Raw genomic sequence first — 72,089 nt, forward strand, 5'->3', positions numbered from 1 at the left:
CAAAAATCTGGTGTAATACAGTCCGATCCACTCAAAAACTCAAACAGTCCAAAGCTTTAGACCTAAAAAAAAAAAAAAAACCGATCGGACTCACAATTAAGTGTGGTGGTCGAACGGCGCTGAAATCGGCGAGGTGGTGGAACGGCGTTGAGTGGATCGGACTCGCCGGTGACTGCTGGTGGTAGAACGGCGTCGAAATGGTGCTGGGACTGCGCCAAATGGCGTCGAACGGCGTCGAAATGGATCTGCGTTCTTCGCTCGCACAATGTCGCCGGCGTGGATCGGACTACGTGGATCGGACTAGGTTGTGGGATTTGGATCGGACTGCGCGGATCGGACTGGGTTCGAGACTGGATCGGACTGCGTGGATCGGTCCGTTTGTTTTGGGTTTCTCTATTTTTTTGGTGGATCGGTCCGTTTTTCTGGGTTTCTCTCCTTTTTTGGTTGATCGGACTGCGTTGGTTTCTCTTTTTTTCTTTGTTTTTGGCTCTTGCTGAGTGTGTTTTTCGTTCTCACTCGTTCTCTCTCAGAGGCTCTCTTCTTTTCTGTGTTCTCGTGCGAGACCCGAAAATGGTTTGAAGGTAAAATAAAAGTGTAAAACCATTTCCGGGTCAAGGGTGAAAATTTGGTCAAACTTTAAGCATATTTTCCGGAAAATGGATTTTTCTTTGCCAGCCAAACACATGGGTCAGGTGGTAAATGATTTCAGGAAATCATTTACCACCAAAACAAACGCAGCAGGCACATCTTGTTTTATCTTTGGGCCATTGGCCCGCATCCTTGATTTATCTTGGAGCCTTAGGCATGTCCTTGTTTGTCTAAGGGTATTCCCAACCTTGTTTGTCTAACTTCCTTAGGCCTATCTTTGTTTTGTGTTTAGACCTTAGGCCTATATTTTCTCCATTTGAGCCTTAGGTCTACCTTTATTTTGTCTTGGTTTTGAGCCTACCTTGTTATTCACTATAGGTCATATACATGCTGTCTAAGATTATTAACTTGCTTATTCAATGTGAGGGCCCTAGAACCTCTATCTTGTCAAAATTGGAAGTGGAGCTTTGACTGATATAATTGATTTCTTCTTTGCTCAATTCACAAACAAAGTGTATTTACCATAGCTTTCCCTAGAAAATTCTATATAATTTGCATACCACTGAAAGTTTCACAATGTCAAATTTGAGTGCTCCTACCAAGAGAGATAAAAAGTAAAGCAACAGATATTGCACAAAATCAACATGATTTTTTCAACCAAAAAAGAAAAATCTCTATTGTTGCATAATTACATGTGATTTACGCATTATGTATTCATGCCTAATAGGCCAATCCAATCACTTAGCCCCTTTAGTTCCATTGTATGTTGTATCTAGGTCACTTACGGTGGATGATATTATTGACTCTCAAAAAAGAAAAAAAAAAGTGTGGATATATATTACAATTTATTAATTAGTTTTTATGTATATTTTACTTAAATATTGAATATTTATGTTGAATGAACATGCCCCTAAGGCTTCCATGATCAATGAGTTTTTTTTTTTTTTTTTGACTCCCCATGATCAATGAGTTAACCGCATTTTTTTATCAACTTGGATTTTCCTAGATATTTCCTAAGCAATCTCTAACTTTCTTAGACATGACAACTGGTGGTCTTTCATGGCCTCGTCAGACATACCCATGAAGCTAAACCCAGAAGTTGTGCGGTTTGTTAAAAAGTAGCGAAATATATGGTCCCGCCATGTTTTCTTCTTAAAAGAATGATTATACAATCAATAATTAAATAGGCTTACAAGAAGTTCCTGTCAGATAATACGCAAGCAATGCTTTCATAGCATGTTGATGTCACCAATCCAGTCAGGCTTTGTTTGTTGCATTGACTATTTTGCTGCCTAATATTTTGTTAACGTATGAACACATGTTGTGCACAGACATCTAAGATTAAGTTAAACCATACAACTTAAATAAACTCTCAAAGCTAGCTGTAGTGTTTCAATTGTGGAGAGTAAAGTTTAAACACTCACACCTTAATGATTTCAAAATTATATATTCCTGCCTCTTCTAGGTTGTCAGAAAGCAATCATTCATATATTCGTCCACCATTCTCACATTGATTACTTGTGTAATAGATTTTGGATTTTTAATCATATTCATTGTTGAAAATGTCTTAGGTGTTGTAATTGGTAATTGTATTATTGATAAGTATATAACAAATTAGTTTATAATCCGTGCATATGTACAGATATAATAAATAAAAAAATACACAACATATAATATATAAATAAGTTTCTACATAATTATTAGTATTAGGTAAAAAAATAATAAATTTGAGTTCTTTTTACCTAGACAAACAAAGGGTTGGAAAGCATAATCTTTCAAACTCTTTTTTATTCTAATTGTAGATATAGAATTAAATATATTATTAGATTTCTTATGGTTCATTTATATTGTATTCATCGTATTTTGCACTAAATTAACTTATTGGATAAAAGAATTAAAAAAATTAGATGTGACATATGATACAAAATTAGATTTCAATTATAATCTAATTTTGAATTTTAATTAAATTATCTCCCAGTTTTGACCTTAAATGTATATATATGATGAGTAAACCAGATATAGTTTTTATTTTTACTTTTATTTTTTTGATTTCATCATTTTAGTAAGTTGTCATATCCTTTTAAGCAATAAAAACTGTTTAGTAGACAACATGTCAAAGATGTATGTCTCAAGGCAATTATCCAAGTAGTAAGTTGAATTTAATCATAAAACCGAGCAAGTCAAATAAATTTCTTTTTGTCAAAACAAAATATAAGTGATATAAATTCAAACACGCAAAACAAAGCAGTATTCAAAATTTAGAGTATACAACACCCAAGCATTAGCTAAAAGCTCATACAAAATAGAATGAGGAGAATATGAATTATATAATTCAAAATTATCACTAAGATAACATCCTTCCTTTTCCCAGAATGTCCGTGCAATGATGTCCTTCTCAGTGAATGTGTTGAATATGAGTCTCATCAAAAAGCTAGAGAGACATGTAATTAGAAATCAATGCATTACAAGAGTGAGAAATGTCAGCCATAAAACTATGTGTTGATAATATTAGCAACAATATTTGTGTATATTTCAATGAGCAGCTTGCCGCTTGCGGATGTTAAGATTATATGCGAGGGTGAGTCCATCACGAAGACCCCAAAATTCAGCTGTCATGGAGTGGGTATACCCCATCACGAAGATCCCAAGTAGCTTATTGTGAGATCTATAAGTTGTCCTTTCATCACCTGGTTTATAGTCCTTTTTATTACATATTTTTTCTGAGCAAATTCATCGAGTATTGTTTATTGTTTCTTATATCTATCACTATTTAGTTTCTCAAAAAAAATATCTATCACTATTTTAATAAATAATAACTCATCCAATGCGTGGGTACTAGGAAAATATTCTATAATCTCATATGTCTTTAAAGTCAATGATTTACTATTGATAGTTTATATATAGAGCTTCATGTATTGTATAAGTCATTATATATGTTCTTCTCTAATTAAAAAAAGGTCATTATATATATAATATATGCAGATGACAGTAATAATTGAACAATGTAAATGTGTAGTTTAATACCCAAAGCAGAAAATGATAACTAGGGGCTCTACATGGAATGTGTGGAAATCGTGCATGGATCACAAAGCATATATCGTCCATGATTCCCAGACCATTGAGACAGGAGCAATATTAAATAGGCCAACTATTACATACTACATAGTCGTTTGATATTTTAAGATGGAGATTAACAAAACCATATATATTGAACTCCATTAGAGCTTTCATGCATATACGTATTGTTTTTGTTATTGTCAAAAATAATATATGCAGATGATAATAATAATTGAGCAACTCAAATGTGTATTCTAATCTATTTAAAGTAATCTATCCAAAATAGAAAAATATAACTAGTAGACCTTGATGGGATCTGTTGGCTTTGTGCGTGGATCACAAGCATAATGTCCATGATTCCCGAACCATGCAGACAGGAACATCAAATAGGCCGACTATATCACATTGTCATTTGATATTTTATAAATGAGAACTCAAATAGTGTCAGAGCGAGCGGAGTTTAATATTTTAAGATGGCATTTCAGGGTTCCTAGAATCCAATAAAAGAGTAGCGGAATCTAAACATTTACCTAACATTTTTTTTTCATTTATAAATAAAGTTTGAATCCAAACTTGTTCAGAATTATCCAAATTTATTACATAACCATTTATAAGATTATTTATGTTGTGAGTTTTAGTTAATTCAATTAGTAAAATATCTTATTATCTAATAAGAGATCTGGGTGTCTTGATTCAATGATAAAAAGCAAATATTATGAATAGATGTCATAGATTATAACTCTTAAAAAAAAAAAATTTATCTATGAATACTTATAATTTATAATCTACAATTTATTTTATAATAATATATATGAAATCAAATATAACTCATAATTTTACATGTCATTAATCTATTATATATTTACTAATTGATATTAAATTATATTATATATTTAAAAAATCTGTTAAAATCTTACCAAAATTTTTAAAAATAGTAGAGTATATAATTTCATATATAAACATAAACATAACAAATACATCTTAAAAATGACCATAAACATTAAGTTACATAATTAGGAAATTTTTTTTAAAATAGTAAAAATTATATTTTCTTAAACTTTTTTGACCATAAGATGGGTTATCGACAAATTATTTAAAATTATATTTTCTTAGGAAAAAGTTACGTAATTAAACTACGCATCAATTGTTTCTTTAATCACCGCATCATGAGTTGGAGCAAGCTAGTTCTAAACAAATAGTTAGTGGTTATTGTTATGTAAAAAAGTGATGTAAATGGTGGATTTTCATTAAGAATTTGCTCCCTCAACAGTTTGTAAGAATATTGTAGAAAAGTTTTGTGGTTGTAGTATTACTTTCAAAATAATTAAAGATATTGTTAAAGGGAGGGAAATATAATATTATTGAACAAAATGACTAAAATTAATACCTATATATACATATACTATTAATTGCTTTAAAAAAAAATTTGGGTGGGGGGAGGGAGGGGGGATTGCCCCTCATTGCCCAAGGGTGGCTCCGTCTGGGTGTAAAACGTGTGTAAGAGACATTTCCTCTTTGTTTCTGAGTTGGCCCTAAGCATAATTATGGATGTAACCATTTGTACGTTGTAAACTCTGTTAATTAGCTAATGTTTTCTGATCAATATTTTGAGTTCAATAATAATAATTAATAATAATAATAACAAAAGAAAAGAAAAGAAAAGAAAAACACACACACAAAGTGTTAGGGATGTGAATGTTTTAGAATACACTTTATTTGGATCCTAGAAACCCCAAAAATACTAATAGGGGTTTCTATGCTTTTGTTTCGAACAATCGTTAACCTATACATTTATTTATTTATTTTTTTCGGAATAAAAAAGAGAGACTGGTGTAAGGTGTAAACTCATCCCATCTATACTTTGTGATCCAAGCACAAAGTCAACAGATACAGTGGAGTGTCACTATTTATCTCCGCAATGGCAATATATATATATGAGATAGGTTCAAGTTACACTTGGTGTAACTTGACAAGAGTTACACCATTTGTAGACCGTAGATTTGTAATTGATTTAATGGTTAAAAAAATAGCATTAAATACTAATTGACTTACACTTCATTCACTTAATTAATAGCAATTTGTTTCTCTCTCCTTATTTATTATTTAAAACTTTTTACATATATTCCTTTTTTTGCCAATTACTTTACAAAGATATTTGCAAAACTTTTTTTTTTTGGATGAGTTTGTACTACTTTTTTATTTTTATTTTTTAAGCCAATCATACTCTTATAGTCTTATCAATTGTGAATATATATCATGTCTCCTTAAAAATAAATAAATGGCTAAGTGTTGTTTAATGAGGTTTTAAATAAATGGAGGAAACAAAGAAGAAGAAGTAATTACAACAAATGAAGAATTAAGTACATAGTTCCTTTTGATTAAAAACAGTTTTCTTGAAATCTACGACTCTGTGGGAAAAGGCACTACAACAACACTTATGTACTTGGATTACCAACGAAGACTTGCATCAAACTATATCACTATGTTACCTGGGATCCTCGTCCTTTGTGTAGATCCTTGTGAGCATGATTATTGATAATTTTTGGTCTTGTGTCAAAAAGTTGAACAAGTAAGTTTTAAAGAGTTCAATAACCATTATTACAAAGAACAAATTTAAAGGAAGAATAAGATTGTATTTATGAGGTAATAGAACAATATATCGCTGAACTAGAAGTGTTAGTTGGCTAGAATTGGCCTTGAATGAAGAGAGATAATTCAGCATTGAACTACCTTATTGCCTAAAATGAGCAAAAAAATGAAAACTTTCTGTACTATATTAACTATAAAGTGTCTTAAGATATTAAATTTTATGGTCTTCAATCAGGATTTCCCAAATAAGATTTTCCTAATTGCTTTGCATCCCGTGGAGGTTGAGGAAACCTCACAATATGATTAGGGGGGGCGCTCTCTCTCTCTCTCTCTCTCTCTCTCTCTCTCTCTCTCTCTCTCTCTCTCTCTCTCTCTCTCTCTCTCTCTCTCTCTCTCTCTGAAGGCTGGAATCTATTTAAAGGTAAAATAGAAACTAAAAATGATTTCCGGCTTAAGAGAGGTATTTACAGTCAAAGTTAAAATTAATTTCAGTTGACCCTATTTTCTTGTGCTTACCAAACACACATATTTACGGAAAACCATTTCCGGAAGTGGTTTGAAGCCAAAACAAAATAACAAAACAAATTGTCAAACTTTTTTGTGCTTCATGCCAGTCTCCATTATTTCTATAAAAAATATATGTTCTATACCTTGGTTTGAAGTTGTTCATGATATTAAAATTGGATAAGAGAATATTTACTTAGAATAGTTTCAACCCCAAATAATTAGCTTATATGTTAATTCCTTAATTTTATTATCCTATGAAACATTTTAGGTCTATCTTAATAAGATATTAACATTTGTTTGATATTATATAATAGTTTCATCTTCGGGCCCACTGAATCAACTACCCCATTTTCTATTTTGATGTTGTTAAGAGCATTAATATTAGATTTTTTTTTTTAAATCATATTATAATATACTAAAAATTACTTTATTTATTTTAGCATGGTATTTACAATACACCTTATATCACATTTCTTACTTTAGCACATCAACTATTAAAATAACTTTTTTTTTTAATAAAGAAATTCATACTTTTTGTTAGGGAAAAAAAATAAACTCATCACCACTCCCACAAGCAACAATCAACTAGCCACCACTAGAACCCACTACCATCACCATATTGATGGAACAAACATTTCAAACCAAAATCCATCAGAACTTTCCCAAAACAAGAGCAATCCAACCCAACCAAAAAAACTTAGCAACCCAATCACCACCACCAACAACTAACATAACCACCACCGCCACCCATAACTACCAACACTACAACCCACATCAACAACCTTCAAATTAAACCCATTAAACCCATGATCGACAATCCCAAATAACAACTCCAAACCTAGACCAAACCCATTGAACCCATGTTCAACATACCAAAAAACCCAAATTGATTAGAAGAGAGAGAGAGAGAGAGAGAGAGAGAGAGAGAGAGAGAGTTGAAGAGAGAGAGAGAGAGAGAGATGAGATGGCAAGATGACAAGCAGTGGAAGCGAGAGGTTGAACGTTGATTTATAAGAGAGAGAGAGAGAGAGAGAGAGAGAGAGAGAGAGAGAGAGAGAAGAAGAAGAAGAAGAAGAAGAAGACGAAGAAAGAAGAAACTGGGAATGAAAAAAAAAAAAGTTTTTTATTTTTAGCATTTGGGTCGATACTCTTTTGCTAGTAGAACGGTACAGTCACAAATGCTAAAAGTTTTGGCATTTGGGACATCTCTTGTAGGTTAATTTTTGGGTTTGATGAGCTAAATGTTAAATATTTAGCATTTAGCATATCTAATACTAGTGCTTTAATAACTTACAATGAGTCAAACATTTTTTTGTTTGCCTCGAGTTTTTATTTAGATTTTAGCTTATTTTATTCATGTAAATTTTTTTAAACCCTCACTTTATTAAGTTCATGTATACTTTAAGTCACTTTCAACCAAAAAAAAAAAAAAAACAATTAGCAAAAACTCAAAAACTAAAAAAAAGCTAATGCCAAATAAATACATGATTGGAAGAATATTCAATGGAAGGAATACAAGGATTTGAGAACCTCTACAAGTAGGATGCATTGTATATGCCTTTCTTTCTTCTATTTTTTTTCCCTCCCTTTCATCTNAGAGAGAGAGAGAGAGAGAGAGAGAGAGAGAGAGAGAGAGAGTTAGAGAGATTAAGATATGAGATGGCAATGGAAAGATGACAAGCAGTGGAAGCGAGAGGTTGAACGTTGATTTATAAGAGAGAGAGAGAGAGAGAGAGAGAGAGAGAGAAGAGAGAGAGAGAGAGAAGAAGAAGAAAAAGAAGAAGAAGAAGAAGACGAAGAAAGAGAAGACTGGGAATGAAAAAAAAAAAGTTTTTTATTTTTAGCATTTGGGTCGATACTCTTTTGCTAGTAGAACGGTACAGTCACAAATGCTAAAAGTTTTGGCATTTGGGACATCTCTTGTAGGTTAATTTTTGGGTTTGATGAGCTAAATGTTAAATATTTAGCATTTAGCATATCTAATACTAGTGCTTTAATAACTTACAATGAGTCAAACATTTTTTTGTTTGCCTCGAGTTTTTATTTAGATTTTAGCTTATTTTATTCATGTAAATTTTTTTAAACCCTCACTTTATTAAGTTCATGTATACTTTAAGTCACTTTCAACCAAAAAAAAAAAAAAAACAATTAGCAAAAACTCAAAAACTAAAAAAAAGCTAATGCCAAATAAATACATGATTGGAAGAATATTCAATGGAAGGAATACAAGGGATCTGAGAACCTCTACAAGTAGGATGCATTGTATATGCCTTTCTTTCTTCTATTTTTTTTTCCCTCCCCTTCATCTCTATTGAAGCAAACTTCTAATTCCTATGGCTACAAAACAATTTTATGCTCCTACCATTTTCGGGTCCAACTGATGAAGATACATTTATTTTATTTGATTACATTCCTTGAAAATCTTTGTTATTTCTACTTTCTACATCTTTTGAAGATTTTTTTTTTTTTTTTTTTTTGGTTAAGTCTTTTGAAGATAATTAGTTGGTGCATTTAGTTGCATAGAGATAGTGGCAACAATATGTTTATATTAAGTTTTTATTTAAGTGTATAAATTTGATAGTGGTAAATTACACTTTTTCATCCTAAATTATCATCTCAATTACATTCAACCTCCTAAACTATTGAAATGCACAATTAACCCCAAAATTTTAAAAATACGTTACATTTAATCTCTTGCCATTTGTTTTGACATTTAATGAAGTTTAATATTGAAAGATCAATTTACCATCCTCTTCAAAATAGAAAGTTGAGGGTAAATTGGTCATTCATGTTGGGTTTTGTGAAACCTAGTTGTGTTTAATCCAGTTGACAATGTTGCGTGGTTTTTAATGGGAGATTTTCTGAGGCTTAGTCCATGAAGTGAAGGCTTGGAAAAAATTTTTGGCCCGTTTTGTAGCCCATTGTGTATCCTGTGCACCGAATGTAGAAAACGCAACTTGATGATTAGAGTTTTGTTGGTTGTCGTGTTTTAGAGAGAGAGAGAGAAACTCTGTAGCCGCACTTTGTATTTTTTCCTTGATAATAGTGAAATCCCTGCAACTCCGTAGACATAGGCAAATTGCTAAACCATGTAAAACTGTCTTGTGCATGTAATTGTTTTTTCTTTGACATGTGTTTTCTTTTTTCTTTTTTCTTTTTTCTTTTTCTTTTTTTTTTTTGTTTCTCACAGGTTGGAATTTCAGTTGATTTCCATACAATTCAATACTAAATTCTATTAGCCTTAATATTAAAACAAACGGTAAGGGAGACATTAAAATAGTGTGATAATTTTGGGGGTCAATCGTGCATTCTAATAATTCAAGGAGTAAAGTGTAATCAAAGTGATAGTTTGGGTGGAAAAGTATAATTTCCACGTTGGATATGTGACAAATTTCAATTGGATTTATCATTTTTATAGATGGTTAGGAAATATACTAAGTTGTTTGCAACTAAACATGAGGATGTCTTTTGCTTAACTGCTATTTTCTTCTCAATTATTTTATTTTAACAAAAAGAAAATAAAAAGAAAAAGTGTCATTACATACTAATTATATAAACATAGAAAAGTTTAGATATAGTCGATACAAAATAATTCATAAACACCAAACAAAGCTTAAGGATACGAGGAAAATGATGGATTGGAAGCAATTTGCTTAGCACAACTAAGCACTTCATAAGATCTTGCTTCTTCTTGAACAACACCCATTGTATCAAGGTAATGTAGGTAATTAGAGATGATGTTGTTCATGGACTCATTATCATCTTGACCACAAACAAGATCTCCGTAAAGTACCTTCATGGTGGCACCAAAACCAGAAACTCCATTGGTTAAAGTGTCATTCTTGGCGGGTTCCAAGTAACCAATAAAGACATTGTGTGCTGAAGGCTGGTCCTCCTTAATTGGTGTCATCCACCTCCAAAGTGAAACTTGGAATCCATAATTGTAGTTCCTGAAAAAAAAAAAAAAAATCATTTGGAATGTGGCATGCAAACTATCAATTGATCTACAATAAATTGTTTTAAGCGCAGAAGGCAAAAGACATACATGTCTTGGGGTTCTAAATTAAAAATTTTATGTCTTTTAAGTAACACAATGCTTGTATTTAGTTTTACCAAAAAGCAGGTTGCATATAAATTTTATTTGAAGAATGCATCACTTAATTAATCATATTTGGATTATGTTAAAGGAGGATCTCATTTTGATGTTTCTTTAATAGACAAGCATGAAAATTTCAACAAAGTTTCAACTTAGGATAAAACTGAATAACGAAAGATGATAAAATAATTCACATGTAAAGATATAAAGGATGTATGATCATTGTTAGGCGTAATTGAAAAGGTAGATACCAGTAAATAGGTAGAAAACCTCGACCATAGTATGCAACTCCAGGTGCACAAGGATAAATATTTGTGTAGTGTTCATCACAGTATTTCAAGTTGAAATTCATTTCCTTGTTGTAGCATGAACCCTGGGCTAATTGTTCCATGGTGGCCACTTGATTTCCACCTGAAAAATATCATCCATTTTTACTTTGCATAGACATTGAGCAACAAGAGGATTATTGTCATTTGTTGAAATACAATTTTAATTACAAACAATCAGGTCATCGATAAATAGAGCTCCAAATTAATTTAGTTTCAACTATAAGAGTAGACTCACTTATATATAGGCCACCGCTTCATTCATTCATTTACTTAAAAAAATGTAGGGTTCAAAAAGTATATTAAGATTTGAATCATATATCTCATTCCAGCTTGGCCTCCAAGACCCAAACAATTTCTATAATAACCTTTTTACTTGTGTTTTATTTGTCACATTAATTAATTTTATTAAAATTTAAATGACGACAATATTCAAAGATGAAATTGATTTGGCTTTGAAAAGTTTTTCTTTTACTTGATTTTGAAAGTTGAGAGACTAAACTGGCATGCTTAAGGTTCGTTTGGATACTGCTTATTTTGCTGAAAATTAAAAATAAAGAAAAAATAATAAAAAGTTACTGTTCATACAACGGTTACTGTTCATTAGCCTAAATGCACTGTTCATATCCCATGAACAGTGCAATAGGCGCTGGTTTTTTTTAATTTTTTTTTATTATTATTTTTAATTTTTTTTATTTTTTTTAAGGCAAACGCAAGGGGAGAGATGCGCAAACCAAACGCTCACTTAATTGAAATACTAAATTTTCAAAGCTAAGGAACCAAATTGAACTTTATCCTATAATTGAAAACTCAAATTAGTAAGTAAACATTTATAATATATATATATATATAAATTCATTTCAATTAAATCATTTTTATCAAGTAAAAGTGTAACAAATCCCAAATTATATCTTGTAATATCATTTCCTAAGAGATTAAATAACAAAAAGACATAAAATAACTAAAGCATTAAAATCCATTTCCAACTTTATGAAATTAAAACTTGTTTAAATTGGATATTTTAAACTAAAATTTCATGTTTTTAACAAATTAAATAATCAATAATAATATCCATCTTTAGCTAATCAAATGTTTTGTTGAATTAAAACAAAAAATTCTTAAGAATAAGTAGCAAAAAAGTGATTTAAAATAAAAGGACAAATTTAATAATATTTTAAGGTTTATTCAACTTCAAAGAGATCCAAACAGAGCAATCCCCTAAGTCTACAATAAAATAAAATGAAGGATTTAAACAAAATACGCACTCTAATCAAGTTTACTTACTTAAACTAAAAGGACAAATTTAATAATATTTTAACATCTATTCAACTTCAAAGAGATCCAAACAAAGCAATCCCCTAAGTCTACTTTAAAAGAAAATTAAGAATTTAAATACAGTAACACTCTAATCAAGTTTACTTTTTTTTTGGCAGACTAATCAAAGTTTACTTACTTAAACTCCTACCGTGTGTTTGGGTGAAACATTTGTTAAATATAATTTTATAAATGATGGGATTTACGATAAAATCCAAGCATTTATGAACTTCTTTTGCTTGGTTATTAATTTTCAAATTACGGGATTTCAATTTATTTCATTGTATTAGAAAATTAAAATGTCCTAAAACTAAAAACTAAAAAAGAATTAATACTCTCCTTGTAGCTTTGCCAGCAAAGAACCATGCCAATTCAACACCTGGTTTGGTTTGATAAATATATAAAATAAAATAAAATAAAAATATATAAAGCATTAACTAGCTAAGTCAACTCACATGGTCTAAAGTTAGATTTGTAATGAGATCGGTGTTCTTGGGCCGATTGTGGAGCTCCAAGGAGCAATTCTTGCCCCAATCGGAGAGTGAATAGTGGGCAAAACCCAGGATTTATATTATTGGAATTTTAAATCCTAGATTAACCCCAAATCCTAGCAATAAATATTAAATGACATCAAAGAGACAGAAAAGAAGTGCTTCAACACAGACAGTTACATTCAACCAGTAAAACACAGAAACTCTGAAGAAGTAAGTACTCACAGTAAATTGTGCTGCCAACATGGGCAAGAAAAGCTGCGACTTCCATGTCTCCAAAAACCTCGACCATAGTATGCAACTCCAGGTGCACAAGGATAAATATTTGTGTAGTGTTCATCACAGTATTTCAAGTTGAAATTCATTTCCTTGTTGTAGCATGAACCCTGGGCTAATTGTTCCATGGTGGCCACTTGATTTCCACCTGAAAAATATCATCCATTTTTACTTTGCATAGACATTGAGCAACAAGAGGATTATTGTCATTTGTTGAAATACAATTTTAATTACAATCAATCAGGTCATCGATAAATAGAGCTCCAAATTAATTTAGTTTCAACTATAAGGAGAGAGAACTCACTTATATATAGGCACCGTTCATTCATTCATCTTAAAAAATGTAGGGTTCAAAAAGTATATTAAGATTTGAATCATATATCTCATTCCAGCTTGGCCTCCAAGACCCAAACAATTTCTATAATAACCTTTTTACTTGTGTTTTATTTGTCACATTAATTAATTTTATTAAAATTTAAATGACGACAATATTCAAAGATGAAATTGATTTGGCTTTGAAAAGTTTTTCTTTTACTTGATTTTGAAAGTTGAGAGACTAAATGGCACACTTAAGGTTTGTTTGGATACCGTTTATTTTGCTGAAAACTGAAAAATAAAAAAAATAATAAAAAGTTACTGTTCATACTACGGTTATTGTTCATTAGCCTAAATGCACTGTCATATCCCATGAACAGTGCAATAGGCGCTGGTTTTTTTTTAATTTTTTTATTATTATTTTTAATTTTTTTTATTTTTTTAAGGCAAACGCAAGGGGAGAGATGCGCAAACCAAACGCTACATTAATTGAAATACTAAATTTTCAAAGCTAAGGAACCAAATTGAACTTTATCCTATAATTGAAAACTCAAATTAGTAAGTAAACATTTAATATATATATATATATATATAATTCATTTCAATTAAATCATTTTATCAAGTAAAAGTGTAACAAATCCCAAATTATATCTTGTAATATCATTTCCTAAGAGATTAAATAACAAAAAGACATAAAATAACTAAAGCATTAAAATCCATTTCCAACTTTATGAAATTAAAACTTGTTTAAATTGGATATTTTAAACTAAAATTTCATGTTTTTAACAAATTAAATAATCAATAATAATATCCATCTTTAGCTAATCAAATGTTTTGTTGAATTAAAAACAAAATTCTTAAGAATAAGTAGCAAAAAAGTGATTTAAAATAAAAGGACAAATTTAATAATATTTTAAGGTTTATTCAACTTCAAAGAGATCCAAACAGAGCAATCCCCTAAGTCTACATAAAATAAAATGAAGGATTTAAACAAATACGCACTCTAATCAAGTTTACTTACTTAAACTAAAAGGACAAATTTAATAATATTTTAACATCTATTCAACTTCAAAGAGATCCAAACAAAGCAATCCCCTAAGTCTACTTTAAAAGAAAATTAAGAATTTAATACAGTACAACTCAATCAAGTTTCTTAGACTAATCAAAGTTTACTTACTTAAACTCCTACCGTGTGTTTGGGTGAAACATTTGTTAAATATATTTTATAAATGATGGGATTTACGATAAAATCCAAGCATTTATGAACTTCTTTTGCTTGGTTATTAATTTTCAAATTACGGGATTTCAATTTATTTCATTGTATTAGAAAATTAAAATGTCCTAAAACTAAAAACTAAAAAAGAATTAATACTCTCCTTGTAGCTTTGCCAGCAAAGAACCATGCCAATTCAACACCTGGTTTGGTTTGATAAATATATAAAATAAAATAAAAATATATAGCATTAACTAGCTAAGTCAACTCACATGGTCTAAAGTTAGATTTGTAATGAGATCGGTGTTCTTGGGCCGATTGTGGAGCTCCAAGGAGCAATTCTTGCCCCAATCGGAGAGTGAATAGTGGGCAAAACCCAGGATTTTATTATTGGAATTTTAAATCCTAGATTAACCCAAATCCTAGCAATAAATATTAAATGACATCAAAGAGACAGAAAAGAAGTGCTTCAACACAGACAGTTACATTCAACCAGTAAAACACAGAAACTCTGAAGAAGTAAGTACTCACAGTAAATTGTGCTGCCAACATGGGCAAGAAAAGCTGCGACTTCCATGTCTCCAAAGAAGTTCCCGTTGATGTAGGGTATTACCAAAGCCATAGGGCTGGTAGTGAGCACAGGCAGAGATAAAGAGTGGTACTCCTCGTGGGAGCTGCTTTCATGGACCTCAACCGAGTTACCTCTTGAGATGGTTTTCTTATAATGGGTGCTCTTGAAGTACTCATGAACTTCCCCTTTACAGCATTGTTTGTGACCTGACATCACCTCCAAATGACGGCCTTGGGTTGAAGCCTTTGGATTGATACTGCAGTGATAACATTTCTCCAGTGAGAATTGTACAATTCACAGGCACTAATACAAATGCCAATATTATCAAAGACCATTTGTACTCCATTTTTGCATGTAACATTAATTAACAAGGAAGAAGATAGGAGAGAGGTCTGTATCTTCAATAAGAGGCTCCCAGAAGTTTCTTCCTATATAAGCTGGCTGCTTCGGGAAGGAAGAAAAGGAAAAGGAAAAAGAAAAAGGAAAGTCGGCCATAAGCTCGCAGTCGGTCACGCAGGANGCAAGAAAAGCTGCGACTTCCATGTCTCCAAAGAAGTTCCCGTTGATGTAGGTATTACCAAAGCCATAGGGCTGGTAGTGAGCACAGGCAGAGATAAAGAGTGGTACTCCTCGTGGGAGCTGCTTTCATGGACCTCAACCGAGTTACCTCTTGAGATGGTTTTCTTATAATGGGTGCTCTTGAAGTACTCATGAACTTCCCCTTTACAGCATTGTTTGTGACCTGACATCACCTCCAAATGACGGCCTTGGGTTGAAGCCTTTGGCAGAAATGGTAAAATATATAAAATAAAATGTGGTCTTAAAATTTTTATTATTTATTTAAGTCATTATAGAGGAGAAAGACACTTAACTTTATTTATTTATTTATTTATTTTTTGTGTGTAAATACTAGATCTCAAGTTTGGAAAATTAAAGGGGTGTTTGGTACATGCACTTAAAAATATATATTTTATTGTTTAAAAATATGTGTGAAAATACGTGTGAGTGAAAAAATGTGTTAAAATACATGTAATGTTATTTAAAAACTGAAAACATATGCTTGAGTTGCCATACCAAATGGGGCCCAAACAATTGAAGTGGTTTCACAATTGTAATTTTGTATTGATGAATTTGTGGGTACAATTCACTATAATTAAATTCTACTACAATAGAATCATCCTTTGATTTGACCTTCTTGAAGAAGTCTTCGATTCAAATGTTGTGCCAATGCAATCTTCATTTGAATATAAATTTCTTCCACTTTGGTTGGAAGATGGATTAAAGATCTTTGTTACAAAATATTACAATAAATCTCCAGGTGTACACTTATTAGAAATTCTTTATGTTTTTCAAACATTTTTCGAATTTTTTTTTGTTTTTGAAGATTTGTGATGGAAATTCTTCAGAACTTTAGAGGCTTGAATTTGATTAAGTTTAGAAGAGTTGAAGTCTTTCAAGTTTCTAAAAGTTTTAGAGCTTGATTCTATTAGAAATCTGAGACTTAAATAATGATTTAGATGAATGCTGTTCGAATAATCTTTGTATTTGAAAATCTTGATGTAAAAGTTCTTTAGGGTTATGGAGCTGGATCTAAAAGAGCTCTGAATATAATGTTGAGGTTCTTGAAGTTTTTGGAGGCTTTGGAGCTTCCAATAGAATTTTAAGATCCAAGAGGAGGATTTGAATGATTTTTCTTCGAATGTTCTTTGCATTTGAATGTCGATATTCTTGAAGTTCTTGGAGGCTTAAAATTTGATTCCGGCGGAGTTTCGAAACTTCTAAATGTGTCTTCACAAGATAAAGTCTTTAGTAAGCTGGTGGAATACATCGCATCAATATGGGGGGGAAGGGGGGGGGGTAAAAACGAAGGTAAAATTGCTTAACTCATGGAGTATTTATTTATAGGAGTTTTGGAAAGGTGTGATGACACATGATTGACTTTCATTGGTGATATGTGTCATAATTTAAATGAAATGAATTAATTGTCTTGTTCTTTAAGGGTCTGTTTGAAAGTTTATAAGGGAATGAAATAGAATGAAATGATCATTAAATGAATGAAATTGAATGGATTTAGTAAGGAAAGGAATGGAATGCAATAGCTTCACTTTGTAGCAAGCAAGCAATAACATGTAGCTCTTTTCTTTTTTTTCTTTTTTTTCTTTTTGGCTAATTAAGAAAAAATGGCTAATATTAAAGGGGTATTTTAAGGATTTTAAAAAAAAATTCATTAAACCTAAATTCATTCCTTCTCATTCTTCTCAATTTTGAGGGGAACAAAAATTTGAGGTTTTGAAGAAAAAATGAGGAATAAGTGTTCCCTCCTAACCATTTCATTCTCAATATTCTTTTTATTCCATTCTATTCTCAAACAAAACTTAAGGGACACATGACATTATTTGTTTAGTTAATGTATCTTAATTTAGAATAACACAACATTTTTTTAATTAGGCCGCTTATGTCATTTTTAATTAAATATCAATACGTGTCAATATGCGATTAGCTCTTAAATATTCTTTATAATTTCTATTTAGTGACATTTGGCATATTTTCATTGGTTTTTGAATAATAATAGTAGAATACTTTGTGATTGGTTGCAAAATTTTTATTTTTACAAATGCGTAGACTTGTTCACATTAGTCTTCTTTGAGCGTGGTGAGTGAGCGAGTCTTGAAATTCGAATTTGACGCTTGTCTTGACATTTCATTGTGTTTTCTTGAGACTTTTTATTTTTTAGACCCCACCTGTTTTTTTCTTGGCCGATATTCATTGGATCGTCGGATCGATAGCTTGGTAGAATGTGCTAGATTGCAACGATGGGACCCAATGGTTTGAATTGTTCACCGCAATCCTTTCTTTTTCTTCTTTTGCAAGCAATGTTTTTTTTTCGGTTGTCTCCTTTTAGTTTTCTCAGGACTTGGTAGGTCTATAATCGAGTAAAGTTTGGTATTCCAAATTGGCTTGATTCTCAGGACTTGGTAGGTCTATAATTGGCTTGATTTTCAGGACTTGGTAGGTCTATAATCGAGTAAAGTTTGGTATTCCAAATTGGCTTGATTCTCAGGACTTAGTAGGTCTATAATTGGCTTGATTCTCAGGACTTGGTAGGTCTATAATCGAGTAAAGTTTGGTATTCCAAATTGGCTTGATTCTCAGGACTTGGTAGGTCTATAATTGGCTTGATTTTCAGGACTTGGTAGGTCTATAATCGAGTAAAGTTTGGTATTCCAAATTGGCTTGATTCTCAGGACTTAGTAGGTCTATAATTGGCTTGATTCTCAGGACTTGGTAGGTCTATAATCGAGTAAAGTTTGGTATTTCAAATTGGCTTGATTCTCAGGACTTGGTAGGTCCATAATCTTTGGTATTCCAAATTGGCTTGATTCTCAGGACTTGGTAGGTCTATAATCGAGTAAAGTTTGGTTGAATATTGAATATTCCAAATTGGCTTGATAATAAATATTATGGGCTCATTTAGTAAGAGAGTTTGAGTAAAATTGTTTATAATTTTTTAAAATATATGTGTGTAAAAATATATAAAAATATGTGTAAGGTTGTTTAAAAACTAAAAATGTGGGTTTAAATTACTCTACCAAACTGGCCATAAATGCTCAAATTTTGACATTTTACAGGTCTGGAGAAAGTTACAATCAATAGAATTTTTCTAATCCTTCCTTTCGGAAAAGGATAAGTTGAAATTCCTTTTCCTTTAGCCTAAAAACAATATTTAAGTTTAAACTCGTTAAAAGATTAAAAGTTTTTTTTTATTCCTGTTTGTTCCTACTTTTATTTTTGAGATAAAAGATAGAAAATTTTATAAATAAGTAGGAAAGTATACAAAAGAGAGGCCCAGCTGTAAAAGCCAGCCCGCCAAGAAAGACCACAGCACTGCAGTCCCAAATAAAGACAAACAAAGACCATCCAGTTAAGGGAATTTCGCGCCAATGCTGAAGTCTATACTTTAATTAATTAATTTTTGGAAGACAATTATGGTACAGTAACCTAAACTTTCGCCAAAAACTTCGGATTCTCTCTCACTGCAATTTGCTACTCACAATCTCACATAGTCACATGTCTTGAGCCCACCATTCAAAAAAAGAAAGAAAAAAAAGAAAGAAGAGGATCAGATAAAAAAGTAGATTTGTCCATATTGTTTCTAGAAATGTTAATAGTATCAGATAAAACAGTGGAGGATTTGTCCATATTGTTTCTAGAAATGTTAATAGTATCAGCCTGATACTATCAGGAAAAAAACATACTTATTGTACTAAAAAAAAATTTATTGTACTTTCAATTATACTTTACCTCGGAATTGAAGTTAGAGCACTAGTATAAGTCTGTGTATAATATTATGTAGACAAAATTTCACACATTCAATTCCAAAAATCACCAACATCATGTTATGAAAAGTTGAGTAAAATAAGAGGAGTTATAATACCTGTGAAAATTTATATGATTACTGTTCATGTGTAAATGAATATTTTATTCATTTTTCAATTTACTTTTTTGGTTGGTGTGTGTGAGTGATGTGGCTAAGTAAAGAAAAAAAAATTCTTATATTAAAATAGACAAACTTTTATACTAATGCAAATACTCGTAAGAACAGCCAAGCATGGGCTTGAAGGCTGTGTTCCCCGAAAATTTATAAAAATTTTCCATAATGTAAAATGTTTTTACAACCTTTTAAATATTAGACACTGCAATTAAGAGTTCGTTTCCCAGAAAATTAGAACTCCCACCAACTAGTATTCTCCAAAAAATAATTTCCCAAGTGGACCCTCAGAAAAAAGAAAAAAGAAAAAAGAAAAAGAAAAAAGGAAGATACATAATATAAATAGATTATTCATTTTTAATAAAAAAAAAAAATAATGCCGTCATAATATTCCCTTATTAGGTTTTTTTATCTTTTATTTGGTGAGAGGCAAGATTTAGATACAGTATTTAGATGTTATTCCTTAAATTCTCCTTTTAAGATCCTGTCATGTGAATTTTTTCTCATGCATGAGATTGCAGTGTATTTTTTAGTTAGGTAGCCACATGACTCAATCTTAATTAGGAAACCTAAGGTTTTGTACCTAAGTTTTGTTCTTTGATGAGTTATGGGTGTTGATTTCAAGTCATAGAGTTTTTAATAAATAATACTAATTTTCTCTTGGAGAAATATTTTTTAATGGGACAAAGACTTTGTCATTATTGTTAAGTTTCTAATTGTTTGTCAATGCTTGATTAAAACAAAAAATGTTAAATGAAAAGCTAAATGGAGGAAACTTGATGTTAAAAGTGATATTACAGAAGAATAAGAGAGATTTAGCAAATTACAATATAAAAATGGTGATTATAAATGTATACAGACGATTAGACAATTTGTATATAAGCATTAAAATTTATAATGATCATAAGTGTTTGGTCCAAAAGATTGGATGTTTGCAACCAATGACAAAAAAGTTAAGTATTTTTATATAAAAAAAAGGGTGAATTATTGTTGAATCTTTGATGTGAATTGTGAGTCCATCAAGTAGACTTAAGATCTATCGAAGAAAAGCATGTTTCTACTTTCTGGAATCTTGGCACCTGCTCGATTGATTGAGATTTTAATCTCAACACCTTTTTGACACTTAGTTGATCGATTTAGAATCAAGAAATCAAATTTTTTTCCTTGATGCATTTTTCATTAAGTTTTCTATACGTGGGTTTTTTAAACCCTAATTGGACTATTTATTTAAAAACCCACTAAGCATGACTTTTAGAGAGGTTATAAAGGCAGAAAAGCTTTTGCAATTCGTAGAAAAAACCCTAGTCTCCACCTATTCAACTCATGAGCTCAAAAACTTATAAAGAACCATCTTCCGCGATATTTTTATTCCCATAGTGTGGTTCTAGTTTGAAGCCATAGAGCTATCCAGGGTTTACTATGGAAATCGAATGTTTAAGTGGGTACTTGAAGTCTTGAGTGGTAGGTTCACTCTCAACAAAGTCTTCAGTAGAAGAGTTCGTAGATTTGGAGTTACGTTGGGTAACGTTAGTAAGTATTGCTAGTTGTAGCAAATGAGAATAAGTATTAGTGGGTATATTTTTCCTCTAGGTTGGTGGTTAAGCCCTCGCAATGGTTTTTACTTTAAGATGGTTATTCCATCATTTTTCCCTACACAACATATGTTGTGTTATTTGTTGGTTTCTTTATTGCTTTTCATATGGTGTATGTTGCTTTGCAATAATTAACCTAGAAATCTTAATCATAATTGGTTAATTTAATAGACTGCTTAATATCATTGTAAAATCAACCAAGTGGTCTAAATTTGCCCAAACAATTGGTATTAGAGCATGTTCACTTTAATTGGATTAATTTCCTTAGTGTGATCCTTGACCCCTGTTGTCATGGATAAAATTAAGTGTCTTGATGTTCTTAACCACAATGATATTGATGTTCTTGATTTTATGAGTATATGTAAACTCTTTGTAAGGAGTTATCCTAAATCTCTGAAAACTACTAAGAAATTTTAGGAAGAGTTAAAAAATGATAAAACTTGAAAAAGATGAATTACATGTAAAATTTAATGAAAAAAATAAATCAAATTAAAATTTTAAAAATCATGTGTTCCTCTTGAGAGGAGAAAAAGCATGGAAGAGTAACTAGTCGAATCTAAGGCTAAACTTGAACAATTAACTAGTTCTAAGCTTGTTAAAGAGCCTATTCTAAGGAAAATAATGTGTATATTCCTCAATTTAAAAGGAATTATAAGAAATAGTATAAGGGTTATGTAACTAGGATAAACAAGCGTAAAATATTTGAAGATGAGATTCAAACCACTAAGCTCATGCCTAGATCCCTCCTATGCTATAGGATAAATATGAATTTGTCCCATACTTGCCACAATTGTGGCGTTGTTGGTTATATTCAACCAAATTGTCCTAAGTTTAGGTCTCAATCAACTATCAAATCTTAATCTACACGTAGGAAATATAGGGGCTGTTTGGGTTTTTTTTTTTTTTCATCACTCATTACTCCTCACTCAATTTTTGTTAGTCATCACTCGTCACTCGTATTTTTATTCCCATAGTGTGGTTCTAGTTTGAAGCCATAGAGCTATCCAGGGTTTACTATGGAAATCGAATGTTTAAGTGGGTACTTGAAGTCTTGAGTGGTAGGTTCACTCTCAACAAAGTCTTCAGTAGAAGAGTTCGTAGATTTGGAGTTACGTTGGGTAACGTTAGTAAGTATTGCTAGTTGTAGCAAATGAGAATAAGTATTAGTGGGTATATTTTTCCTCTAGGTTGGTGGTTAAGCCCTCGCAATGGTTTTTACTTTAAGATGGTTATTCCATCATTTTTCCCTACACAACATATGTTGTGTTATTTGTTGGTTTCTTTATTGCTTTTCATATGGTGTATGTTGCTTTGCAATAATTAACCTAGAAATCTTAATCATAATTGGTTAATTTAATAGACTGCTTAATATCATTGTAAAATCAACCAAGTGGTCTAAATTTGCCCAAACAATTGGTATTAGAGCATGTTCACTTTAATTGGATTAATTTCCTTAGTGTGATCCTTAACCCCTGTTGTCATGGATAAAATTAAGTGTCTTGATGTTCTTAACCACAATGATATTGATGTTCTTGATTTTATGAGTATATGTAAACTCTTTGTAAGGAGTTATCCTAAATCTCTGAAAACTACTAAGAAATTTTAGGAAGAGTTAAAAAATGATAAAACTTGAAAAAGATGAATTACATGTAAAATTTAATGAAAAAAATAAATCAAATTAAAATTTTAAAAATCAGTGTTCCTCTTAAGAGGAGAAAAAGCATGGAAGAGTAACTAGTCGAATCTAAGGCTAAACTTGAACAATTAACTAGTTCTAACAAGCGTAAAATATTTAAAGATGAGATTCAAACCACTAAGCTCATGCCTAGATCCCTCCTATGCTATAGGATAAATATGAATTTGTCCCATACTTGCCACAATTGTGGCGTTGTTGGTTATATTCAACCAAATTGTCCTAAGTTTAGGTCTTAATCAACTATCAAATCTTAATCTACACGTAGGAAATATAGGGGCTATTTGGTTTTTTTTTTTTTTTTTTTTCATCACTCATTACTCCTCACTCAATTTTTGTTAGTCATCACTCGTCACTCGTCACTCATCACTCATCACTTATAATACCCTAATTTTTTATACCCACCCGTTTGGCACACTTCACTCAGCTTCTCATCACTCAATTTTTCTACTTTTTTATGGGACCCATACTTATAAATTGGTTAGACCCTTCTGTTAAGCCTACCTGTGGAACCCATTCCCCACCATTTTCTCTTTTCTTATTTCCCCTTCACCCCTTTCACCCATATTACTCTCCCAAAACACAAACCCGAACCCAACTTCAATCACAATAACAAAAAAAAAAAACAACAACAACAACAACAAAATGTGGCCAATTAGACGGCTAATTCCACCTCCACCTTAGCCGGTGCCGATGGCGACGACGAGCTGATACAGAACCTTCTTGAACCTTTCAATAAGGACCAGATTATAAACCTACTCCGCAAAGCAGCGGATAAGCACTGTGATGTGGCAGATCGGATCCGAAAGGTGGCGGATGAGGACCCGGCCCACTGCAAGATCTTTGTCCACAGTCTTGGCTGGGACACCACCCTCGAAACCCTAATTGTCGTGTTCAAGGAATGGGTATTTTGAAACCCATTCATGTTTGTATTTTGAAACCCCAAATCCAAATCCAAACCCATCTCCTTACCTAGTCATGGAGTGCAGCGAAGACCAAAAATATTTTGTGATGAAGAAGAAACAAAAAAAAAAAAAAAAAAAAAAAAAAAAAAAAAAAAAGAGGAAGAGGCAAAAAAAAAAGAAAAAAAAAAAAGAGATGGTCTGAAGGATGAGAGAGCCGTTGGTAGTCAATGAGCTGGCAATGAAAAGATAGGACACATAAAATGGGGGCCACCTTATGAATATATTTACGAAAATGCCATTGAAAACTGAGTTTTTTAGTTTCCATAACTCATCACTAAAAAATCAGAGAATTGAGTGATAGAAACAAAAACTGGAAACACAGCCAAATAAACTTTCTTGGAGTGGATCCCACTTATTTTAAGTTATGAGTGATGGAAACAGAGTTATGGGTGATGGAAACATAAAAACCAAACAGGCCCATAGTCGTCCTAAGACTGTTCATGCACATCAAGTCCCAAGTCTAGAAAAACTTTTGAAAATTTTAAGATTGTTAGCTTGTTAAAGGAAATTTCAAAATTGGTCTCATTCTTAAATTAATTTTAGTTTCCCTCAAAGACACTCAATCTTTTATGGTTCTTCATTGATGATGACACTTTTGGCACAACCGTGGTATAAGAGACCATGCCTTCAGTCTGCTGAATCATTGGTTAGGCCGAACCTGTGCAAACATGTGGAGTCACATTGGTGCTCAAAAATGGTGGTTGGATGGATTACATTTCCCCATAGGTTGTTGGTTTTATATAGAGTTGCCACTTATTTTATTTAAACTGAAATATAAGAAAACCACATAAGAAATTTATCATTTTTTTTTAGAAATTGAAAATTACATAGATAAGTACTAGTCTAGAGATTCCTTGATCTATTTTTGGAGGCTAAGTTTGATCATGGTTTAGATCAAACTTGTTCTAGAATCCTTGATCTCATTCTCAAAATTCCCCTAAAAAATTTTGATCATAGTTTAGATCCGTTTGATAAAATACTTCATATAAACCCTTCGTTCAGAAATGCCAAATTTCATTAGAGTTAATAGCAAAACAGACGGCAATGTATTTTTGAAATTTTGAGATCAATCATGTGTTCCGATAATTTAGGGGGTGAAGTATAATGGGGGCAATTGATTTGGATGAAAAGTGTAATCCATTCCCCACCCCCTTTGTCTTTTATTAAGGGGCCGTAAGGGACGGGCCAAATGTACTAGTATATGGGCCGGCCCTAGTTAGGTAGAACATGCAAGTCGTTTTATTTTGGAGCAACGCGTTGGGAAACGCATGGAACTTGCTTTATTGACTGGAATTTGGCATGCAGAAGAAGTCGAGGGCATAAAAGCATGGAAATTAGCAACTTTAGTTAAAAGTATTTTTGAGTCTTTAGCTAAAGTTGATTAAAGGTGCCCCATCACCCATGTCAAGATCCTCAATTATTTCTTTTAGATTGGAATTTATAGTCCGTTCTATAATGTTTTATCTTTTAAAAATTATTTTACTACAATGTTTTCAGTAATAAATTTTTTATTTTCAACAAAATAAGCGGTATCTAATGTAGTTTATAGTATACATAGATTACAAGTTTTTTTTTTTTTTTTGGGAGTAATATATAATTACAAGATAATTTCTATCGTATTCTAGATGTTTGATTATAAATAAAAATAAAGAAGAAAAACTCAAAAAAGCATGATGTGTTGAACCATAAATCAAATATTAAAATTTCAAATTTGTTCATTTAATTTTATTTTGAATATAAGCTGAACACTAGCTTATTACTAAATAAAATTATATATTAAAACTTGATTATTTTCTTTACAAACAGATTCGAAGTTCTTTACGAGCAATTTGATTAACTTTTTTTTTTATATAAAGTAAAATTATGACTAAAACATCTTACATTATAACAAATCCATGAATCATTACTACAAATTGATTATTCGTATTATTAATAAATTATAAATTATTAAAATTTATTCAATTTAATGTAAACTATATATATATATATATATAAAAGTATGCATATAAAAATTCAATATTATATATAGTAAAAAATTGATAAATTATAAATTATTAAAATTTATTCAATTTAATGTAAACTATATATATATATATATATAAAAGTATGCATATAAAAATTCAATATTATATATAGTAAAAAATTGATATGTATATTCACAGTATAAAAGGGTTTATATAACAAATAAAAAGACGATTTTTTTTTTCTTTAAATTTTTTTGATGAAGACTAGTAGTCAACAAAAATTGACCGCTGACTTAGCAATTCCCTTCCTTTTTCCATGTACTTGAAGAAAAGTTGATTTCCACATTTATATAAACATCATCCAGCCTTACTTGTTCGCTACAATAGCCTCGCATCTCAACCTACGTACAGATAGAAACTCATGGAGAATTCGGCCTTTTTTCGCTTTTTCGCATTGCTGTTGTTGCACTGTTTTATGGCTAGCTTAGCTGTGGCAGTAAGAACCAACATCACCACAGACCAATCAGCTCTTCTTGCTCTCCAAGCCAATATCACTGATGACCCTCACAAATTCTTGGCAACCAACTGGTCTAGCTCTATTTCTGTTTGCAACTGGATTGGCATCACTTGCGGTCCCAAACACCTTAGAGTCACTGCCCTGAATCTCTCTCACATGGGTCTCACAGGAACCATTGCTCCACATGTGGGAAACCTATCGTTCCTCTCTCATTTATCCTTTGAAAACAACAGTTTTCATGGCTCTCTACCCAACGAGTTGGCTTCTTTGCGTCGATTGCAAGTTGTCAGCTTTGGATCGAACTCCTTTTCTGGAGTGTTACCATCGTGGTTTTGGTTCTTCCCTAAGCTTCGAGAGTTGTATGCTAATAACAACCGGTTCAATGGTACTATCCCAGTAATTCCATACACCATATCGTCACTGCAAATAATTCATCTCAGACAAAACATACTTTCAGGTTCCATGCCCTTCATTATCTACCACTTTTTATCTTGAATTATTTTATTATAGTATCCACCATTCTGTTTTTTTTACTTTTTCCTCTACGGAGAATATCTTATGTATTAAATATATATACACCATTTCTTTTATAGCATCTAAATATGCTAAACGCTTATGAAAGAGAATATATGTAATGCATGAGATAATTGTTGGTTTAAATTGACATTAGTTAAATATAGTAGAAAATAAATTAACACGATAATATGGTAACGGTGGGCAAAACTTTCACATAAAAATTCTTAACGAGTGATATATAGGTCACAATTTCTAAATATTTTATTAAATTGAGATTACAAGTTTAAGAAATCTTATTCAATTCCAAATTGCTGTCTATAGTAGAACCTATCAATCCTAGCTTAAAACTCCAACCCAGTTGGACTTTCTTCTTAGTAAACTTTTTCGATTAGCATGAATATACAAATTGACATAGCTAACTTCAAGGTGCATGAAGCTATCTTTCGATGTGACTAACTCTCCACAATCATTTGACATTGTTGCAGTAGTTGGTGCAAAGTTCTTTGCAGTAACATAATCCAATGATAAAATAAAGGCTCATAATCTATTACTAGTTAAGCTAAGTCTGTTAGCTCTTGATCGCTTGTATGATAATTTTTGAAAATTTTCAGGAAGGATACCAAGAAGTTTAGGAAACTGTACTTCCCTCAAGATAATTCACCTGGATGATAACAACTTTACAGGTATGGCGATAACCACTTCAATGTCAATACTACTTCCCACTTTGCTCAAAGAAGTAATGTTGGGAATTTTAAAAACTATTAGGTTAAATGATTTAGTATATCCGATATATTATGCTCTCTTCTCACGTAAAAATGAGTTTAATCTATAAGTTATATACATGAAACTTACTTTTATGTAAGAAAAAGGAATAGTAGTACATTAATTGTATGAAAAATTTCTCTTTCAACTAGCGTGGTGGATTTTGTATACACATGCTATTGTGGGTTTTGGAAAGACCACAATAATTAGAGAATAGTAAGTAACAATTTTCATGTTAGTCACCTTTTTTCAAAGAGCAAATGTTATATGTATTACAAGTTTCACTACAAATTTGTTGCAAACTAAATGTTGGTTTATGGTGATTATGCAAACAAGAGTACTAGTACTGGAGAGTGGAGAGTCAAGCTTGTACAAAAAAGAAAACCCGAATAAAGGCTTAATAGGCGTAAACGTGATGAATGACATGTATAATTATTTTTTGACATAATATAATGCATAATTTGTTAAAAATTTTGAAAATAATTTGTTCTCTCTAAAAATGAAGCAGTTCTATATAAGTGATTTCTATCCCTTTGTCTCTTCAAATATATGATTCTATTATTTTGAGTGTATTCTTTTTGAGATGGTCTATATTGTTCTAACTTTTGCCATACTATGTCATGTTTTCCTCAATTTTTTTTAATACAGCTAAACTTTTAAGTTTTAAATTATTATTCCGAATTCTCATTCTCTTAAGGAGAATATTTTGATGGTAAAAACTCATCACAAAATTACAATATTATATTAACTAAAACTAAATGAAACCAAAAGGCATGCATGAAAGATTGATAGACTTCATAATAATTTATTAATAAAAAATTGGTAGACACATTCAAATACTTAGTTGTGTTTTGATATACACGCAAATTCCCACTTCCAAAAAAATTAAGGGAGAGAGATGGCTTGTGATTGAGAATTTTAATAAATAAATAAATAAATAACCAGAATGTATCTATCCAAAATAGAGTTATGAAAACACAAAAAATCATCAACCTAGAGTAGAGTTGCAGGAAATAACAAAAAAAAAATTCCACCTAAAGAAAGAAATATATATATATATATAGAGAGAGAGAGAGAGTAATTAGGTTTTTTTGTGTAGAAAAAATATGGATTGAATGAGATAGAGAATAGAAAATTTATAGAAAAGAACATGGGGAGTAAAAGAGTCCAAATAGAGAAAGAGGAAGGAATGAAGGAAGAGTAATAGTAAAGTAGAGAATGGTGGGAAGAAAAAGAGATAAAAAGGGAGGGGAAAGGTTGGAGGTAATGTAAGTTTAAGCTAAGGATTAAGGAATAATAAAGAGAAGAAAAGTCAAGGAGAGAAAAGGAATTAAAAATAGATGGATGAAGGAATAACAAAATTGTTATGCTTCAGTTATATATTATATATTTCACAGATTGATTATATAAAACTCTTTAGACTTTGTATTTTACATTTCCTAATAAACTCGTTCACATCGGTTATTAAATGGGAGGTGATGTGGTAATAGAGGTTTTTTTTTTTTGGAAACCGGCCATAACTTTCATTCATTTTTTCAAAGATAAAGAATCGTGATACAATGCTTCCAAGGCTAGTGGAGGAGAATCTTGAAGTGGTGATAGAGTACTGAATCAAGGACATTTTGTTCTGTCACTATGTTAAAATATTGATTCTACAAAAGTTAAAACTTTTAGGAAATTGTGAATTTATTAATTTAATCTAATGAATATGATGTAATACAATTACATGAGTTATTGAATAATGTGAGGTTACAATTTTTAGGGTCAATTTTTTTTTTTCTTTTTTGGAAAAAAGGGTAAGAATTTAATTGAAAAACAATATAACCAAAGATATTGTTTGTAAATAAATCATTAAGAAAAACAAAAGAATCAAAATTAAATAATTCATAATAAAAATTGAGTGATATGACCTCAATTTTGGAGTCTTTTAGTATAGATCTGGACCCAACTTATCTTCAAAAAGGTGCTATAAATCAAATTTCTAAGATATAGATTGACAGATGGTGGCCTTGTAGTAATTCAAATGGCAAACTTTGGCAAACATACTACTCATTTTCATATATGATCTTTGCGCTATGTTTCCGACCGTATTATGACCTAAAATTTGTTAGAGGTCCTTAAAATGGTAAAATTCATAAATAAATTTGTAGAATTTACCTTTTTTATTTAATATGCATTTAGCACATGTATTTTGCGTCGAGTCTAACTATTAAGCGTTAATCCAAACTAAAATCAAAAGCAAAACTATAAGAGGAAGAGAGGAGTTATTATTAAGAATCTTTTTTTAAAACAAATAAATTCGTCAACATATATAACTACAATTAGCTATTTAAGATTCTTATCTATCATATAATTTGTTAACTACGAGAATTCAATTTTCTTTATCTTTTGACTATTTCCCGTTAAAATGGCGGACCTACTTATCATATTTTAGAAAACGGGGTACAAAAGTTTTTTATTTTGTTTTATTTATTTTTTTGGGTTTGAGTGGGTACGTTAGGTACGTACTGGGTACAAAAAGAGCACTAATTTCTACACGTCCAACATTCCAGAGGTGGCTATGAACCATATTTTTCGAATTACATAGCTTTAGGAAATTAGGATTCAAGTAAAGGCCGTATGTCCACACGGACTAAACTCATAAACTTCCATCTACCCCTTAATAGATTAAAAATGGATCATCTGTTTCTTTCTAATAAGGCCCTAATTAATCACAACAATAACCACTTTGTCTTCATGTGAAACATGAGCAACCTTATTCTTTTGAGAGAGGGAGGAGAGAGAGAGATATCATATGTGGGAAAAATATGGATGGAATAGTTGAGAGAATAGCAAATTTATAGAAAAGAAGATGGGGGAGAGAAGAAAATAAAATAAAAGGAAGATGAAGGGATAGAGGAAATGTAATAGTAAGGTAGAGATTAATGGGCAGAAAAAGAGATAAAAGAGAGGGGAAAGGTTGAAGGAAATGTTAGCAAAGTAGGGAATAATATGAAGAAGAGTTAAAAATGAGAGAGAGAGAGAGAGAGAGAGAGAGAGAGAGAGAGAGATCATATGTGGGGAAAATATGAATGGAATAGTTGAGAAAATAGCAAATTTATAGAAAAGAAGATGGGGGGAGAAGAAAAGAAAACAAAAGGAAGATGAAGGGATAAATAAAATGTAATAGTAAGGTAGAGATTAATGGGCAAAAAAAGAGATAAAAGAGAGGGGAAAGGTTAAAGGAAATGTTAGTAAAGTAGGGAATAATATGGAGAATAAGAGTTAAAAATGTGAGAGAGAGAGAGAGAGAGAGAGAGATAGAGAGAGAGAGATGTGGGAAAAATATGGATTGACTAGGAGAGGGAATAACAAATTTATTGAAAAGCATATTGGGAAAAGAAGAGAAAATGATGGAGGAAGTGTAACTAAGGTAGAGAATAATGAGGAGAGAGAGATAATATGGAGGTGAAATGTTGATGGAAGTGTAATAGTAAGGATGTGATTACAAATGAAGAAAAGTTAAAAGTGCGAGAGAAATTATTGTAAATAGGTTGATGACATGACATGATGAGAGAGTAGAAAAATTAATTGTTAAGCTTTTATTATTAACTAGCATATAACCCATGCAAACATATGGATGCATTTAAAATTAAAAAAAAATTATTATAAAAATATAAATAATTATTCAAATTATTTATTAAGCTTTAGGAAATTAGGATTCAAGTAAAGGCCGTATGTCCACACGGACTAAACTCATAAACTTCCATCTACCCCTTAATAGATTAAAAATGGATCATCTGTTTCTTTCTAATAAGGCCCTAATTAATCACAACAATAACCACTTTGTCTTCATGTGAAACATGAGCAACCTTATTCTTTTGAGAGAGGGAGGAGAGAGAGAGATATCATATGTGGGAAAAATATGGATGGAATAGTTGAGAGAATAGCAAATTTATAGAAAAGAAGATGGGGGAGAGAAGAAAATAAAATAAAAGGAAGATGAAGGGATAGAGGAAATGTAATAGTAAGGTAGAGATTAATGGGCAGAAAAAGAGATAAAAGAGAGGGGAAAGGTTGAAGGAAATGTTAGCAAAGTAGGGAATAATATGAAGAAGAGTTAAAAATGAGAGAGAGAGAGAGAGAGAGAGAGAGAGAGAGAGAGAGATCATATGTGGGGAAAATATGAATGGAATAGTTGAGAAAATAGCAAATTTATAGAAAAGAAGATGGGGGGAGAAGAAAAGAAAACAAAAGGAAGATGAAGGGATAAATAAAATGTAATAGTAAGGTAGAGATTAATGGGCAAAAAAAGAGATAAAAGAGAGGGGAAAGGTTAAAGGAAATGTTAGTAAAGTAGGGAATAATATGGAGAATAAGAGTTAAAAATGTGAGAGAGAGAGAGAGAGAGAGAGAGATAGAGAGAGAGAGATGTGGGAAAAATATGGATTGACTAGGAGAGGGAATAACAAATTTATTGAAAAGCATATTGGGAAAAGAAGAGAAAATGATGGAGGAAGTGTAACTAAGGTAGAGAATAATGAGGAGAGAGAGATAATATGGAGGTGAAATGTTGATGGAAGTGTAATAGTAAGGATGTGATTACAAATGAAGAAAAGTTAAAAGTGCGAGAGAAATTATTGTAAATAGGTTGATGACATGACATGATGAGAGAGTAGAAAAATTAATTGTTAAGCTTTTATTATTAACTAGCATATAACCCATGCAAACATATGGATGCATTTAAAATTAAAAAAAAATTATTATAAAAATATAAATAATTATTCAAATTATTTATTAAAAAGAAAAAAGCATGTAACACATGCATACATATGGATACATTTAAAATTAAACACAATTTTCATCATAAAAATATAAATAATTAGTCAATTTCTTTTTAGAAGTACATGTATTTAGTCACGTATTAAAATTCTTACCTAAATTTAATATTATTTATGATAATTTTTTTTCTAATTTTTAATAAGATAGAACGTGTGGTTATTTTTATTGAATACATGTGATTGATTTTTATTTTTTTTGTTTTATAGTTTATTAATATTAGAGTCTTAGTATTTTACACTCATTAACTCACTTGTTACAAAGATTAAAAAAATTAAGTGGACACATAGCACAAACATAAGTAGATAATTATGGTGTGGTTCCCATATAAATTTAGACAAATTGTGCAAATTTGGATTCTAATTTTAAATTATAATTTAACTTTCTCTAAGCTTTATTTATTAATATATGTGTGTGTGTGTGTGTGTGTGTAGATTGATTAACTAGTTGTAGACCCACGCGATGGGTGGGAATATATAATTATTTTATAATTGTGGTATAATGTATAATTTGTTCTCTAAAATTTGTTAAAGATAATTTGATCTTCCTAAAAATTAAACAATTTCGAAATTCATTTTTCATATTTCTACCTCTACCAATATATCACTCTACTATTTTGAATTTGTTTGATTGATATTATTCATTTATGAGGTTGGTCCATATTTTTCGAAATCATGTTATAGTGTACTATGCTTTTTTTTTTTTTTTTTCTATACAACTAAACTTTTTAAGTTTCAACTAAATTATTCAAAATCTTCATTCTTCTAAAGGAGATTATCATGATAATAAAAACTCATAAAGAAATATTACTTTTTAATATTACTCAAATAATTGATAGGCACATTCAAATGCATATGTTGTTTCTTCTTTCTATCTCTAGTAATATATCATTCTATCATTTTGGGTGTGTTTGATTGATATTATTCTTTTATAAGATAGTCTAAATTTTTCAAAATTTTGTTATAATGTGCTATGTTTTTCTATTATTTTTCTACACAACTAAACTTTTTCAGTTTCAACTAAATTATTCAAAATTTTCACTCTCTTGAAGGAGATTATCAAGATACTAAAAACTCATAATAAAATTACTTTTTAATATTACTTAAATAATTGATAGGCACACTCAAATGCATAATCAATATTGTGTTTTGATACAAATTCAAGTTCTTACTTCCAAAATAAATAAGTATTAATTCAAACAAAAATCAATCCAAAACTATAAGAGAGCTAGAAAGAGAGACTACTTGTTATGGAAAACTCAAAAAATACAACACCAAAACGTATTAACAAAAGATAGAGTTATAACAAACACAATGATTTATCAACCTAATTAAAGTGGAGTTACAAGAATATATATATATAAAAGTTTCACTACAAATTTGTTGCAAACTAAATGTTGGTTTATGGTGATTATGCAAACAAGAGTACTAGTACTGGAGAGTGGAGAGTCAAGCTTGTACAAAAAAAACCCGAATAAAGGCTTAATAGGCGTAAACGTGATGAATGACATGTATAATTATTTTTTGACATAATATAATGCATAATTTGTTAAAAATTTTGAAAATAATTTGTTCTCTCTAAAAATGAAGCAGTTCTATATAAGTGATTTCTATCCCTTTGTCTCTTCAAATATATGATTCTATTATTTTGAGTGTATTCTTTTTGAGATGGTCTATATTGTTCTAACTTTTGTCATACTATGTCATGTTTTCCTCAATTTTTTTTAATACAGCTAAACTTTTAAGTTTTAAATCATTATTCCGAATTCTCATTCTCTTAAGGAGAATATTTTGATGGTCAAAACTCATCACAAAATTACAATATTATATTAACTAAAACTAAATGAAACCAAAAGGCATGCATGAAAGGTTGATAGACTTCATAATAATTTATTAATAAAAAATTGGTAGACACATTCAAATAGTTAGTTGTGTTTTGATATATATATATATATATAGAGAGAGAGAGAGAGAGAGAGAGAGTAATTAGGTTTTTTTGTGTAGAAAAAATATGGATTGAATGAGATAGAGAATAGAAAATTTATAGAAAAGAACATGGGGAGTAAAAGAGTCCAAATAGAGAAAGAGGAAGGAATGAAGGAAGAGTAATGGTAAAGTAGAGAATGGTGGGAAGAAAAAGAGATAAAAAGGGAGGGGAAAGGTTGGAGGTAATGTAAGTTTAAGCTAAGGATTAAGGAATAATAAAGAGAAGAAAAGTCAAGGAGAGAAAAGGAATTAAAAATAGATGGATGAAGGAATAACAAAATTGTTATGCTTCAGTTACATATTATATATTTCAGAGATTGATTATATAAAACTCTTTAGACTTTGTATTTTACATTTCCTAATAAACTCGTTCACATCGATTATTAAATGGGAGGTGATGTGGAAATAGAGTTTTTTTTTTTGGAAACCGGCCATAACTTTCATTCATTTTTTCAAAGATAAAGAATCGTGATACAATGCTTCCAAGGCTAGTGGAGGAGAATCTTGAAGTGGTGATAGAGTACTGAATCAAGGACATTTTGTTCTGTTACTATGTTAAAATATTGATTCTACAAAAGTTAAAACTTTTAGGAAATGGTGAATTTATTAATTTAATCTAACGAATATGATGCAATACAATTACATGAGTTATTGAATAATGTGAGGTTACAATTTTTAGGGTCAATTTTTTTTTTCTTTTTTGGAAAAAAGGGTAAGAATTTAATTGAAAAACAATATAACCAAAGATATTGTTTGTAAATAAATCATTAAGAAAAACAAAAGAATCAAAATTAAATAATTCATAATAAAAATTCAGTGATATGACCTCAATTTTGGAGTTTTTTAGTATAGATCTAGATACATATGGATACATTTAAAATTAAACACAATTTTCATCATAAAAATATAAATAATTAGTCAATTTTTTTTTAGAAGTACATGTATTTAGTCACGTATTAAAATTCTTACCTAAATTTAATATTACTTATGATAATTTTTTTTCTAATTTTTAATAAGATAGAACGTGTGGTTATTTTTATTGAATACATGTGATTGATTTTTATTTTTTTGTTTTATAGTTCATTAATATTAGAGTCTTAGTATTTTGCACTCATTAACTCACTTGTTACAAAGATTAAAAAAACTTAAGTGGACACATAGCACAAACATAAGTAGATAATTATGGTGTGGTTCCCATATAAATTTAGACAAATTGTGCAAATTTGGATTCTAATTTTAAATTATAATTCAACTTTCTCTAAGCTTTATTTATTAATATATATGTGTGTGTGTGTGTAGATTGATTAACTAGTTGTAGACCCACGCGATGGGTGGGAATATATAATTATTTTATAATTATGGTATAATGTATAATTTGTTCTCTAAAATTTGTTAAAGATAATTTGATCTTCCTAAAAATTAAACAATTTCCAAATTCATTTTTCATATTTCTACCTCTACCAATATATCATTCTACTATTTTGAATTTGTTTGATTGATATTATTCATTTATGAGGTTGGTCCATATTTTTTGAAATCATGTTATAGTGTACTATGCTTTTCTATTTTTTTTTTCCTATACAACTAAACTTTTTAAGTTTCATCTAAATTATTCAAATTCTTCATTCTTCTAAAGGAGATTATCATGATAATAAAAACTCATAAAAAAATATTACTTTTTAATATTACTCAAATAATTGATAGGCACATTCAAATGCATATGTTGTTTCTTCTTTCTATCTCTAGTAATATATCATTCTATCATTTTGGGTGTGTTTGATTGATATTATTCTTTTATAAGATGGTCTAAATTTTTCAAAATTTTGTTATAATGTGCTATGTTTTTCTATTATTTTTCTACACAACTAAACTTTTTCAATTTCAACTAAATTATTCAAAATTTTCATTCTCTTGAAGGAGATTATCAAGATAATAAAAACTCATAATAAAATTACTTTTTAATATTACTTAAATAATTGATAGGCACACTCAAATGCATAATCAATATTGTGTTTTGATACAAATTCAAGTTCTTACTTCCAAAATAAATAAGTATTAATTCAAACAAAAATCAATCCAAAACTATAAGAGAGCTAGAAAGAGAGACTACTTGTTATGGAAAACTCAAAAAATACAACACCAAAACGTATTAACAAAAGATAGAGTTATAACAAACACAATGATTTATCAACCTAATTAAAGTGGAGTTACAAGAATATATATATATATAGAGAGAGAGAGAGGAGAGAGAGAGAGAGAGAGAGAGAGAGAGAGAGAGTACTCATTTTTCCAAGAGAAAAAGTGAGAGAGAATAATAGATTTATAGAAAATAAGATGAGAAGAAAAAAGAAAAAAAAAAGATATAATAATAAACACCAAATTATCTAAGTCACCTATGTAATAAATAACATTATATTCTTATATACTATCTTTAAAAATGCAATATGATAACATTTATGAAATCAAATAAAATAAAAAAGATGCCAACTTAAAATACAACACTAAATCATATCAACCTAAAGTAGAGTTTCAAAGAATACAAAATTAATCCACCTAAATTAGAGATGCAAGAAAAAAAAATCCACCAAAAAGTGAAAAAAAAAAAATTTGAGAGAGAGAGAGAGAGAGAGAGAGAGAGAGAGAGAGAGAGAGAGAACTAACATTTTTTGTGTGTGAAAACTATGCATAGAATAGAAGAGAGAATTGCAAATTTATAGTAGGAGGATAGGAATAAGAAGAGTAAAAAAATGAAGGAAGATAAAATGATAGAGAAAAAGTGATATTAAAGTAAATAATAGTGGGACATAAAAAGGTAAGAAGAGGAGAAACGTCAGAAAAAATGTAATAGTAATTTGTGAATTAATAAGAATAAAAATAATTAAAATGAGAGAGAGAGAGAGAGAGAGAGAGAGAGAGAGAGAGAGAGATGAAAATAGATTAATGATGTGGCTTAATAGAAGCGTAATAACACTAAATGCTACCATTAGCTTTTTGATATGTAATAATATATACTTCCTCTATCCCACTTTTTTTGTCCTCTATTCTATTTTGAGATACCCCAAAATATTGTTATGTTTCTAAAAACAAAAGTCATTAATTTACTAATATTTCTATTATACCCCTATTAATTTACTAATTCAATTTTTTGATAAATTTTTTTAAGGGTAGTTTTGAAAACTTATACTTTTTAAAAAATAGACAAGACAATAAATGATTTTTCCTTAAAAAGTTTAACTTTTCAAACATGACAAAAAAAGTAAGACGGAGGGAGTATTAATTAACATATATAGATAGGTATAGATATATAGTGCAACCTTAATTGTTAATTTTGTGAGCTTGTCAAAGGTGCTAAATTGTTAGATGCAACCTTTTAATGATAGTTGTAATTAAATTTTCTCATATACACAGGATGCATATTTTAAAGAGAATTCAAAATATTTATGATTTTTTTTACTAATGATTTTTTTTTTTTTTTTTTGGAGTTATTCTGGTAGGTGAAGTACCAGTCGAGATTGGGAATCTTCAAAATTTAAGGGAATTAACTCTCGCCAATAACAGTTTAACTGGTGTCATCCCAAATGCAATCTTCAATAACTCAAAAATTGAATTCATTAGTCTATACATGAACCAACTCTCAGGCCATCTTCCATCCAGCATAGGCAATTGGCTTCCAAATCTTAAGGTGATTTACCTATGGGATAATGATCTAAATGGAACAATCCCTCACTCTATCTCAAATGCTTCTAAGCTCACCGCATTAGAGTTGGGTATGAACTATATTTCAGGGTCTATTCCTAATACTCTGGGAAATTTAAAGCATCTGGATCAAATAAAGATATTGGATACTTTTTGACAAAAATTTTAATCAAACTTGTAGAGTATGGATCCCTAGGGATCATTTCCACGCGGGGCGATGTGTATAGTTATGGCATTTTGTTGATGGAAACATTCACAAGAAAGAATCCTACTGATGAAATGTTTGCTGGAGATTTGAGCCTAAAAAGCTGGGTAAAACAATCGCTACCCCTTTAGTAATTAAAGTTATAGATGCTAATTTGCTGGAGAAAGGTGAAGTGGATTTTAATGCTAAGCTGGATTGTATGTTGTCCATCTTGGAATTGGCCATGGATTGTTAGCAGAGGCACCTGAAGAAAGGATAAACATGAGAGATGTCATATCAAAACTCAAAAATATCAAATCAAAGTTTCTAAAAGATGTCGGAGAAGATTGACAACAGAAAATGTCTATAGTAGTGTTTTTTTTTTTTTTTTTTTTTTTNAAATGAGAGAGAGAGAGAGAGAGAGAGAGAGAGAGAGAGAGAGAGAGAGGAAAATAGATTAATGATGTGGCTTAATAGAAGCGTAACAACACTAAATGCTACCATTAGCTTTTTGATATGTAATAATATATACTCCCACTATCCCACTTTTTTTGTCCCCTATTCCATTTTAAGATGCCCTAAAATATTGTTCTGTTTCTAAAAATAAAAGTCATTAATTTACTAATATTTCTATTATACCCCTATTAATTTACTAATTCAATTTTTTGATAAATTTTTTTAAGGGTAGTTTTGGAAACTTATACTTTTTAAAAAATAGACAAGATAATAAATGATTTTCCCTTAAAAAGTTTAACTTTTCAAACAGGACAAAAAAAGTAAGACGGAGAGAGTATTAATTAACATATATAGATAGGTATAGATATGTAGTGCAACCTTAATTTTTAATTTTGTGAGCTTCTCAAAGGTGCTAAATTGTTAGATGCAACCTTTTAATGATAGTTGTAATTAAATTTTCTCATATACACAGGATGCATATTTTAAAGAGAATCCAAAATATTTATGATTTTTTTTACTAATGATTTTTTTTTTTTTTTGGAGTTATTCTGGTAGGTGAAGTACCAGTCGAGATTGGGAATCTTCAAAATTTAATGGAATTAACTCTCGCCAATAACAGTTTAACTGGTGTCATCCCAAATGCAATCTTCAATAACTCAAAAATTGAATTCATTAGTCTATACATGAACCAACTCTCAGGCCATCTTCCATCCAGCATAGGCAATTGGCTTCCAAATCTTAAGGTGATTTACCTATGGGATAATGATCTAAATGGAACAATCCCTCACTCTATCTCAAATGCTTCTAAGCTCACCGCATTAGAGTTGGGTATGAACTATATTTCAGGGTCTATTCCTAATACTCTGGGAAATTTAAAGCATCTGGAGAGGCTCAACTTAGTCGACAATTTGTTGACCAGAGAATCTTCAAATCTAGAACTGAGTTTTCTTTCATCTTTGACAAATTGCAAAAATTTGACAACTATAGTGCTAGCAGATAATCCATTGAATGGCACCCTTCCAATTTCCATAGGAAATTTCTCTACTTCTCTTAAAGAATTTGTTGCTTTTGATTGCAGCATAAAGGGCAACATTCCTATAGAGATTGGTAATTTAGGAAAGTTGATGGCTCTACACCTAGAGGACAATGAATTGACTGGACCTATTCCAACAACAATTGAAGGAATGAAACAACTCCAAGGTTTGTATCTTCAACACAATAGATTGCAAGGAGTCATCCCCAATTGACAACAGAAAATGTCTATAGTAGTGTTTTTTTTTTTTTTTTTTTTTGTGCTTTTTACTAATTATGTTTTGTAAATCATGTTATTGGCTTACTGCTACTCTTAAAAAGACCTGTTCGAGTATAGTTGCTTAAAGCATTGTGTGAGAACAGTAATGTTGAATGGTATAAGATTGACTATATATATTAGGGGCATCAATTTACCCAATCCATACTATATTTATATATATAATAATGGTTGTCCTATAACTGTTGTTCATTGTGATTTGAAGCCCAGCAATATTCTACTAAACAAAAATATGGTTGCACTATTTCAAAATTATTAGGTGATGAAGATTCTATGACCCGAACCATGACGCTAGCCACTATTGGTGATATGGCACCAGGTGAAGTATCAAGCTTATAATTCTTTTTTGTGGGGGGCTAAAATTCAATTTTATGTTTACACACACAAAGCTTTCATAAAAAAATAATATTAATAAGCTATTTATTATACCATCAAATAAAAATTTTGGATACCTTTTGACAATAAATTTTAATCCAAATTGTAGAGTATGGATCACAAATGATCATTTCCACACGCGACAACATGTATAATTATAGCATTTTGTTGATGGAAATATTCACAAGAAATAATCCCATGGATGAAATGTTTGCTAGAGATTTGAGCTTAAAAATTTGGGTAAAACAGTCACTACCCCCTTTCAGTAATTAAAGTTATAGGTGCTAATTTGCTAAAGAGAGGTGAAGTGAATTTTAATGCTAGGCTGGATTGTATGTTGTTCATTATGAAATTGGCTATGGATTTTTCAACAAAGGCACCTGAAAAGAGGATAAACATGAGAGATGTTCATAACAACAATCAAAAATATCAAATCGAAATTTCTGAAGGATGTCTGAGAAGATTGACAACAGAAAACGTCTATAGTTTTTTTCTTGTTTGTGATTTTTACTAATTATATTTTGTAGGTTATGCTACTCTTAAAAAACCTATTGAAGTAGAGTAATTAAAAGCATTTGTGTGAGTACAGTAATGTTGAAGAATGTATGATTGACCTAATCTATACTACATAAATAATAATGAAAGAATTGCATTTAATTTTGCAAAATTCTTATTGCGCCACATCATTACTTTTTTCTAACAATTCAACCTTACATGGCTTGTAGCTCTCATTAGGGAACATCCATCAATTATATTTGCACCATTTACATTTCAGAAAACGTCGTAAAAGAAGAGAAAAAAGATTCCTTAAAAGTAAAAACTTATATTTCCCATTAATATGCAGAAACAAAATCCTTCTCTAAGTTAAGACCAAGACTATTCAGGGTCGGCCCTACGCCTAGGCCATTTAGGCAATCGCCTAGGGCCCCTACTAAAGAAAGGCCCCAAATTTTGGGGCAAAAATTGAAATATTTTTTTTTGAGTTATAAGAAAGAAAAAGTTTTGAATTTTTCCTCTACTTTTAAGAAGTTCCAAAGAATTGAATAATGCTAGAGAAAATACAGCTTTAAATATATAGGGCTTACAAATATGTATCGCTAATCACAAGAAATAATTCAGATAAGAAAATGCTATAAATACTATAAATTTTACTTCAAAACCTTTATAAATTGATGTGACAATTAATATGACTTGTGGACGTCAACAACCTATTAAATACATTTTTAAATTACTTTTTATGATTGATGATACATCTTTATAAGCCTCATGTTGTAAAATTTATAATATCTCTAACATCATTCATTCAATTACTTATTTATTATCTTCTTGAAGTGTTACTAATATTCATTGCTACATCGTTTATAAGTTTTTTGTAGTAAATTTTTTTATAGCTTTAGCATTTCTTCAACAACAACAACAACAAAAAAGAAAAAGAAAAAAAAGAAGCATATTACAAGATAAAAAGAATGGATTTTTGTTATTAAAAAAATTATGATATTAAAAACTAGTTAAATATTATTTAAATAATAACGAAAATGCCTCAATTAAATATATCGCCTTAGGCCTCAAAGTTTGTTAGGACGCCCCTGCTACTATTCAGCTTAATTGAGCCCATTTTCTATTTCTCTAAAAACTATAAATGAACATAAGAACATGACTTCCCTACTTTTTCCTTCCTTTTACCTTGTCCTCTTCAAGAACACAGACTATACGTAGATTTACTAAAAAAAGAAGACATAGATTTAATAGTAATGAAGTACAAGATGAAGAGGTGTATGAGCCACCACATTAGACACGACCGATCCATAAACCCCATGCTAGTGGATGTCTAGACCACTTCAAAATTTGAACACAAATTAAAAACAAAAAACAATTATAGTTTCATGCATTTGTTTTATCACTTTTTGCTCTCCCAACCATTACAAGAGCAAAACAGAGTTGTCCTTTGTTTATACCAGAAGAAGGAGCATCAGAAGCTTGTTCGCCAACCCGGAATGACCAAACTTGCACTAAATCACCTATCTTGAATTTATTTGACTTCAAAACTTTGTTCCAATAGGTCCTCAGTGCATATGTTGAACTCATGTTTCCAGTATCCTTTGGCATGTCCCACTGCTTCAAAACTATATCACCAATCTTGAGATTGGGATCGATTAGTCGTGCTGGTATTTCTTGCCCTGCTCTAAGCTCCTCTTTCTCTTCCTCAGTCAAGAAATCCATCCTCACTATTTGTCTCAAAGGTATCGACAACCGATTGTTACCCTCAGTTAAGTCAGTCTTGAACAGGGACTTTTGTATTACCAACAATTCATCACGCCCATCCATTGATTTGATCACATCCTGGAACTCTTTGGGTAGATAGAGAGGCGGGTTCTGACATGGTATCAATTTCTTGATTGGAATCATGTTCTTCTTTTTCTTGGCTTCCAAACACAAACCCCAATCTTGATCATCCCCATCAGTACCGAATCTTTCTCGCTTTCTTCTACCATTGTTTCCATGTGCCTTAACAGGAAAAGCAGAGCACATAACCTTTTCTTGGACAAAAACTGAGTTCTTGAGTGCGTTTTCTTGCACAAGAATTGGATTCTTGAGAGCCCTTTCTTGGATCAACCTTTGAAACTTGTTAAATTTCTCAATGGCTACACATGAAACCTCAACCAAGGCGTCAAAGTGATGCCAATTGGGAGCAATGGTATGACCCTCCATATCATGATGATTCAAGTCCTCCAACATAGACAAAAACGCCTTCTCCTTCCTCATCTCACTTCTCATTGTTGAACCCAATCAGAAGCACAATAATAGTAATTAAACACACAAAGAAACAAAGGAAACTATGGCTTTTCTTTTGTTTCCTCAGGAGAGAAATAGCAACTTGATATATGTATCAGTTTAGAACACGAATTCCTAATCCCGCTCTGGGACGAAGAGTATTTAAAAGTTAAAACCCATGTGACCGCTATACCTGAGTCGGTGGTAGTAGCGCTACGACACACCGTTTTTAAAATTGCCTGGTTAAACTGCAATTTTAATAGCAGTCAACAAACGACAGGTCGGTTACTTTGGCATTATAAATCAACAACTTTTACCACGTGCCGTATTGAAGATGAATGATCAATGATGTGGGTGATTTTTTTGAGTGTCTAGCATTGAAGGTTTTTTTTTTTTTTTTTCTTCTTCTATGTATTAAAATAAAAATAAAAATAAAAAATCAAAAAATACCATTTTTTCTCCTACATGTTATTTTTAGGGTTGGGATGGTATCTCATGTGCTAGGCTATAGAACATCTCTCTCATGGACCTATTGTAGATATATATATATATAGTATAATCAAATTTATTTGAAAAAAGAAAATGTTCTTTATTTAAAATTTTAATTTAAAAGGTAGTGGCTTTATTTATTTGTAAAAGGGAAGAGAGAGGTAGTGTCTTTTTTAATCAGATAAAAGTATATATATATATATATATATATAAAGGAGAGTTTATTTGATTAGAATAAAATAAATATATAATGGAAATTTCTTAGTTTACATTATACTAATAATGTAATATTTATATTGTAAACTAGACAAATATATACAATGTTCTACATATTTGTAAAAATGTACAATTTTATACACTTTTTACAAATCTGTATACATTTGTTTAGTTTACAATGTAAGATTTACATCAATAATACAATGTAAACCTAAAATAAAAATTTATAATTTTCATGACTTGCACTTGACTATCTTTCCATTTCCTTTTGACCTCCCAATCAGTTTATAGGCACTAGCAACTTCTTACAGCCTCTTAGTGAAGGTGCAGACCGCTTAATGTTACATGCAAAATTAATACTTAAATGGTCTGTACTAGTGTTAACACTCTTTTATCCCTGGCTTTGGTACTACCTACTGGAATTGGAAGCTCATGGGAGCTAAGGAAGTCGCAGCTTTTCTTTCCTATGTTGGCAGCAAAACCTCCTGTGAGTAGTTCAGAGTTTCTGTTTTGTGAACTTCAATTTGGGATTTTGTGTTATTGGTTTGGTTGAATATAAAATGTGTTTAGGGACTTCATTTCCACTGTGGTTGATTATATATATATGGGTGAGGGTTCAAATTTTGTAGGGGTTTAAGTTTAAGTAGGTAAACTTGATCAGAATGTGTACTGTGTTGAAGACTTAATTTTGTTTGTCGGACAACGGTTCAAACTTCAAATTCCCCCTTCCTATATATATTGAATTATCGCCCCCACCGCCAAAAAAAAAAAATCTGTATTTTTTTAAATCACGTTTTGCTAATTAATTTTTAGAAATGTTGATCTCTATAAAACATTAGGTTACCTAAAGATAGACATTAATGATTATGTGCTATGTCAAAAACATGCACTTCTAGTTTGAAATATCTTAACCAAGCAAGCATTAATTTGATGAAGTTAGAAATGGATTTTAAGGTTTTAATTCTTTTATGTCGTTTAGTTATTTGATCTCTTAATAATTGAGGTATAATTTGGGGTTTGTTACATTTTTTTATTAAAATGATTTAACTGAAATTGAATGTTGTAAAAAATGTTAAATTACAATTTTTGTCATTCAACTGTTTGGTAAAGTTCAATTTGGTCCTCATTAGTGTCAAGTATTAATTCTGCCAATTTAGTTTCTCAACTTTCAAAACCAAGTAAAATAAATAAATAATTTGACATCAAATCAAATTCATACTTGAATCTTTCCTTAGAAAAGTGGGATGAGTGTGTGTGATTTAAGTGGGATGAGTGTAACTCAAATAAATTGGAAAGAAATGCCAGTGAAGTTGGTAGTAGCAGTCAGGAAAACATGTATAGCATATATTATAAGGAAATAAAGTTATTCGTGACAACATAGTTCAAACCATTTGTCCATTGTAGACAATAATTTTTATTATTTCTATTTTATGGTAAGAAGGGAGGTGATGAAAAATGATCTCTAGATAGGACAAATTGCCCGAAAAAAGATACACCTAGCCTCAATTAGTAGGAATGAAGGCTTAGGTTTGTTTAGTTCGATGATAATATCCAAGAAACCTAATCCAAGGAAAAGGGCTTGGGTATTAGTACAGCCAAATTGCATTTTTGTTTCTAATGTCTCATGCTTTATTGTTATTGTAGTTAACATAGAGCATATATTATTGACCTACTAAGACATTTTATTTTTGTGTATCAGATGGTGAAATTTCAAACACAGATACCGAAAGTCCAGAATTTCAAATAGCAATACAAACCTTCTGTACAGTTGAAACAGTGGAATATGGTCTAAAAACTTTCTGCCCTCCTTATTTCTTACAAATGTCATATTAATGCTTCATAAGGCACTACAAATGTTTATGAATTCAATTAAACTAAATGCAAAATATAATACACTATGGATTTGTAAAACAAAACAACTATATATAATACCGGAAAATAGCAAATAAGTAGAAATTTAATTACAGCCATGAATCAAGTAAAGGACAAAGTTGTGAAACAAAGAAAAATAAAGAAAAACCAAAACGAACCTGATTGGCATGGATTTTTTTCTTTTTCCCCAAATGTGAAGTGAAACAACCAAAATGACCCAGTTTTGGAAATAACAAAAGTGATCAAAAAATGATTATTTATTTATTCTGGATTCTATCCGGTAATCCATTCAAAAAGATTTTCAATACTGTAATTGCAATTTGCACAAATCATTAATGATCCATACTGCTAACTCTCACCCTATTATGATAAAAGGTTGTTAAATCATTTTTGCATATAAGAAATGAAAAACGATAGCAATAACATTCAAGAAACACATTAATTCAAGAATAAAGAGTGAATAATGTAGAATTCCCCTTTATTCTAAAGGAGAGGAAAATTCAAAAAGAAGTACTAGACTAGGGATGGTAATTTTTTTATGGCATTAATTATTTCCACGGGTAACAAATATCATATTGGCCACTCTTATGATTGAAGAGACAAGGGCCACCCTCTTTTACATGAGCAATCGTGTTTGCATCGATGTCCATCTACGTGATGGTGTAGAGCCCCAATAATTAGGAAGGAAAACAAATTCAAATGTGCCACCTTTAGAGAGTGCATGGACTCCAAGATCGTCGTTCTTGGATTGGCAATGGAGGTTCAAGACCAAACCATTTTCCAAATCATTAGAGATTTTCATATGTACCTTAGCTGGAAGAAGTTCTCATTCACACGTAGTTACCAGCAAGAGAAGTAGCAATGATGCTAATCTAATGAAAGAACTCATGATGTTTTGCTGATTGAGATTTTTTGTTGGTGGGAGATAACTAAATGTTTTAGATTGGTCTGTCTTTTTGCGGTCTTATTTATAGGGCTACTTCTTCAAGGTAGCTAGCGACATTTCTATGCTATAATTTAGGTACATAGCATTCATTTAGGAGTAAGTAGTGAGAAACGTTTAGGAAAATATTTTCCTAAATTCATTTAGGAAAATATGGGATGCCATTTTGGTTGATTTCCGGTTATATAGAACTTCGGTAGGAGTTGGAGGAGGTCACTGAGGTATTGAGTTATGAGGCTAAGTTAGAAATTTCTGGGTGGGTGAAACACAGAATTCCCGGTTTCAATAAATTGGTTGGGTTGTCAATGACTTGACATGAGAAGTTGTGCATTGCTCTCTTACAAAGGCTAGAAACTGAGATGGAGGCAACCAATGTATTACACCGGAAAGTAATGGGTAGCCAAAAAGTGGCTAAGTCCAAAAACAAGGGATGTAGAGAGCTGCGAAACTTGATCTCTTCAGTGAATTATGATGGGAGATAGAGGATTGGTCTTGTGCTAGTGTCAGTAGATGGGGATATTTTTGTGTTTATGAAGATAAAAATGATTTCGTGGAACGTTAGAGGTTTAAATGATCCTCAGAAACGACTTGTGGTGAAGAATTTGTTGCGGGAGTGGAAGTGTGATCTTGTTTGTTTACAAGAGATGAAAATTGCTAGCATGGATAGATAGCTGGTTTGTAGTTTGTGGAGCTGTCCTTATGTGGATTGGGCTGTTTTGGACGCTGATCGGACTGCTAATGGTATTTTGATTATGTGGGATAAGAGGGTTTTGGATAAGGTGGAGGTTATGGTTGGTACTTTCTCAGTTTCGGTAAAGTGGCAAGGGGTGGGGGACGGTTTTATATAGGCTTGCTCAGGAGTTTATGGTCCAAATGAGAATAACGAGAGGGGTCACATGTGGGATGAATTGGTAGGTATTCAGTAGTATTGGAGGATATCGTGGTGCTGCTTTGAGGATTTTAATATTGTTCAATTTCCTAGTGAGCGTAGGGGTGAGACACGTTTGACCTTAGCTATGGAAAAAATTTCTGAATTTATTGAGGATCTTAACTTGATTGATTTGCCTTTGGAAGAAGGTAGCTATAAATGGTCAAGTGGTACTGATCAACCAGCGATGTCTAGGATTGATAGAGCGTTGGTCACTCCAGATTGGGAGCAACATTTTCCAAATGTTATTCAGAGGATTTTATCCCGTCCTAGCTCATATCACAATCCAATTCTCTTGGAAGCAAGGGGAATGGCAAGGGGAAAAAGTCCGTTCAAATTTGAAAATATGTGGTTGAAGACGGAGGGGTTTGTGGATAGAGTTCAATCCTAGTGGAATCGGCATTTGTTTGTAGGTACACCTAGTTTCGTGCTTGCCAAAAAATTAAAGGCTCTGAAAGAGGACATTGTGCAATGGAATCGCTAAGAGTTTGGTAATGTAGAGCGTCAAAAGAAACAATTATTGGAGGAGTTGAAAAAATTAAATGCTAAGGAAGGGGATTTTGGTCTCACTGATGGGGAGAAATGTCATAGGGCAGATTTGAGGTCCCAAGTGGGGCATCTTTGTTCCTTGGAAGAAATTTCCTGGAGGTAAAAATCTAGGATGTTATGTATAAAGGAAGGAGATAATAACACCAAGTTCTTCCACAAAATGGCTAACTCTCATAGAAGGTATAACCATCTGAGGACCTTGGAGGTGGATGGGGTGGTTTTTAAGGAGGAATTCGAGGTAACTAATCAGGTAGTATAGTTTTATAAAAATTTGTACAAGGAGTTTGAAGGGTGGAGGCCTTTTGTGGAGGGTTTGGAATTTGATCGTATTGGGGATATGGAGAGGGTTTGGCTTGAAAGGAAGTTTGAGAGGGAGGAGATATTTCAAGTCGTAAGTGACTTGGAAAGGGACAAAGCTCTAGGTCCAGATGGGTTTATTATGGCGTTTTATCATCATTGTTGGAGAGTAGTGGAGAAAGATGTATTAGCGGTCTTTGAAGAGTTTTTTCAACATTGTAAGTTTGAAAAATCCTTTAATGCTATCTTCATTGCCTTAATTCCTAAAAAGAACTGGGCCTCTAATATTAGAGATTTCCGGCCTATCAGCTTGGTGGGGAGTGTGTATAAAATCTTGACTAAGGTTTTGGCAAATCGTTTGAGAATTGTCTTAGATCAGTTGATCTCTGAGACTCAGAATAGCTTTGTGGGTAGGAGACAAATCCTTGATTCGGTTTTTATTGCAAATGAGTGTGTGGATAGCCGAGAGAAGAGTAGGGTTCTTGGAGTCATATGTAAACTTGATATTGAGAAAGCCTACGATTATGTAAATTGGGCGGCTTTGTTGGATTTGTTGAATAGAATGGGCTTTGGAGTGAAGTGGTGTAAGTGGATCTGTACTTGTATATCACAGTTCAGTTCTCTGTTTTGATTAATGGGTCTCCAACTAATTTTTTTGGTAGTTCAAGGGGATTAAAACAAGGGGATTCGCTATTTCCTATGCTATTTTTGATTATGATAGAGGTATTTAGTAGGATGTTGAGAAGAGTGGAAGGAGCTGGCCTGATCCGTGGTTTTAATGTTGAGGGCAAGAGGGGTGGTGGGGAATGTGTCTCACATCTATTGTTTACAGATGATATTATCCTATTTTGTGATATAGATGTGGAGCAAATTCTTCATATTCGGTTGTTGTTACTTTGTTTTCAAGCGGAAACAAGTTTGAAGGTTAATGTGCACAAGAGTGAAATGGTTCCAATAGGGGAGGTTAATGATGTGCATGCCCTGGCTGAAATTTTGGGTTGCAGAGTTGGAACATTGCCTATGTCTTATCTTGGCATGACGTTGAGGGCTTTGCATAACTCCCCTTCAATTTGGAATCCTATCTTGGAAAAAATTGAGCAGAAATTAGCCGGGTGGAAGAAGTTGTATTTGTCTAAGGGGGGTTGATTAATGTTACTCAAGAGTATGTTATCTAGTCTTCTTACCTATTTTTTATCGCTATTCACCATTCCTACTTATGTGGCTAATAAAATTGAAAAGTTGCAAAGGGACTTTCTATGGGGTGATAGCAAGACTCATCTGGTAGGATGAAATAAAGTTTGTGCGCCTATAGCCAATGGTGGCTTAGGGATAAGGAAACTTACTACTTTCAATAAGGCCTTATTGGGGAAATGGTTGTGGCGGTTTGGGAAGAGGACCAGTTATGGAGGAGGGTGGTAGCTTCAAAATATGAGGAAGAATGAGAGGGAAGGGGGGAATGGACCTCAAAGCTAGGTAGGGGAGCTCATGGGTGTGGATTGTGGAGAGGTATTTACGTGGGAATGGAGGATTTTAGTAAAAATTGTCAGTTTGTTGTTGGATTGGGGAATAGAGTGAGATTTTGGCAAGATGGGTGGAATGGGGATCAACCATTCCAATTAGCTTTCCCAAGGCTGTATGGTATTGCCATTGATAAAGAGGTATCTGTAGAAGCTTCTTTGTCAAGGCAGGGGGAGGAGGTTAGAAGAATTTGGGATGTCCATTTTATTCGAGAATTTAATGATTGGAAGATGGATGAAAGGCTGCATTTTCTTCGTATATTGGGAGCTAATACTCCTCCAATGAATGTTGGAGACCGGATGAGATGGAATTTGAAGGCTAATGGGGATTTTGACATCTGATCATATTATAACAAATTGCGGGATTCTCCCTCAATTATCTTTCCCTAGAAAGGTATATAGAGAGTAAAGGCCCCTAGGCAAGTCTCTTTTTTTGTTTGGTGTGCAGTTTGGAATAAGATCTTAACGGGTGATAACTTGAGATTGAAGAGATTGAATTTTGTGGACTGGTGCATTATGTGCCAACATTGTGGAGAGACAGTAGACCACTTACTTCTTCATTGTGGGATGGCTTATCGGTTATGGAGTTTTGTCTTTATAACTTTTGGTTTATCTTAGGTTATACGTAGATCGATCCCAGATTTGCTTTTTGGCTGGTGGAATTGGTTGGGAAAGCATTCGTTTTAGATTTGGAACTCAGTTTCGTTGTGCATCCTATGGTGTATTTGGAAGGGGCAGAATCGGCGAACTTTTGAGGATTTGGATAGTTCCGGTGATCAGATGCTTGCTTCTTTTAGTAGGACTCTTTTTGATTGGTCTCGAGCATGAGGACTCACGACTAGTGATTTCCTCTATTCTTTTCTTAGCTCTCTTTCTCTTTTGTAATTATTATATTGCTTAGTTCTCTTTTATGTTTTTTCTCTGTTTTCTTCTTTTTGTATTTCTGGGTTTGCTCTATGTTATTCATGCATAGAGTAGCTGTTCGTACATATAACATTCTTACTTATCAAAAAAAAATACACACACACATATAATTATTATTACTAGCATTCATTTAGGAATAACGTTTCAAATTCAACCACCGCACACCCTTGGCGCGATAGTCACTCCACAAATATAAGTACTCGTGGAGTAGGGGGTTCGAGTATCTAGGAAGGAGTTTTAGACACACATATACTTATATTATGTTAGAATAGAATTTCTATCTTGTATTAAAAAAAAAATTTCAAATTCATTGCTTTGAACAAAAAGGTTAAAAAATGCAGATTTCTAGGGATGTGTTTTGCTTCGTTCCATTGATTTTGTTTGAAGGATTTGGCTTACCTAACTGGAATCTCTTTTTGTTTTAATGAGAAACTGTTACATCATCCACTAACTAAATAAAATGTAAAGATTAAAACCCACTATCACTTGTCATTGTATATTTAAAACAAAATGATGTGTCCAATTAAAAAATAACTGGAAGTAAGCTAAACCCTTGTTAGAAACATATTTTGATGATACATTAATGAATACTCTTAAGACAATTGTTAATAAACCATATTATAAAAATTATAACACCATTTCTATAAGAAGGATGACACCACTTCTATAAGAAGTGTTATGTTAACGGACGCAGAATTTTTTTTTTCAAAATAGCCAAATCCCTTAAACAATTTCATTAGTTAACAAGGTTTTGAAACTATTTAGCAATCTAACAAATCAAGTACAAAGAACTCGATTTTGTTATGCTAGTTTTTGCTATAAAACTCGAGTGTGAGACACTTGATTTCCAAGTGCAATTTCAAAGAGCAAAATCAAGTATCAAAAACTCGATTTGTTATATTGCTAAATAGTTTCAAAACCTTGCTAATTAATAAATTTGTTTAAGGATTTGATTGTTTTGAAAAAAAATCCAAGGACGCACTTATTGCAATTTTTTTTTTTTTTGAAAACCACTTATTGCAATTATTAATAAATAAGTTGAATAAAAAATCACATCAAAGAAAAAAAGTTCAATAAAAAGTCCCATAAAAAAAAAAAAAAAAGATTTGAATAAAAATTAAATTTGTTCTCTCTCCTCCGTTTCTCTTTCTTCCTCTCTCTCTCTCTCTCTCTCGCGGTTCTCTTTCAGAAAAAACTCTCACTCTGTTTCTCATCAGAAAACAACGGGGAAGCACAAAATTGACCCAGCTCTCTCTCACAAAACGATCTGCCCACATTTTTTTGAACCCCAAACCGTGGCTCAACCACCTGTGAGGAAGAACGGAAATCTGAGAACATCGATCAACAACGGAAATCGGTACCCAAAATTTAATTTCATGGGTTTTTTGCTTAATGTTTGAACTTATTGGCTTTTATACTAGATTTGGTGGTTTTTCATGATTTGCTATTGCTACTGTCTGGATTTAGTTTTGGATTTATGGGTTTTTTTTTTTTTCTCTGTATCTCTCGTTTATGTTTTTCTGTTTCACTCTGTTTCTTGATCTCATCTTAGCTATTTAATTAATCTTATTAGAGTCAATAAGCTAATCTGATTCCCATATAGTTTCTTATTTTTGGCCTCATCTCTATTTTTGCATGCCAACTGTTCCACACAAGGAAAAAGTATTTTGTATCAAATGATAACAAGTCATTTATATCAAAATCCAATAAACAAGAGACATGTATACAAAAATAACTACCTACTAACATATGTCTTTCAATTGTTAGTGGGTTAGTTATTTTTTGCTTACATGTTTTACACTTATTAGATTTTGATACCGCAGACATGGTATCATTTGATACCAAATACCTTCTCTAACTTAAGGCCTTCCCTCATTGATATACAAATACAAAACCAATGATATTGTTAGCACATTGTTAAGCAAAAGTAACCTGCATTTGGGCACAATTTGGTTGTCCTTTAATCTTCCAAGTGAGACTAACCAGGGCCATAATCATAGCCCAATAGTGATGGTAATTTCGTTAGCAAAACCAGTGTGTTTGTAAAATACTTAGTATGCTGTGCGACACAACCAAAACAAAGTGCCATGTCATGGAAGAAGCACTGATAAAGAGCATTTTGATGCATTTTGACAGAAATATCATGTTGATATTTCTTTTGAGGTAAGTATGGAAAATTTTATCAAGGAAAATAGATGATAGAGCACTACAAAGAGACAAGATGAATTCTAAGTGTCTGAAGTCAATTTAAGTCTGTACAGCCAAACTGCCAGCTTTGATTTCAATCAAACGTTTTATTTGGTAATATAATCAAACTTGACATCTTAGTAGTTAGAATTGTTTCTGACAATAATATAACAGTTAAATAATTGATGGGGTCTGTGGAATCCACTTTAAATTGATTATGATTGAAATCCTATTTGTAGTTATGAGATACAATGAACTCTAGTTGTTTATAGAGTAGCCTGAGCTTTTTGCTATGCTCGTTTTAATGTTTCCAAATTCATATGATCATATTATGTTTACTAAGCCTTAAACTTGATCATAGTCATCAATTCTTCATGATATACCAAATTAATATGAAATACAATGCTTCAAGTTGATGCTTAGGTTTGCCATCATTAATAAAGCTCCAGTTGATCCTCTCCATATATTCAATCATGAATGAGGTAGTACATTACAAACAACATATCCAAAAGAGCTCTGATGCATTAGTTTTATTTTACAATCTCCCCTAGATATGTTTCAACGAACTGGGAATTCTCTTTGCAAAGTTTATCAAGTCTTTTTGAAAAATATGACTATTGAGAAATATTGTCAATTGAAAAATATAACCCTTAAAAAAAAGGCTATTGAGAAAATATAATTGTTGGAAATTTTGAAAGGGTTACCATTGGGAAATTTAAAAATATAGCTGTCAGGAATTTGAAAAATATAGTTGTTGGGAATGAATAAAGAAAGATTAAAAAAGAATAAAGAAATAATGAAGAAATAATATTTAAATGAGATGGAGAAATGATAGAGAGTCTATTGGAAAGTGTATTTCAAAAAGTAGGTAGGTAAAAAATGAATGTCATTGTTTACCCTTCAAACAGTACAAAAATTTAGAGAAGCTGCTGGAGATGCTCTTAGAAGTCTTTTCATAGGAAACCCATAAGCAAAAATATTAAATTGAATGATTTTACTTTTTTAATCTATCAATGCAAGGCTTAGCTTTACCTTGGTGCTCTGTTTGATTGGTGAGAAATTGAATGAAAGGGATTGGAAAAAAAGGAAAGATTGGTTTTTGTCAATCTTAATTCTGTTGTACTGAGTTTTTGAATGAAGTGAATACAAGGAAAGCTTTTTAGGATTTTCAAAGCAGTAGCTTTCGATTAAACTAGTTCTAATTCTATGCATTGATTAAATTTCAAGTGGAAAATGCAAGGCCAGAATAGATACATTCTCCCAATTTATCCAATAAGTGTATATTTAATCCTCTGGAAATGAAATCGGCTTGACTAGTGCTAAAAACAGAATCAATGATTGGAATTTGTTCTAAATTAAATGCATTCATCATATTTGGTTCAAATCCCCCCTCACCCAACTACGGAATTATCAAAAAAAATATTTGAATTTTGTAATAATTTTTTTTTTGGTTATCTAAATTTTTCTTTCAACAATCTTGATGGTGAAGCACCAACAGAAGGCACGTTTAGGAATGTAAGTGTAGTGGTATACCAGCATTACAGCAACTGACATGTCCTGCCAAATCCACTGGGATACACAGAAAGTTCCATTTTGCTGAAAGTAGTAGTACTCAGCTTAGTTTAAGCGTTTTTGTTTATAGTTTGACAGCTTTAGAGCTTTGATGATATTGAATATGAATGGATACTGTTCATGCTAATCTCACATATTATCATTTTTTTTTTTTTGTCTAGGAAAATATTATTTGGTTAATGCAAGATACCCTTAATCCAAAGAAATATAGTAGCTGTTACTTGTGTCTTGCATAATTTTATTGGAATACATGATAGGGAGGGTGTGTGATTTAAGTGGGATGAGTGTAACTCAGATAAATTGGAAAGCAATGCCAGTGAAGTGGGTAGTAGCAGTTAGGAAAACATGAGAGCATACATTATGAGGGATAGAAGTTATTCGTGACAAGTGATAACATAGTTCAATCCATTTGCTTGTTGCTGAAAATAATTTTTATAATATCTATTTTATAGTAAGAAGGGAGGTGACGAAAGTATGATCTTCAAATAGGACTACATGGCAGAAAAAAAAAAAAAAAAAAGGTACGCCCGGCCACAGTTAATTGACTAGATTTATGAAATTGACCCCTAGTTAGTATGGATTAAAACTTGGGTTAGTTGGGTTTGATGATAATATCTGGGATACCTAATCCAGGGAAAAGGGCTTGTGTATTAGCACTCGACACTTTCAACAAGTGTCTATTAATTTAATAGGTAGGAGTGTAAGTGTCCCAATTACAACTTTTTCTCATGCACTTTTTCAAATTTGATGTTCTGTTTAGGTGCTTCCATTTGTATATATTTCCTTTAGCCATTATTTGTTACTACATTCATCATTCTCCATTTGCACTGCCAAATTGAATTTTTGTTCCTAATGACTTACTCTTTATAGTTATTGTAGTTAGCATATAGCATATAATATTGACCTATTCAAACGTTTTTTTTTTTCATGTACCAGATAGTTCACACAAAGCGGGTGGAAAACAAAAAATAAGATACTATTCTAGAGGTGATATTCTTGCATGTAGCTTATAATTTAGGAAGTACAGACTCTTCATTTTGGGTGCCATACTCGTGTTGTAATAGTGTCCTATCTGCCATGTCATGTTATAATTTTTCAAAAATTACTCTTGTCACTGTATTGTACCCGTGTCCCAGTGTCCGTGTCCATGCATCCTAGCTTATAATTAGCTGAAACTTATCTGTCACATATTCTAACCTATCATGTAAGCTTATGCCTAAGTCTAAGTCCAAGAACCACTCATATGTCCTCCCTTCCAAGACTAATTTGTCTCTCCCTCTTAAACCTAAACAAACCCAAAACCGCACACCACCTCAACCAAATCCATGCCCAGTTGATAACCAACAGCCTCAAGTCGCCTCCTCTTTTTGCCAAACTTATTGACCAATACTGTGCCGTTTCATTATCCTCTCATGCTCATTTAGTATTCAAACACTTTGGCCAGTCAAACCTATTCCTCTTAAACACTTTGATACGCTGTACTCAGCCTAAAAACTCACTTCTTGTTTTTGCCCATTGGTTTTCAAAGGGAGACTTAGTTTTCAATGATTTTACTTATATTTTCATTTTTGGAGCTTGTGCTAGGGCTTCATCATTAGCAACATTGTGGGAAGGGAGAGAAATACATGGACAAGTTTTGAAACATGGCGTTATGTCAAATATTTTGGTGCAAACCACAATGATACATTTTTATGCTAATAATAAGGATGTTTTTTCAGCACGAAGAGTGTTTGATGAAATGGTTGTGAGAAGTAATGTTACATGGAATGCAATGTTTACTGGTTATTGTACACAAAGAGAGAGGACTAAGGAATATGCCCGTGATGCATTTGTGTTGTTTCAAGACATGTTGACTGGTGTTTGTGGAGTGAAACCAACCGATACTACAATGGTTTGTGTTCTTTCTATGGCTTCTCACTTAGGTGTGTTAGAATCTGGGGCTTGTGTTCATGGCTATATAGAGAAGACAGTTTGTGTGCCTGAGAATGATGTTTTTATTGGTACTGGTTTAGTTGATATGTATGCAAAATGTGGGTGCCTCGAGAGTGCTTTATCTGTTTTTTGGCAAATGAATGAGAAAAATGTGTTGACTTGGACAGCAATGTTGACTGGACTAGCTATCCATGGGAGAGCAAAGGACGCTTTGGAACTTTTGGATTCAATGGGGGCTTCTGGCATTAAACCCAATGTAGTTACTTTTACAAGCTTGTTATCAGCTTGTTGCCATGTAGGGCTTGTTGAAGAAGGTCTACATTTGTTTGATAAGATGAGGAATAAATTTGGTGTCTTGCCTGTGATGCAACATTATGGCTGCATGGTTGATCTTCTTGGTCGTGCTGGGCACTTGAAAGAAGCATATGAGTTTATAATGGGGATGCAAATTGAACCAGATGCAATTATATGGAGGAGTTTGCTAAGTTCTTGTACAGTTCATGGGGATGTCATAATGGGTGAGAAGGTGGGGAAGCTTCTCCTCCAGCTACAGCCTGAGAAGAGTGATGCAAATTTGACTGTTAGGAGTGAAGACTTTGTAGCTTTGTCAAATGTTTATGCTACAGCAGAACGGTGGGGTGAAGTGGAGATGGTGAGAAAGGAGATGAAGGTTAAGGGGATAGATAACAAACCTGGCTGTAGTTCAGTACAATCCATGAACAATTATGTTTTAGATGCATGGTAGGTCTTGAACTTGGTATGAAGTGGGTGATTGGAAAATGGAAGTAGTGAAAAGAATTCAACAGTTAGTGCCTAAATGAAATATTCAGTTAGAAGAAATTATTGAAATGAGAATCTAACTCAATTGTCAGAAGGGAGAAGGTTGTTAAAGAAGATCAACATGACTTCAACAAAGTTTTCATTCAACTTACTCGAGTTTCTAACTAAGCAGGTGAACTTTATATGATTTAAATATCCTCTTCTTCTTATTATGGATGTACCAAATTTGGTGTGTATTAGGGTTTATATTTGCAATCAATGTGCACTGTGTAACCTTGATCCATGGCTAGTGAGTGACCTTGCATGGCCTTTGTGACAGTTCTGTGCAAGTTCACAACCATTTTGGTTGACACAGGTGGACTGACCTATGGCTAGTGAGTGACTGGGTAAGTTAAAAATATACATTGTAACTACTGGCTTTGGCATTCAATACATTCAATTAGTTTCTATTTAATACAACTTGATGTTCTATGTCAAGGCTGTTCTTGTATCTGTAATATGACATATCAGATAATCTAACATGATATCCATATATGACATTTCTTCTTTTAAAAAAATAATATCCACATAAGGTTTCAGTCAGATATCTCATTTATATAAAATCATCCATCATTTATTTGAGTTTTATTTATCCTTGTTTAGTTGTATATCTGTGGTTTGGTTTCAGCATCTTCTGTCTTTTGTGTTGATTAATGAAATATATTAATCCAAAGAGAACTTTCTAAAATTTCTACTTTTTTGTGTTCTCACAGAAGTTTGGAACTTATGATACAAAAGATGCTGTTGTAGCTGGAGATAAATCTGAGGTAATGTTAATAGATTTTATTTTTCATCAGTCATGCTGTCGAATTTTATCTAACGGATTATTTAGCTATTTTTGTTGTTTGAAGAGTAGCTAAGCATCAAAATGCAGCAAGGTAGGGATACCCAATGTTTTACATAGATCAATTTGAACGATGAATACTAAAAACTAAAAATTCTTAACCTTGGTACAAGTACATGTTTAATACAAAGCATTAATAGCTGGGATGCAAAGGTATTTGTGTGGGGTCAATTTGTCCCTCATAGGCATCCCTAGTGAGATTTTATGGCCTCTACATGCATGATACAAATATTGTGATTATTCTCTCAAATTTAATGCATTTCTTCAGCTTTGAATGTTAAGTTTTCTTATAAAGGAATTTCTAGTTTCTCCTCCAAATAATTACAGGTGCTTATCATGTTCAGGTCCTTGTTCATGATAACTGGGTTTTTTTTTTTTTTCCTTGATAGGTAATAAAAGTTTTATTGATAAGAAAAGTACAATGTGTTTACAATAGTAAACCCACTGCACTTGAAACAAATACAATCAAATCATAAGGAAGAGCTAATAGAAATAAGGAAATCAGACATGGAAACACAATATGTAAAACCCCAAATACAAGGCCACTCAAACAAAGTCCCAACTAGCAAAGGCTTCAACAGATCTACAGGTCTCAATATCTTCAAACGTTTGAGAATTGTGTTCCTTCCAAATTAACCACATAAGCCAAGCTGGTACCATATTCCAAGCATTTGAAGAAAAATTCCCCAGCTAGGTATATGAAATCTTTCCTTCACCTTGGAGCTAATTGGCATCTCTGTGGGAGCATTTCACTGAAATCTTCTTTATTGTAGACAAAGATGTATTGTGCGGATGATGATGATGGTGATTAACTGCAGTTACTTAAGTGAGTAAGTTGAATTTATTATAAATTTATCAGATCTATTAAACACAGAACTTGTTGGATGAATTCAATTTGTGAGATGAATTTTGCTAGGAATCTCCTTTGTTAAGAGAAGAATTGTCCCCCAAACTCCGACAACAGGATTGTCTAACCAATCAGCGCATATGATCTTCAATTGTTTAATATTTGTTTTGGTTCTTGATGTGGAACTCTAAGCTTTGCAAGCTTTATTATAATGTTGATCCAATCATTTCTAAGCTTCCAAACACACAACACCTCTTTCTTTTTTCTTTTTCTTTTTTCCCTTAAGATTTAAGTGTTTAGATACTCATATATTTCTCTATATCAATTCCTATTGTATGATGAATTTTGCCGAAGTTTTTCCTTTCATAAAAAAAAAAAAAATGATGCATTTTGCCAAAAGATTTTTTTGCTCCCATTGTTTCCAACATACCCAGCAACCACTACCTAAGGCATATTTGTCACATATTACGCACTTATATTTTTGGATTTGAATGTGCTGGAACAAGTACGAGGTTTTCAGTGCCACCTTTTAACCTAGAAATTTGCTTGGCGTCTCACAAAGTTCCTCATCCACTTCTTGCTGTGTGTGACCAGTGACCACTACAACCATCCTTGAAAGATGAGATGAAAGGGTTAGCTTTTAAATATGTCATTACAATTGCTAAAGACAAGCTTAAATGTAATTTTATCAACAATCAACTGTGATAGTTCTTCATGTACGTATTTTATCATTGAGAACGAAGAAGACAGTTTTGGGAATTGATTAATGGGATAGCTAAGGTGGTGGAAATTTTGTTATTTGCATTGTTTTGTAGCGAAGTTATTGTGGGATATTTGATTTTCTTGCTCCCCTTGTTTCCAACATACCAAGCAACCAATAAGGCATATTTGTCACCCACTGAGCACAGAATAGTTTTGGATTGAAATGTGTCGGAACAAGGATGAGGTGTTCAATGCTAGCCATCTCAAAAAGCACCCCATCCACTTCTTGCCAAGTTTGACCACTACAACCATCCTTAAAAAAAGAAAAGGTTTAAAAAATATATATATATATATATATATCTATATATAATTGCAATTGCTAAAGACAGGCCTAAATGTAATTTTATCAACAATGATGTGTGATAGTTCTCCACGTACATATTTTATTATTAGGTATGACGGAAATGATTTTGGGAATTGATTAATTAGATAATTGTGATGGTAGAAGTTTTGTTATCATTGTTTTGTAGCAAAGACATTGTGGGAATTTCACAGTTGTAGATACATTCGGGAATTTGATTCTTGGATTTTGTTTTGGTTTTGGCTTGCCTTCAGTGCTCCTATACATCAAAGGCAACACAAGCACAAACACATATCCTAAAATGGTCATATCATTCTGTATCCAATGTATTATGTATAGGAGCACACGTCCAAAGTTTTGTTTGTTTTTATTGTTTTTATCATAGATACGCTATCATCTTACAAGTCACCTGCCACTGTTGTCATCAGTAACCATTTTACAATCTGTATCTCATGGATTTGACACCATGGTCTTGACACAATACGGGTTCCAGTTAATGGTCTCTAAGATGATTTTTTTTTTTTTAAATGGTTTTAGACCTAAGAATCTATCGCTGCTTAGCGTAATAAAAAAAACTATGATGCACAGATTAGTTGCGTGGGCCTAATAAAACATAGGGATGATAAGATTTGGAAAATTTGACATAATAAGCTATTACATCCGGCATCACATTGATCAGTAAAGTTAACTACTAGAAGCTTAATTAAGAGTGTAGTTAACATAAAGAATAGGCCTTCTTACATTCAGTAAAACCAAAAATAGTAGGGCAATATAATCATCCTTCAAATCATCATTTGGGAGAAGCTTCAACACATTTGAGTTATTATATTTCCTACTATTGCTCCCCATTGGTTACACCCCCACGGATCCTCTTCTGCAGATGCTCCAAGCTAGCCACTCGCTGCAAGGAAGCAGTTCTTCCCATCTTGTTTCCTGATACTGCACCTGCTGCAGGATTCTGCTGCACATTTTCAACAGGTGAAATGTCTGCCATAATAGTCTCTACGATGAATTTTTTTTTTTTTTTTAATGGTTTTAGACCTAAGAATCTATCGCTGCTTAGCGTAATAAAAAAAAACCATGATGCACAAATTAGTAGCGTAGGCCTAATAAAACATAGGGATGATAAGATTTGGAAAATTTGACATAATAAGCTATTACATCCGGCATCACATTGATCAGTAAAGTTAATTACTAGAAGCTTAATTAAGAGTGTAGTTAACATAAAGAATAGGCCTTCTTACATTCAGTAAAACCAAAAATAGTAGGGCAATATAATCATCCTTCAAATCATCATTTGGGAGAAGCTTCAACACATTTGAGTTATTATATTTCCTACTATTGCTCCCCATTGGTTACACCCCCACGGATCCTCTTCTGCAGATGCTCCAAGCTAGCCACTCGCTGCAAGGAAGCAGTTCTTCCCATCTTGTTTCCTGATACTGCACCTGCTGCAGGATTCTGCTGCACATTTTCAACAGGTGAAATGTCTGCCAAGCCATTGTTAACTCTTAGATCATGAGGGGACATATTATTGTTGGTACTGGGTTGATAAAAGTGATGATTAGGGTTATCTTGCACGGGCACGGCAGCATCTGTTGAAGTGTCAGAAGGGCTTCCATCAAAGGATGGCATTTCTATTGTAGACATCTCAGACATACCATGGAACATCGTGTTGTTCAACCCAGTAAATCTTTTGACTGCCTCCTCTGCCATCTTGACCTGAAATATAATTACAACAAATGAGTATAACTAATTAATAAATCATGTTTGTTCCCCTTAAGCAACATTTGTATTCTTAATTGGGAGCCTTTAGTCGTTGAGTTTCAATCCCCATTGGCAAGATACTCAACTTTGAGAACAATCAAAATGAATGGCTTACCTTTGCTCTCAATGTTTCAACATCTGCTTTTAAAACTCTATTATCAACAGCTGCATCACTGTACTTCTGGTTTATTTCAGTAAGACGCTTTAACAGAGAAGAATTTTCCACTCTTAATTGAGAAACCTATTAAGGTCAATGGGTTAGAAATTCTAAACAGATTTGGAAGGGGAAAGAAACAATAGAAGGAAAAAACAATGGATAAAAACTAGGCCATACCTGCGTCTCAAGCTCAGTCAAATGGGCCTGCTTTCTTCTTCTTGAGCGTCTGGCTGACTCTCTATTGGAAAGCATCCTGAAACAGATGGTATGAATCAATTGTATGAAAATGAATTCAACCAGTGAACAGAAGCTTAAAATTGACGCCTCAATGAAAACATAAAGAGAATAAGAAATCTGCACATTTTGAGGTTTCATATGCATCAAATATGCAACCATGAATAACCAGCATGTGTAAATATACTATGCAACACATTATACACATTTTGAACAAGTGTGGACTTGGAAGATAAACACAATTTTTTCATGGATTAATAAAAACTTCCAATAAATCATTTAAGCATAACTTATGAAGTACATCTCAGTCAGGAAATTTGTGTTCCAATCAGCTATCCCATTAAACAGGCAGATCCCTCATCCATGAGATTTATTGTTGAACTTAATTTTAAAAGCAAGTTTTTATGTCCTAATGATAACTATAAACAGAAAATCTTAAAATAATTTAGCAGTACATCCTCCATGGCTTTTCTGTTTGGCATGACAAAGCATGGTTCATATTGCAAGAAACTGCTTTTTGTAGGAACAAACTATAAAAGCCCATTGAAGATGTATTTATGTCAACTTCAGATAGTGTTGCGCCAACTACATAAATTATACCAGTGACTTCCCAGTAGAGAAACAACATACTCTTAACATCTCCAAGTATCATACCTATAATATTATCAATAGAACAGCAGAGACCATGGTTACCTCCTCACACGTTTTGCATCAGCAGGGTCCATATTCTCAGTCAGTTCATTTTCTCCTTCAACTTCCTCATCATCAGACTGCTCTCTTGATGAACCACTTGTTGTTGACCTCACTGGTACCCCAGATCTCTTTTGCATAGAAGGTAAGGAATGAGTTCCAAGTGAAGCATTGGAGTCCTTATCTTGTGACCTGGTTAAATCATACCCTGATCCTACATAGGTAATCATATAAGACAAAAGACAAACAAGTGAATAAAAAATAAACTTAAGAACGTAAGTGTATTACTCATAGTCAACACTAAATTCAAAAGATGAGCTAGGAAAGAGCATAAGGAAAAAAAAGAAGAAGAAGGAATCGAGGCAAGAGGAAAGAGGAAAGATCATGATGTAAAATAATCCTTATTATCACCATCACAAATCATTTATTAATAAGCACCATTCTTATCCGGCTCACCACTCAATTCTCTCAATGTCACCAGTGCAATATTTCTGAGTCTTTTCCATTTATGCCCAAGGCTAGTAACCTCTAACCCAATTCAGTTAATTAAATTGGTCACCATAAATTTCTGTAAATCAATTAGTAAAGCCATCAAGCCACAAAAGTATGGATGTATACCACTCACACCAGAGTTGACATCTACTTTCTCTAGGACTGTGGAGTTTGCCTCAAGTGAAACGTCTGTATTCCATACTTGCCAAAGGAAAAGTATATCAAATTAAGTCATAAAATGTGCATGTAATAAGACCAAAAAACAGTAATCTAACATTTTAAAAATGTACTAAAATTTATAATTTTTTTTTTAGTGGTGTTGTATGCTGAATAAGATTCAAAAGAAAGCTACAAATGCATATTCATTCTTTAGTTTGGACAATAGATTGCAGGGAACAAGGCACTTGTAGAGAATTGCATGTGTAATTCCATAAGGAGCTGGATGTGGTTCAGTGGTCAGTTAACATTTGAAATGCATGTGCCAAAAAGGTTAGGATTGTGGAGCAACTAGACAACAATTGTTGCCCTTGGGTATTCATCATTCAATTCCTTGGGCACATTAACTGGTCAATGGTGTCAAGTAGAGGCTGTCTCATTAAAAGCATTTAAAGGATACTTTTTATTTTTTGCATTAATAGGAGTGGACAATTGAACTGCATAGTCTGACTTTCATTTATTCCTGGGGAGTTGGGGCTGTTTTTATCCATTGCTATTTTTTTGGCCTATTTTTGCAGTGTTTTGGATGCACATTAATTTAAATAATGTTTTTGTTTATAGTTCTCTTTTCTTTAAAAGAAGAAAAAAAAAAAAAAAATCTTAGACAAGTACAAATTACAAACATACAATTGAGTAATGCAAACCTTTAGAAAGGGCTTGGGATCCCAATTGTGAGGTATTGGACGCTTGCAATCCATTGTCAGTTAAAGAACCAGAATCTTGAGGTTTTACTAGAGATCCCTATTGACATGAATAAAACATACTAAGTTAACTAGTATTTATCTGATAAACATAGCTTCAAATCTATATCAAGCAAAACCGAAGTAAAAGAATTAATCTTATGCAATACATATACAAAAGCAAATTGTAGATATTCTTAATCCCATACCACAGAGGCAATTAAATTCTTAAGCATCCATATCAATGGTAGTTTCTAGTTCCTCAAATGATTATAAATGCCATATAGAACCTGAGGTCAGCTGTGACAGATATTGTAATAAACTGTTCATTTGAGATAATAGCCAGGAAGTGACAATTCCACCACATGAAAGAAATTTTCAGTGCCTCATTTACCCCTGCTGTGAAGATCGTTTGGCCAAGCAAACAACCAAAAATAAAAAAGAAAATCCAAATCAACGGACACAACAGTCCAGGCCTAGGTGAATTTTAAGAGTAAAAAACTTTCATAACCAATGCCTAGAAGGATTCTAAGAGTAAAAGACCTTTCCTTTTTAGCTTTCTTGATTACATATAGCGAATGCTAACACATATGAGGAAAATATCAGAGTAAGCAAATGTTGGAGAAAATCAAATTATAACATGTTCCAGAAGAGAATTTTGGTCAAGTTCAATGCCTAAGTGAGGCTAGGAGTATTTTGATTTTGTGCAAGGTTTTTTTAGCCTTTCTCAAAAGTTTAAGGCCATTGGCCAAAAAGAGCATAGTGAGAGAACTGTCATGAAGTTAAACTGTTAAAGTCTTGGACTCTACATTTATTAATCTCTAGCCAGAGCTGATTGACGCTCATCTACTCAGTAAGTGGCGGTCTTTTTTACATTCTTTGTTTCATTTTTTTTCTTTTCCAAAGCAAACTACAATTCAACCTAAGATTTTGACAATTGCTCATCTACTTAAACTTTTTTTTTTTTTTGGGGTAATTTCTTTGAAGCCTTAAGGCCAAGTGATTTTAAAAGCAATCATATAAGACCATGTGACTTCTTGTCTTTACTGTCTTCAAGTTTCTAGCAAAGTTTTCTTTGTAAAACTCAACCTAAATATCCATTAATTATATTTGCACTACTTACGTTTCAGAAAATGCCATAAAATAAAAATAAAATAAAATAAACTTTAAAATTCCTAGTTCTCATTATATTTGACACAAGAAAACAAAAGCCTTCTCTCAGCAGATGCCAAAATAACAACTCAGCTTAATTGAACCAACTTTCGATTCACTAAAAACCAAATCAACACAAGAACATGGCTTCACCACGTTTTCTTTCCTTTTTCTTCATCTTTCTTAAGAACGCGGACAATACCCATGTTCTTTTATTGGTAAACAAGACACAGTCACAGACACAGACTAAACATAAACCAAACTCCAAAAAAGGAAACTCCATGCCTTTCTTTTCTGGTCAAGCTCCTAACAGAGTAGGTTTTCCACATCTCATGCTCAGTTGATGTGACTCTAACCGACTAATCCTTCTTTTGGTTATAAAATCGGCCTTTTATAGCAAAAAAGTTGCTTAAAGCTAATTTAAAGAAATAAATCTTTTCAGTTTTTGGGTTTTTTTTTTCTTTTCTTTTCCTATTTCTATTTTCTCTTTCACTTCATGCATAACTAAAAGATTCAAACTCACCAAACATCATAAACACATTCAAATCAATATAATAACAAGTTATTTTATATTAAAAGAGAGAAATAAAAATTAAATACTTTGTTGGGTCTCTAAGAAAATGCTAGGGAAAAAAAAAATCGTCTTCCAAAGCCTAAATTTCTCACTACATGGGAAGCAAGCAGAAACTTAAATAAATAAATAAAACCACTTTTTTTCATTCCCCAGAAAACCAATAAAACACAAGGAAATTCATACTAAAAGCTTTCTCAGTACCCAAACAAAAGCTAAACAACAACAAACAAACAAAAAACCCAAATACCCAGATAAAGCAAAAAGACTAAAAAAACCCAGATCCAAACTATTCATTTCATCAACTTTATTGGCAACCAAACAAAACCCATGAACTATATTTCAAAAAAAAAAAAAAAAAACCAACAAGAAGAACAAAAATAATAATATTAAAAAAAAAAATACCCGAGATAAAGCAACAGCAGCACAAGCAAGATTGAGCTTGCTTTTAAGGAAAGCCTGGTACTCTTCGGAATCGATCGGAATATTCGGCGGAGGACCGGCATTAAACGACGCCGCCGTGCTCGTCGTTCCGTTGTTGCTCTTGTTCTTGCTAGTAAACGACGTCGTCGAAGCCGCGTTGTTACCATTACCATTACTCTTAGTATTGTTATTGTTATTGCTATGGCTATTATTATTATTATTATTATTATTATTAGCAGCGGTCTTCGTGTCGAGGAGGAGGACGACGTCGTTTTGGGGAGCGGAGGAGGACGCGGTTGTGGTTTCGGTCTCGGACGGTTCGACTTCGAGCTGGAGGAAGCGCTGGAAAGCCCACTCGGAAGCGCTGCGGTTCATCATTTTGGAGGATTCGTCGGCTGTTTGCGGTGGCGAATGAGCCGATGACGACGGAGCTTGTGGTGGTTGTGGGTGTGGGTGCGGTGGTGGTGACCAAAACTGGTCCGACATTTCATCCACTGAAAACACCCTATCCATTTCTCTCTTTTTTTCTTTCTTTCTTCTTCTCTTCTCTCTCTCTCTCTCTATCTCTCTCTCCTATTGTGTGTCTTATGTTTTTTGTTTCGTTTTCCCTCTTTATAAACAAAAAAAAAAAAGGTTTTATCTGCTTTGCTGAGGTGGCATTGAGGTGGAAGCACATTAGTCAAAGTTAAATTTCATGCTTTTTTTTTGGGATTCGGGGATTTTGGATTTTACTATTCTTTTTTTATATGCTTTGGATAATTTTATATTCAAGATTTAACCCCGAAATTTAGGAGGCCTTTTTTTTTTAATTTTTTTTTATAAAAGATAAAAATTCTACTTAATTAATTAAGTGCATACATAAACAAATATTTTTTTTAAAAATTTGAACTTTGACTCTTCTTCTTAAAAGTCATAGTCTTACCAACTTATTATTTTTTTAGATTTTTAAAAAGTTTTCTAAAATACTATGAAAATAATACTTTTATAATAAATCCTAAATAAGAAATTATTAATAATTGTTAATTTTAGTAGTAAATTTAAATTAAAACTAGTAATAACTTATCACTTAAAATTTATTATGAAAATATTGTAAATAACTAAATATCACTCTTCTCATTTGTTACTAACAAATTAAATCTTATTATTTAAATCTATTACATGAAAGACCTTTTTCATTTTGACGTTGTTCCACTAAAAAATACTTTAACTTTTGTTTGTTTTTTCAATTTGTTACAATTTTGTTGATATACTATCAATTGATGAGATTTTAAACTTTAGATGGTTTTGTCGAAATGGTAAATGAACTTTGCTATTTGATACAGATCATTTTGACAGTGTTCTATTAAAAGTTTTAGGGCTATTATGTGCCCGATGTGTTTGTGTTTATGTTTTTGAAGATGGTTTTGTGACCATAGTTGTGATCAGGTTGTAGTATGGGTTTTTTTGTTTGATTTTCTTAGATTTTTTATAAAAGAAAATATATTATATCTCACGGATTTTGGGGTTGGTTTGTTGTTTTTGGATGGGTTTGTAAAGGTTATTGCTTTTTTTTTTTTCTTTTTTTTTTTCCTGGAATGACATTTTATGGTCACTTCTAACTCTTTGTTTGCGTATGAGGAAAATTTTCTATTCCAAAGATGAAAAATTCTTTATCAAGTTTGTTTTTGGTTGCCATGAAACACTCTACATCTATTTTCCTTTCCTTTTCTTTTTTAAGTCACGTGACCTCCATGTTAGAATTAGGCAGAACACTTCACAAAATATCAGCATAGTGTCTGTTTCATACAATAGCAATACCAAATTGACAAAATCCAAATTGCTAAGCGAGTCTAAGTGCAATAGCATAAAAGTTTAGAGGGCCTTAGTGCAATTTATCCTACTTTAAATTGGTATCAATTTAATCATTTCCTCTTTATGTTTGATTTGGATGTTTGATTTTTAGATTGATGCGATTTCAAAAGTTCAAGTTAGATTTGAAACTTAATTTATCAAAACTACAAGGTTAAAGTTAAGATCACATTAAAGTATTAGGTTTAAAATATAATATTATCTAATACTTACCTTTGCATACGAGGAGAGTGAGAATTATTGTGAGTTCATTAACGTTTATTTTTAGATTACATTTTAAAATATAACGTGATAGTTACTCTATAAGTACAAAGTTCTTATGGGGTGTAAGGGACAAAGGCCGAGAATTAAGTCTCCAAAGGAGAATTTCACACACATATACACTTAAATTAGGTTAGAATAGAATTTTTATCTTATATAATAAAAAAATTTAAAATAAAACTAAAAAATTTAGATCCTACAAACTTAATCCCATATATATATATATATTTTGGATGAAATAATCCCATAGAATTTCTATATTGTTAATGAGTGGAGAAGTGTGAATTTTTTCCAAAAGCCTATGTCTTGTAATGTCTTTTTCTTTATTTGGACGGACCACGCGATGTGCTATTACGCCTTGATGAATACTCTTTTGAGGTTTTGCCAAGGAAAGAACCTACTTTACAACAACAAAATATGTTTTGTTTGAGGATAATTAACAAGAATAATTACAAGTTCTATTGTTTTGGGGCATGTGTATAAAATTGTGTGGAATTAACTTGTGTGCAATAGCATTTTCCCCCACACGCAAATCTCATGTGCATGACATGAGGACACCAATGATAATTGTAGCAGCCCGTAGTACTCTTTTACTAGTCAGGCATTATTTCCAAAAAAAAAAAAAATTAAATAATAAAAATTAAAAACTTATCCATAATTCTTTTTTTACTAGTGCCTAGTGGTACATAATTTGAGAAGTGAAAATTTAAACTTTAGACGTCTCCAACTCTACTAAAAATATAAGAAAGTTTCGATTGAGTTATAAAACTCTTATCTTGATTTAACTGTATTTTACTCTCATTTTTTGAACTTAATCAATAAAATAGCTAGGAATGTGAATCTTAGTTTGTTAAACCTATCAGCAAATCTAAATGTAAATCTATATTAGAAGTGATCAAGGGTTATTGAGTTTAAATTTTTCAATGGGTCAATTAGAGGCCTAATCAAAACTAAATTGATGTTAAGTTGAAGACCCGCTTAGCGATTAGGTTTGATCAAAATTCTTACATCAAATATGAAAGTTGACATAAAATTTACCACATTTAATGTTAATTTCAACCTATTTGATTCTTCTAGAAATGAATTCTTAACAAGTGTATGAAATATGGATGAATGAAAAACATAGAAAATAATCAAAGATGAAATGAGTATATGTGAAATGTGAATCACATTACGATCTTGTCAACTTTGGTTTCATGAAACGTTATACATCGTAACCCATAAAATAATAAGTACCATTTATTTTCATTAATAAATATAAGTGGATGGAAGAGTAAAATTTAAAATTCCACAGCCCACAGTCAAAGGCCTTGTAGTTGAATTGGCACCTCCTCGTATACAAAGTACTTGGGATCTAAGGGAAAAAGGGTTCGAACTGCAAAATTAACAACATGTTGTAATTATCTCTTAAAAAAAAATTTCCACAGCCCACGGGGGATTTCCATCTCTACCTTAGCCTCATGGAGGAAAGTCGTTGCAAATACTGTCAAGCACTCAAGCATCTTAAATCACCTCATATCTTCCTACTAATGTCAATTAAAAAGTCAAGAACCAAGATGATGAAATCATAAATAAATAAATAACATGTGCAGAAGGAAAAAACAATTTAACATGTGAAATAAAAAAAGTTAAATACTCCAACAATTTATGAGTCACTTTGTCGACCGATCTTACTGTACATGTTTCCAAGGAGTATTTTAAAAAAAAAGGGAAGGGGGGGGGGGGGGGGGGGGGGGGGGGGGCGCAAATTGAAGACTAATCTTAATTGTGCTCCAATTTTTTTTTTTTCTTTTTACTTTTGCTGTGAAGAAGAATGATAGATTGATAGTTAATTAATTGATAAAATCTCTTTGCATTATACTAAAGGTTAACATGAAGAGCAATGTTATATAGTTAATTAATTGATAAAATCTCTTTGCATTGTACTAAAGGTTAACATGAAGAGCAATATTATGGAAACAACTTTTTGTAACATTTTTCACAACATATTAATTAAGATAGTAAAATATTATTGGAATAATATTGTTTTCACATGAAATACAATAACTATAAGTGTAAGAGATATAATTTTCCTTGTACAAGTAATGGTGGGGCCTTTGAAAACAAATTTTCCTCAATGGGAAAAGGAAAACTAGATAGTATCTCTCCAAAATAAAATAAGTTCACTCCATTAGAGGTTTCAATGATATATTTTTCAAAATTAACACAAATTTCAAAATCCACTAAAAGACGGGGTTGATTAAAACAATGATCTATAAAATTTATGCTATGGAAAAAAAAATGTAATTTACTGGCAAGTGGGTTTTATTTTTGAATAATATTACAACTCATAATTAAGTATTTATTACTATTCTTATCGTGTGTACTTAGGACACTCATTAAAAATACAAAAACAAATAAATAAATCTTATGACACAATAAATTTTATAACATTTTTCACTACTGCTGAGATAAACAGATTGTGATTGATGTACAATAAAATTAAAGTTAGTTATGGTCATAGTGAAAGTGATGTTGTCTTATGAAAAAAATTGAGAAATTTATTGGGTTTGTAGTTATTGTGTAGGATTCAAAATGAAAATATATGTTTAAAGATAAAGGTAGCTCATATTGATGAAAAGATGAGAAAGAGTTGCTTGAATAGTTTGATACTGTTAGATAAATAATAATAATAATAATATGTCAATTTGGGAAGTCATAGAGAGCATGACTTCAAATAAAATAAAATAGAAAAAAAAAAAAAAAAAAAAAACTCACATAGCCAACCCAATAGGCCTTGATTGGTAGGAGGGTTTTTGTTTTTATTTCAAAATAATATAAAAACTATTTTCAAAAAATTGAAATTGAAACTAGTTTCCAGACAATAATTTTTATATTATAAGTGTTTGGCTCCCACTTTTAAGAACAATTTTCAAAATACTAAAAAAAAAAAAATTGTTTGGGAGACCATTTATATTTTTGAGATTTAAAAAATATATATTTTAAAAAAGTAAAATGTAAAATTTGTAAATTATTTTTATTATTTTTTGTGTGAATAATGATAAGGGAATAGAGTTCATGCATCATCTGTGATAAAGATAAGATTCTTAATTTAAGAAATAAATGAGTTTGGACAAATATGTGGGATCTATTGTTTTCAATTTATTTACAACTATGTTATTAA

The 72,089-nt window shown here is 31.8% G+C and overlaps 3 protein-coding genes and 1 non-coding gene across 15 annotated transcripts; 2 read left to right on the top strand and 2 right to left on the bottom strand.

Annotated features, from left to right (window-relative positions):
• Positions 1-10,675: 10,675 nt before the first annotated feature.
• LOC112019458 (uncharacterized) lies at positions 10,676-13,251 on the bottom strand. The gene is made up of 3 exons (XR_010626522.1): positions 13,194-13,251; positions 11,089-11,248; positions 10,676-10,691 (listed from the first exon to the last, which is right to left on the bottom strand). It is a non-coding gene; the product is annotated as an uncharacterized LOC112019458 (transcript).
• Positions 13,252-26,467: 13,216 nt separating this feature from the next.
• Positions 26,468-40,227, top strand: LOC111986014 (putative receptor-like protein kinase At3g47110). Its single transcript, XM_065767254.1, has 4 exons — positions 26,468-26,948; positions 27,691-27,762; positions 38,139-38,411; positions 39,536-40,227. The coding sequence occupies exons 1-4, from the start codon at positions 26,468-26,470 to the stop codon at positions 40,225-40,227; spliced, it is 1,518 nt and encodes a 505-aa protein (XP_065623326.1).
• Positions 40,228-52,275: 12,048 nt separating this feature from the next.
• LOC111987392 (pentatricopeptide repeat-containing protein At3g18970) lies at positions 52,276-59,621 on the top strand. 10 transcript variants are annotated; one of them, XM_065767248.1, is made up of 7 exons: positions 52,276-52,528; positions 55,867-57,814; positions 57,962-58,028; positions 58,395-58,448; positions 58,915-59,219; positions 59,299-59,351; positions 59,442-59,621. In XM_065767248.1, the coding sequence occupies exon 2, from the start codon at positions 56,174-56,176 to the stop codon at positions 57,605-57,607; it is 1,434 nt and encodes a 477-aa protein (XP_065623320.1). In that variant the 5' UTR covers positions 52,276-52,528; positions 55,867-56,173; the 3' UTR covers positions 57,608-57,814; positions 57,962-58,028; positions 58,395-58,448; positions 58,915-59,219; positions 59,299-59,351; positions 59,442-59,621. The 10 variants fall into 10 exon arrangements, with proteins under 10 accessions (XP_065623320.1, XP_065623316.1, XP_065623317.1 ...); XM_065767244.1 differs by having other exon boundaries at positions 58,915-59,351; XM_065767245.1 differs by having other exon boundaries at positions 59,299-59,621.
• A 1,945-nt stretch (positions 59,622-61,566) lies between these two features.
• Positions 61,567-67,413, bottom strand: LOC111987368 (light-inducible protein CPRF2). Of its 3 annotated transcripts, none has more exons than XM_024019087.2 (7): positions 66,800-67,413; positions 64,636-64,732; positions 63,902-63,964; positions 63,287-63,497; positions 62,537-62,612; positions 62,318-62,443; positions 61,567-62,157 (listed from the first exon to the last, which is right to left on the bottom strand). In XM_024019087.2, exons 1-7 carry the CDS (start codon positions 67,328-67,330, stop codon positions 61,774-61,776), a joined length of 1,488 nt encoding a protein of 495 aa, XP_023874855.1. In that variant the 5' UTR covers positions 67,331-67,413; the 3' UTR covers positions 61,567-61,773. The 3 variants fall into 3 exon arrangements, with proteins under 3 accessions (XP_023874855.1, XP_023874850.1, XP_023874859.1); XM_024019082.2 differs by having other exon boundaries at positions 63,902-63,976; XM_024019091.2 differs by lacking the exon at positions 63,902-63,964.
• Positions 67,414-72,089: the final 4,676 nt, after the last annotated feature.

This window comes from Quercus suber, unplaced genomic scaffold (assembly GCF_002906115.3).
Source record: "Quercus suber isolate HL8 unplaced genomic scaffold, Cork oak 2.0 scaffold_786, whole genome shotgun sequence".
Classification (NCBI taxonomy): domain Eukaryota; kingdom Viridiplantae; phylum Streptophyta; class Magnoliopsida; order Fagales; family Fagaceae; genus Quercus; species Quercus suber.

Coding starts and splice junctions, on each gene's coding strand:
- LOC111987368 (XM_024019082.2), bottom strand. CDS start 67,330: ATGGATAGGGTGTTTTCAGTGGATGAAATGTCGGACCAGTTTTGGTCA. Junction 64,733..66,799: donor CTGCTGTTGCTTTATCTCGG/GTATTTTTTTTT, acceptor TCATGTCAATAG/GGATCTCTAGTAAAACCTCA. Junction 62,158..62,317: donor TTGAAACATTGAGAGCAAAG/GTAAGCCATTCA, acceptor ATTATATTTCAG/GTCAAGATGGCAGAGGAGGC.
- LOC111986014 (XM_065767254.1), top strand. CDS start 26,468: ATGGAGAATTCGGCCTTTTTTCGCTTTTTCGCATTGCTGTTGTTGCAC. Junction 27,763..38,138: donor GGATGATAACAACTTTACAG/GTATGGCGATAA, acceptor TTATTCTGGTAG/GTGAAGTACCAGTCGAGATT. Junction 38,412..39,535: donor GCTCACCGCATTAGAGTTGG/GTATGAACTATA, acceptor TTATTCTGGTAG/GTGAAGTACCAGTCGAGATT.
- LOC111987392 (XM_065767242.1), top strand. CDS start 56,174: ATGTCCTCCCTTCCAAGACTAATTTGTCTCTCCCTCTTAAACCTAAAC.